The sequence below is a fragment of the Pan troglodytes genome, chromosome 3 (assembly GCF_028858775.2).
Source record: "Pan troglodytes isolate AG18354 chromosome 3, NHGRI_mPanTro3-v2.0_pri, whole genome shotgun sequence".
Lineage (NCBI taxonomy): Eukaryota > Metazoa > Chordata > Mammalia > Primates > Hominidae > Pan > Pan troglodytes.
The window spans coordinates 70,809,585-70,881,673 of record NC_072401.2 but is presented as its reverse complement, the minus strand read 5'-3'; the positions used below and the strand labels follow the sequence as shown (position 1 = coordinate 70,881,673).

Below are 72,089 nucleotides of genomic sequence, written 5' to 3'. Positions count from 1 at the left end.
GACTAGGTATTTTCCTTCAAGACAATGGGTTACCTTCTGGCCCAGGGTGTGTCTAGAAATGTCCTTGGGGAGCTAGTACCATAAATGAGGGCCTCATGACTCTGTCTGGTTCCCTATTCTTCTGTGGCTGAGCTGATAGTCAAGATACCAGAGAAAGTCTTCTTCCTTCTCTCCTATACCTTCCCCAAGTGGAAGAGAGGAGTTGCTCCTAGAGCTGTGAACTGTGCTGCCTGTGGTTGGGGAAGAAGTGATGCAATTACTCCCTTGGCCACCCCAGTTGGTATCTTGCTAAGTCATGTGCATGCTAAGTTCACTGGCTCTGAGCCCAGCACAGAACCAGGACCTGCTGAATAATTGAAGTTCTTGTGGCCTAGACTACCTTTCAAGTTTATTTAGGCCCCCAGAGCAGTTTGGCACACATAGGTGCAGCTTGCCAGAACTCAAATTCCAACTGGTGAGATGGACAATTTACCTATGGCTACGGCTGGTCTAAATGTGCCCCGAATGGGTACTGGGTGATTTCTCTACTGTGTTGCTTTTTGCTTTGCAGGGTAGCACTGAATTTCAAAGCAAACTCCGACAATCACTGTGCTTTCTCTCCCCCAAGCACACAGATTCTCTCTGTGTGTCTTATGGCCACTGCTAATGTCAGAGCATGGAGAAGAGGTGTAACAACAATTCAAGATTGCTTTTTCTTCCTTAAACAGTGCCTCGTTCCTTGACATGATGTTAAAATTATGCACTGTGATCATGCAACTGATTTTTGGTTCTTTTAAAGATGCTTTCTTGTGTGAATATGTTCAGTTTGGTGTGTCTACAGGGGATGTGAATGATTGCTGAAGGATTCTATTTTGCCATCTTGCCCCACCTCCTCCTTGCTTCTTATAATTATGTAACAAAACTTAGGTGTTTACCTACTTACCCTTCAATCCCAGATTTAGTTTCAAAAATTATATGATTGCTGTTTTTATTATACTTTAAGTTCTAGGGTACAGGTGCACAACTTGCAGGTTTGTTACGTATGTATACATGTGCCATGTTGGTGTGCTGCACCCATTAACTCCTCATTTACACTAGGTATATCTCCTAATGCTATCCCTCCCCCCTCCCCCGCTCTCAATGTATCCTAGTCTACATACAGGAATAGATAAAGATACTTTAAATAAAAATGAAGTCATTTATGTTAGTTACTTTGTTGTTCCACTGTTATATTGTTAATGCACATTCTATGAATTTGTTGAAATGTATAAAGAACATGTATTGACCATTATCATATTGTATAGAACATTTTCAGTAACTTAAAATTTCTCTGTGTTCTGTCTATTCATCCCTTCCTTTTCCCAAAACCACTGACAACCACTTCAGATCAATAATATTTTAGGCATACACTGGAATTTCCTTTTGAGAGATTGCTCATATTCTGGGAATTGAGTTAAAATGTCTTGATGAACTAACTTAAGCATTAAAACTGTCTTATAAGATATATTATACTATTTCACTGATATAGTTTGGATATTATTCCTGCCCAAATCTCATGTTGAAATGATACCCCCAATGTTGGAGGTGCAACCTTGTGGGAGGTGACTGCATCATAGGGGAGGTTTTTAATGAATGGTTTAGTGCCATCCCAGTGGTACTACCCTTGTGATAGTGAATTCTTATAATATATCAGTCATTTAAAAGTGTGTTGCACCTCCCACATTGCTCTTTTGCTTCTGCTGTGCTATATGAGGTGGGTGCTCCCTCTTTACTTCCTTGATTGGAAGCTTCCTGAGATCTCCTCAGAAGCAGAGGCTGCTATGCTTCCTGTACAGCCTGCAGAACCGTGAGTCAATGAAACCTATTTTCTTTATAAATTACCAAGTCTCAGGTATTTCATTATAGCAATGTGAGAATGGACTAATACATTTGCCAGTTTATACATATGGATATTTAGTAGCCAATTATTTTCCAAAATTAAAATATGTAACAAACCAGGATTTGAACTTGCTCCAGGGTCATCCTTAGGATGTTGCTACAGTATTATTTGTAACAGTCAACTACTAGACAAAACTAAATTTCAGTACTGGAGGATTAGCTAAATAATTTATGTTATATTCAAAGAATAAAACTCTATGCTTCCAATAAAATTGTGTTTTGTAGAATGCTTAATTATGTGGCAAAATGTTTAAAGTTAAATTAAAAAGGAGAATACTAAAAGTTTATATTTACTACCATCATACTAACAAGTATGGATATAACATTTGGAAGATAATCTATCAAATGATTATCCCTGCAGGGTTAGTTTACGACTATTTTAAAAAATTATAATTTTCAGTATGTTTTCTGTAATTTTAAATTTTATATGAAATCATGCCTTATTATTCAAATTATATATGAAATATATGTCATACATAAAAACATAACTATCCCTGGGTCCTTAGATTCATATTTTATTGAGTTACATAGACATATAACATATAATATTAATCTAATAAGCAAATTTGTGGATTTTCACAGGCCAAAAACTTTTTCACCCTTAATATTTACTTAAGCAAATAGTAAAAATCAAGAAAACTAGGGAAGAACAACATTAACAGTCTCAGTATACTCCTTATATTAGTTTCCTGGGGCTGCTGTAACAAATTACCACAAATTTGGTGACTTAGATCAGTAGGAATTCTCTCCCAGTGTTAGAGGTGGAAATTAAATAGCGAGGTGTCAGCAGAACTTTGATCACTCACGGCTGTAGAGAAAAATCCTGCCTTGCCTTTTTCAGCATCTGGTGACTCTAGGCATACTTTTTGGTTTGGGGCTACATGACTTCTGTCTCTGCCTCTATCTTCTCATGGCTTTGTTCCCTGCATGTCTCTGAGTCCCAACTCTCCTTTTGCTTTCTCTTACAAGAACACTATTTGTTAAATTAGGGCCTACTCTAAATCCAAATAATCTCACTTAGAGATTCTCAGTTACATCTGTAAAGACCCTGTTTTCAAATAATGTCACATTTATTGGTACTGGGAGTTAGGATTTTGACATAGTTTTTTGGAGCCACTGTTCTACTCACTGCATTAGTGTCTCTGCTCTGGGTATTCTACTACTGAACACTCCCTTACCATACCACCCTTCTCCCAACACAACATGGCTAATTCCCTCATTTCTTTCAAGTATTTGCTCAAACATTGTCCACTCAATGAGCCTCTTCCTAATTATCCCATTTAAAACTGCAACTCCCAGCTTATATTTATTCCCTTTTATCTCTATCTTGAATCTTGTAGCAAACTATAATTTACATTTGTATTATATTATGGTCAACACTCTTAAGAGGCCTACAGGTGTTTTACTGGTGACAATTTCTTTACTCTTTCCTGGAGATCACAACTATTCCAGAATTTATGATAATCACTTCCTCACTTTTCTTGATACTTTTTGCACATGTGTAATGATGCATAAATAAGCAATAAAGTTAGTGTTGTTTTTCAGAAGTGTATGTAAATAGTTCATACTACATACAGTTTTGTGTTTCTTTGTTTCTGGCTTTTGGTGCCAACATTATGTGAAATTTTACCCATACTTTTTGGATATACATATATATTTTTCATTTTTCTCACCATAACATTGTATAGATATAACACAATTTATTGGTCCACACTTCTTCTAAACACTTGCTTTGTTTACAGTTGGGATAATTATGAATAAGGTTATTATAAAAATTCTGTACGTTTAAACTGACACACATAAGCACACAATTCGGTAAGTTGCATAACAGTGTAAAATTAGTAGAACACGATATTCAACTTCAGCAGACAGGCCACACTATTTTGCAAATAAATATTATCAATTTCTACTCCAACAGCACTATATTACTACACATTCCCTTCAATATTTAGTTTTGTCAGACATTTAGTGTTTGTGAGTATGAAGTGGTACCTAACATTATGATTCCCTCAATTAGTAGCAAAGTTTTAATGCCCTCAATTTTTATTCCCCTAGTTAATCATAAAGTTAAGCATTTTTAATACATTCTTGCATATTTGGATTTTCTCTATTGTGAAGTGCTTACTTAAGTATTTTTTCCCATTTTTCTACTGCGTGACTGCCATTTTCTAATTAATTTGCAGTAGTGTTTGCATGTTCTAAATATGAGCCTTTGTTGGTTTATGCTTCACAATTATCAGACTCACCACCTTACATATCCCTTATTATAGTGGTCTCTTGATGAATACAAGTATTTAATTTTAACTGAGTCAAACTTGTCAATCACTGACTGACTTTATAATTAGTGCCTTTTCTGTTATGTTTAAGAAAACGTTTGCCATACTGACATCATAAAGAAAATCGACTGTATTTTCTGTTAACTATGCCCTTGCAAACTTAGATGTTTCATATACATGAAATTGACTCAGAGTTATGGAGTATAATATGATTGACTTTCATTTTGATTTCCCATAGAATTCCCAAAGACTCTTTTCCATGTATTGTAATATACATGTTTCCCACTGTTCTTTAGCATTATCATCATAATAAATCTAAAATACATTTTACTAGTTGTACCTCTGCTGAGATTTAGTCATGTGAGTAACTGAGAAAATAATATCTCATTTAATTAACTATCTCACTTCTTAATTTAATCATTCATTCAATTAATATTGATTGTATATTAAAAATGTACCATGCACTGTGCTAGGCAAATAGGTAATAATAATGCACCTGGAAAAATTTCTTTCCTCATTGAGTTTGCATGTGAAAAGATAAACAATAAAGTTTCCTTAGATATTTAGGACTATCTCTTATCTTTGTCCAGTTATCATTTCCTCATGCAGGTCTTCCTTAGCCACTTTATTCAAAATGGCAATCTTCTATTAGTAAGAATCCCCTCATAAATGTTCTTTTTCTTCTCAGTATTAATTAGTACTAGTAATTATAGTATGCATGTTATTTGGTAAGCAGTTTATTGTTTATTTCCTCACATGTGAGCTCAATGGGGAATCAATTAATTAAAGAGGAGATACTATCCTGCTACAATATCCATATAATTAATATTTACATATTACTGTTACAATATCAATATATGATAATAAAAAAGCATAAAATACAAACAAAGGAATAAAATATTCAGATGTATCAGTTAGAAAAACAATTCAGGCAACAATTCAGAGAAAACATTTGGGAAGAAGGGATAGTCAGGGACCAAAGTTAAGTGGTTATAAAGAATGTTAGTTATTTCAGTCAAGATCTCCTAGAAAAATAGGACCAATAGGATGTCCATGTATACAGAGAACTATTTATTAAAAGGAACTGGATCACATGATTTTGGAGGCTAAGTACCAAGATCTGTAATTAGCACATTGGAGACCCAGGAGATCTGGTGGTTTAGCTCCAGTCTGATTCAAAGTCTTGAGAATCAGGAGAGCCAATGGTGTAAGTTCCAGTCCCATGGCCAGCAGTCACAAGACCTTAAAAGAGTTAATATTTAAGTTCAAGTCCAATGTGAGGAAAAGACTGATGTCCCAGGCCAAGATAATCAGGCAGGAGAAATTCCATTTTATTTGAGGGAGGATTAGCCTTTATGCTCTGGTCAGACCTTCAAATGGTTAGATGAGGCTCACTCATATTTGTGAAAAGAGTCTGCTTCACTCAGTCTACCCATTCACATGTTAACCTCATCTAAAATACTCTCACAGACACACACTGGATAATGTTGCAAGAAATATCTAGGTATCTCATGGTCCAGTCAAGCTGACATGTAAAATTAACCATCACCTTACTAGTAAGGATAACGGCTGGAAATCATGGCAATGGAGGGGCAATTAGAAAAGAGAGAGTCAGCATTTTCTGAAGAGGATCAAGAAAAATGTGTTGATCAATTAAATAAAGAGTTTTGGAGATAATAATTCATTTTCAATGAAACAGAAATTTAGGAAAGAAGTGTAAGTTTAGAAGGGTGATCATGAAATTTTTTAACAATGGGAAATTGTTTAAATGATTTGAGACGTAAATTATGGCAGTTTTATAAAGGGATATGTATTGAAGAAGAAATATTTGAATTAATGATAAGGATAAACACATAGTAATTGGTAATGGAAGTCAAGAAAATAAATCTAATTAAAACTTTACCTTTAGATTGAGAAAAGAACCTAAATTGAGGCCATCAGATATTAAACAATGCCACATATAGCCTTTGGGTAAGCAATTCCAGGCTATTGAAAAAGCCATCGTGAGACAGCTATTTGCATAAAAATCTTACAAGAATATCTCCCTTATTTATTATTAATTATTGTTCTATAGAATATTAACGATGGAGCAAATTAAAGATAAGTACAATATTATGACTCATAGAACCTTATAAATATTTGTAAATGTAATTATTTATAGAAATAAGAGTTGTTCTTTTTCTTTTTTAAAAATGGAGTACATCTCTAGTTATCAGTAAATAGGACTAATGCTCAGTCTACCAAAGGTAATTCATTTATTACAATAGCTATCTTTCCTTGTTTGATTTGAAAAGCTTACTTAGGATCTGGTCTAGTAAAAATATTGCCGGGTTGTGTTTAGTATGCATATTAAAGTAAAACTAAACTGACAAATTCAGCTTCATGTTTGTAAAGATATCACAGAGGAGAACAACAACAAAAACTAATGGAATTTTTATAAAAAAAATTCAATGCCTTGTTCTGTGCCTGTTTCTCTGACAGAATCTATGTGAGATTACCATTAGAAAAGTAGGTTCCTATTGGTTGAAAACCCCAACGTGAAAGACGTATAACACCAACTGTGTTCAATGTCATTGTTGACCAAAATGCTGCTGGATGCCTTTAAAATTACTGCTCAAAATTTTTTTTTCTTAAGGATCACATCTGTAAATAGTAGACTACATCAATGTAAAATTCTCAAATAATTAAAATTTTGAATATAAAAACTTTATTTGACTGTTTAAGTATAGTAATCCCTACTGTGAATACTAAAGTGTGATATTCCATGTGTAGTATACTATGAAGATATAAAAACACATTTTAAATTTTGATTAAATAGTAGTAAAATGTAAGTTTAATTGGTGTTGATATTCGGACTGTTGCTGATACTTTAAGCTTTCAGTAAATCAGCCGATCTTATAAGTGACAGACAAAATGAGCTATACACATTTTTAGAGTCAAGTTTGCTATTTTAGAGATTCTTATATAAAATCACATATATGTTTTAGAGGTTTTTATATATGTCTGTAAATCTGTTAACACCTTGTAATTTGTTTTCACAGGTTTAAAGTAATCAATGCATACTCTGTTTTTAAGATGCTCAAAATTAAGAAAACAGCTTGCGAGTGATATTGAAGATCCTCTTATTCTTTCTCTCCTTCTAAACTCTAATCTCCAATTTAGGCAATTGTTCTATGTGGATGATAAGAAAATCTCTTAGATTCTTATCCTTATCTCAGCTGAGACAGTATTTGCAACTATGACTGAGGGTTTTTCTTTTTTCCCAGGTAATAGAGAATTTACTGAATAACTATTCATCAGCATGATGGGCTCTTACAACGTAGAAGAATAATACACCTGCTGATAAACTTGTTTCTTCCAATAGTTTATACTAATGGAATTTAGAGCAAAAGTAGATTCTTTGTCTTGCTTATGAAAGTAAGCCAATTAACTTGATCCTTACAATACATTAAATTGTGTGCCATTAATCCTTTTTTCACACCAATTTCTATCATTCATCTCATTTTTATCTACTTGAATTCTGAAAAAATGAAATGTAAACGTTTGATAAACATTGATTAACCATAAGTATCATTTAAATATAACAGTTATAGCTATAAATGAAGTAGACTAATTTTACATGTGTACATCTTTATTCTAATTAGACATGTTTGCTCATTTCTGAAAATGGATATCCTACTTACACTGTTTCAAAATGAATATATTACCATATTGATAAAGAAAATGATTTTGATGGGGGGCTTTAAAGAGTATTCATTTGATAGAGTTTTGATTTAGAAAACAATATATTTAGATTTTGCTCTAAAAGTCCTTTTATTGAGTCTTAATGGAACATTAATGCCCATATCTAAGTATCTTTCTCATCTAGCTCAATGTACCAGAGACAAAAATAAGTCCATTATATTTTGTAGTGTGTGTGTGTGTGTGTGTGTGCATATGCTGAGCAAGGTAGCAGTTCTTTAAGGGAAAAACAGGAAATGTAAGTCTATAAGCCTGCATTTTCAGACTTCAGGGCATCTTAACTGCTTTTCTCTGAAATCTGACCTTAGTAGTTTAAGAAAATTCTAACTTTAAACAGCCCTTTTTTTCAGGCTTTTAAATGTGACTCGCTATTCTACTAAAATTTTATTTTTTCATTGCAGTTGAGCCTGTAAACAACACTTATAAAGAAAAATTATTTGCTTTTTAAAATACCATGAACCAAGAACAATTATTTCACACTGTATATGAGAGAAGTATGATTTCCATGTTAGATGAGGCTTTAAAGCAGTATTTTCCTACATGTTAAGGTATATCCTAAAGAAGTTGTAATACAATATATACATTTAGAGAAAAAATGTGGAGATTTGACTTCTATAATAACTATTCATTGCAACTAATTGGCACTTCTCTTAACAGAGTTGTCAAAATATTTGATTGATCATGATTAATTGATATTTATATAAAACTATAAATTACCACTTTTTAAATTTTGAGTCCTTGATGATCATTTTCAAGCAATGTGATGTTTAGAAAATGGATGTACAATGGTTGAACTAATTTACGCTTCCACCAATAGTGTTAAAATGTTCCTATTTCTCCAAATCCTCTCTAGCCTCTGTTGTTTCCTGACTTTTTAATGATCACCATTCTAACTGGCATGAGATGGCATCTCATTGTGGTTTTGATTTGCATTTCTCTAATGACCAGTGATGATGAGCTTTTTTTCATATATTTGTTGGCCACATAAATGTCTTCTTTTGAGAACTGTCTGTTCATATTCTTCACACATTTTGATAGGGTTGTTTTTTTCTTGTAAATTTGTTTCGGTTACTTGTAGATTCTGGATATTAGCCCTTTGTCAGATAGATAGATTCCAAAATTTTTCTTCCATTCTGTAGGTTTCCTGTTCACTCGGATGATAGTTTCTTTTGCGGTGCAGAAGCTCTTTAGTTTAGTTAGATCCCATTTGTAGCTATTCCTCAAGGATCTAGAACCAGAAATACCATTTGACCCAGCAATCCCATTACTGGGTATATACCCAAAGGATTATAAATCATTCTACTATAAAGACACATGCACACATATGTTTATTGCAGCAGTATTCATAATAGCAGACTTGGAACCAACCCAAATGCCTATCAATGACAGACTAGATAAAGAAAATGTGGCACATATACACCATGGAATACTATGCAGCTATAAAAAAGGATGAGTTAATGTCCTTTTCAGGGACATGGATAAAGCTGGAAACCATTATTCTCTGTAAACTAATACAGGAACAGAAAACCAAATACCACATGTTCTTACTCATAAGTGGGAGTTGAACAATGAGAACACATGGACACAGGAGGGGAACATCACACTCCAGGGCCTGTCGGGAGTTGGGGGTTTAAGGGAAGGAAGCATTAGGAGAAATACCTAATGTAGATGACAGGTTGATGGCTGCAGCAAACCACCACAGCGCTTGTATACCTATGTAACAAACCTGCACAATCTGCACATGTGTCCCAGAACTTAAAATATAATAATAATAAAATAAGTATTTCAAGTGCTAAGCAATTTTGGTTATAGTAAAAAGTTCAATTAATTTTAAAAAACCCTAAAATTAGAAAAAAACATAAAACTAAAGTGTTTTACTTTTCATGAAAACTTATCAAAAGTAGTTTAAACCATCCTTGCCTACTTGTCACCTAACAATGTGGAGCACTATCTTTTTTTACGCACTGGTGAATTGTCATATGCTTTTTAAAGTTTGGATCGGCTTCCTGCATTGTGTTCTTTATTCTTTCAGTGTCTTGAAGCACCTTCAAGGGTTTTTTTCTAATGTGAGAATTTTCTGCCAGCATTACTTCCTCTAGGACATGTTCATTCTGTTCATCACAACTACCTTTCTCATTTATGCTAAGTTCTCTTCCAGTAAGTTTCCGTGGCCTCATACCTAGACACTCAAATGACAGCTGTGTCAATATCCCATGGTCAGCTGTCTTCTTATTGTATCTAATTTCACATCCAGCATTATTCCTTTTTATTTCTTTTCTGCACTTTTATCCATTGCACATTTCCTTCTTTTAATCATCCATTTTGTAAAATGTCATGTGAGTTTATCATAGGAAGACATGGAGGTGACATAATTTAAAAAAATGGACGTAGGACCTTCTCCCAACTTCTCATTTCTAAATCAAAAGATATAAATAATATAAACTAAAGAGACATGTACATCAACAATGGAAACCTAGGATGGTTTTCTAATTTGTGAAAACTGGAAATATTTCTGCATGAGATAGAATGCTCATTGCTAAATTGCAGAGTAGCGTATTGACACATAAATCCATCTGCAAAACTAAAATCCAGACATCTACTCCAAAGTAAAGACGTATATATTATACAGACAGGGCAATTACATTTGATGTGCAGTTGTGATAGGGTGCTGGATCAGAGGGACAAATTAATACAAAGGACATTATTTAAACAACTGGCAAAAAATAACCTATAGCCTGTAATAGATAATAATATTATATCAATGTTAATTTGTCTGAAGTAGCTAGCTGTAGTGTAATTATGTAAGAATATTTTTGTTCTTAAGAATTATACACTGAAATATTTAGGGATACAGAAGCATGATGTCTACAACGTACTTTCAAGTTTAGAAAAAGACTAATAAGGATTACATACCTATATGTAGATGCAAAACCATATCACTATGATTATGTAAATCTACCTATATCAACATTTATATCAATTCCTATACATGTATTATATCTATATATCTCTCTATATCTTTCTATATCTATATATAGAGAGAGAGCATATGGGGGAAGAAAGAGAGAATTATAAAGCAAAATTCTAACCACTTGTATGTTGGTAAGAGTTTATAGGAGATTTTTTTTTTATTCTTGAAATTCTTCTACAAGTTGAAGTTATTTTATAATGAATAGTAAAAACAAATTGTTTTTGTGGTTCTGTCATTAACCCATATACAGCCAGGAACATATGTTTCATTCTGTTTTTGATCTTTCAGGATGGTTTTAAATAATTCTTTAAATTAATGTGAAATATATCTATGGTTCTGAAGTCAAAACTTTAAAAGCAAATTTATTCAAGGAAGTTTAGCTTTGATTTATCCCATTCTGTTCTACCCTTTGCCTTCATTTCCCCCTTAAAACAAATTTTTTTAATTTTTATAATTTATATATTGAATTAATATTTTTATAGTATATTTGATTATATATAAATATATAATATGTACTTATACTTACATATATGTCATTTACAATTACACACATATAAATATACACACAAAGCTTGCTTTTTATTTAAAAATATATTCTGGTATTACACCAGTAACAGAGAATTCTTCCTCATTCACTTTTACAGCTATGTAGTTATCATGTGGGTTTATCAGTTTATAAAATCAGTACCTTATTCATGGGAATTTAAATTATTTCCAAATTTTCTTATGTATTTGTTTTCTACTAATTATAATTAATAATTAATTGAATTCAATATATATTTCTAAACTGTAATAGTTTCAGTGATTCTGTGAATATGTACATATACATATATATAGTGTGTGTGTGTATGTGTGTATGTGTATATATATGTGTGTGTCTGTATATATATACACACATACCAGTAGTGTGTGTATGTATGTGTGTGTATATGTGTGTGTGTGTGTATATATATGTACATATATATATATGAAATATATATACTGGCAAAATATATATAACCTGATAAACATGTGTTTTTGTATTTTATCATTAATTCTTTGAGAATGATTCTTAGAAGTCATCTTAAAAGTATAAATGTATATGCAATTTTGCTAGATATTGCTAATTTACCTTCTACAAGTGTTGTGCCATTTTGCATTTTCAGCAAAAAATTTTGAGAGAATCTGTTTCTCTACTTCGACAACAGCAGTTCTTCAAACTATTGAATTTTTTTGCCAATTGATAATAAATAGTGTCTGTATTCATATGTAATTTGAATTCAACTTATTATGTTCAAAATTATTTATTCAAATAGTATCATTTTAATTATTTTTCTACATATTCTAGTCCATTTTTATTGTTATAACTTTATCTCTTCTCTATTTTTGAAGCTTTTTAAATATTATTTACATTTATCTTTTGTTGCCTTATGTGTATATGGGTGTATGTGTGTATTACCAGTTTGCCATTTTTAAAAAAGTATATATTTTCATAAAACTTTTGGAGTTTTGTAAGAGAATACATTTCTCTTTTTAGATAATATAAAGAAAGTCATGTTTTCTCCTAATACATGTGTTTTTATCCTTACATTTTAATTTTGAATCTACTTGGAAGATTTGCCATATGGTATGAAAAATGATCCAATTTTACCACTTCCATTTTTTTCTCAGTTGATTGTAGATGACGGATTTTTTTTCCTATATTCAGTTCCATTGGCCTTTCAAATTTTTAATATACAAATACCACATTCTTTAGAATTTTAGTGTGTAGTAATATCTGGTAGAGTTAGTACCCTTCCCCCCACTATTGATCTTCTTATTTACACTATTCCTACATACTTGGTTTTCTGTTATGCCATTTTCTCTTTTTTTTTTTTTTGTTTATTTTTTTGTTTATTTTTTTTTATTATACTTTAAGTTTTAGGGTACATGTGCACATTGTGCAGGTTAGTTACATATGTATACATGTGCCATGCTGGTGCGCTGCACCCACTAACTCGTCATCTAGCATTAGGTATATCTCCCAATGCTATCCCTCCCCCCTCCCCCCTCCCCACCACAGTCCCCAGAGTATGATATTCCCCTTCCTGTGTCCATGTGATCTCATTGTTCAATTCCCACCTATGAGTGAGAATATGCGGTGTTTGGTTTTTTGTTCTTGCGATAGTTTACTGAGAATGATGGTTTCCAATTTCATCCATGTCCCTACAAAGGATATGAACTCATCATTTTTTATGGCTGCATAGTATTCCATGGTGTATATGTGCCACATTTTCTTAATCCAGTCTATCATTGTTGGACATTTGGGTTGGTTCCAAGTCTTTGCTATTGTGAATAATGCCGCAATAAACATACGTGTGCATGTGTCTTTATAGCAGCATGATTTATAGTCATTTGGGTATATACCCAGTAATGGGATGGCTGGGTCAAATGGTATTTCTAGTTCTAGATCCCTGAGGAATCGCCACACTGACTTCCACAATGGTTGAACTAGTTGACAGTCCCACCAACAGTGTAAAAGTGTTCCTATTTCTCCACATCCTCTCCAGCACCTGTTGTTTCCTGACGTTTTAATGATTGCCATTCTAACTGGTGTGAGATGATATCTCATAGTGGTTTTGATTTGCATTTCTCTGATGGCCAGTGATGATGAGCATTTTTTCATGTGTTTTTTGGCTGCATAAATGTCTTCTTTTGAGAAGTGCCTGTTCATGTCCTTCGCCCACTTTTTGATGGGGTTGTTTGTTTTTTTCTTGTAAATTTGTTTGATTTCATTGTAGATTCTGGATATTAGCCCTTTGTCCGATGAGTAGGTTGCGAAAATTTTCTCCCATGTTGTAGGTTGCCTATTCACTCTGATGGTAGTTTCTTTTGCTGTGCAGAAGCTCTTTAGTTTAATTAGATCCCATTTGTCAATTTTGGCTTTTGTTGCCATTGCTTTTGGTGTTTTGGACATGAAGTCCTTGCCCACGCCTATGTCCTGAATGGTAATGCCTAGGTTTTCTTCTAGGGTTTTTATGGTTTTAGGTCTAACGTTTAAATCTTTAATCCATCTTGAATTGATTTTTGTATAAGGTGTAAGGAAGGGATCCAGTTTCAGCTTTCTACATATGGCTAGCCAGTTTTCCCAGCACCATTTATTAAATAGGGAATCCTTTCCCCATTGCTTGTTTTTCTCAGGTTTGTCAAAGATCAGATAGTTGTAGGTAAGCGGCGTTATTTCTGAGGGCTCTGTTCTGTACCATGCTGTTTTGGTTACTGTAGCCTTGTAGTATAGTTTGAAGTCAGGTAGTGTGATGCCTCCAGCTTTGTTCTTTTGGCTTAGGATTGACTTGGCGATGCGGGCTCTCTTTTGGTTCCATATGAACTTTAAAGTAGTTTTTTCCAATTCTGTGAAGAAAGTCATTGGTAGCTTGATGGGGATGGCATTGAATCTGTAAATTACCTTGGGCAGTATGGCCATTTTCACGATATTGATTCTTCCTACCCATGAGCAAGGAATGTTCTTCCATTTGTTTGTATCCTCTTTTATTTCCTTGAGCAGTGGTTTGTAGTTCTCCTTGAAGAGGTGCTTCACATCCCTTGTAAGTTGGATTCCTAGGTATTTTATTCTCTTTGAAGCAATTGTGAATGGGAGTTCACTCATGATTTGGCTCTCTGTTTGTCTGTTGTTGGTGTATAAGAATGCTTGTGATTTTTGTACATTGATTTTGTATCCTGAGACTTTGCTGAAGTTGCTTATCAGCTTAAGGAGATTTTGGGCTGAGACAATGGGGTTTTCTAGATAAACAATCATGTCGTCTGCAAACAGGGACAATTTGACTTCCTCTTTTCCTAATTGAATACCCTTTATTTCCTTCTCCTGCCTGATTGCCCTGGCCAGAACTTCCAACTCTATGTTGAATACGAGCGGTGAGAGAGGTCATCCCTGTCTTGTGCCAGTTTTCAAAGGGAATGCTTCCAGTTTTTGCCCATTCAGTATGATATTGGCTGTGGGTTTGTCATAGATAGCTCTTATTATTTTGAAATATGTCCCATCAATACCTAATTTATTGAGAGTTTTTAGCATGAAGGGTTGTTGAATTTTGTCAAAGGCTTTTTCTGCATCTATTGAGATAATCATGTGGTTTTTGTCTTTGGCTCTGTTTATATGCTGGATTACATTTATTGATTTGCGTATGTTGAACCAGCCTTGCATCCCAGGGATGAAGCCCACTTGATCATGGTGGATAAGCTTTTTGATGTGCTGCTGGATTCGGTTTGCCAGTATTTTATTGAAGATTTTTGCATCAATGTTCATCAAGGATATTGGTCTAAAATTCTCTTTTTTGGTTGTGTCTCTGCCAGGCTTTGGTATCAGAATGATGCTGGCCTCATAAAATGAGTTAGGGAGGATTCCCTCTTTTTCTATTGATTGGAATAGTTTCAGAAGGAATGGTACCAGTTCCTCCTTGTACCTCTGGTAGAATTCGGCTGTGAATCCATCTGGTCCTGGACTCTTTTTGGTTGGTAAACTATTGATTATTGCCACAATTTCAGCTCCTGTTATTGGTCTATTCAGAGATTCAACTTCTTCCTGGTTTAGTCTTGGGAGAGTGTATGTGTCGAGGAATGTATCCATTTCTTCTAGATTTTCTAGTTTATTTGCGTAGAGGTGTTTGTAGTATTCTCTGATGGTAGTTTGTATTTCTGTGGGATCGATGGTGATATCCCCTTTATCATTTTTTATTGCGTCTATTTGATTCTTCTCTCTTTTTTTCTTTATTAGTCTTGCTAGCGGTCTATCAATTTTGTTGATCCTTTCAAAAAACCAGCTCCTGGATTCATTAATTTTTTGAAGGGTTTTTTGTGTCTCTATTTCCTTCAGTTCTGCTCTGGTTTTAGTTATTTCTTGCCTTCTGCTAGCTTTTGAATGTGTTTGCTCTTGCTTTTCTAGTTCTTTTAATTGTGATGTTAGGGTGTCAATTTTGGATCTTTCCTGCTTTCTCTTGTGGGCATTTAGTGCTATAAATTTCCCTCTGCACACTGCTTTGAATGCGTCCCAGAGATTCTGGTATGTTGTGTCTTTGTTCTCGTTGGTTTCAAAGAACATCTTTATTTCTGCCTTCATTTCGTTATGTACCCAGCAGTCATTCAGGAGCAGGTTGTTCAGTTTCCATGTAGTTGAGCGGCTTTGAGTGAGATTCTTAATACTGAGTTCTAGTTTGATTGCACTGTGGTCTGAGAGATAGTTTGTTATAATTTCTGTTCTTTTACATTTGCTGAGGAGAGCTTTACTTCCAACTCTGTGGTCAATTTTGGAATAGGTGTGGTGTGGTGCTGAAAAAAATGTATATTCTGTTGATTTGGGGTGGAGAGTTCTGTAGATGTCTATTAGGTCTGCTTGGTGCAGAGCTGAGTTCAATTCCTGGGTATCCTTGTTGACTTTCTGTCTCGTTGATCTGTCTAATGTTGACAGTGGGGTGTTAAAGTCTCCCATTATTAATGTGTGGGAGTCTAAGTCTCTTTGTAGGTCACTCAGGACTTGCTTTATGAATCTGGGTGCTCCTGTATTGGGTGCATAAATATTTAGGATAGTTAGCTCCTCTTGTTTAATTGATCCCTTTACCATTATGTAATGGCCTTCTTTGTCTCTTTTGATCTTTGTTGGTTTAAAGTCTGTTTTATCAGAGACTAGGATTGCAACCCCTGCCTTTTTTTGTTTTCCATTTGCTTGGTAGATCTTCCTCCATCCTTTTATTTTGAGCCTATGTGTGTCTCTGCACGTGAGATGGGTTTCCTGAATACAGCACACTGATGGGTCTTGACTCTTTATCCAATTTGCCAGTCTGTGTCTTTTAATTGGAGAATTTAGTCCACTTACATTTAAAGTTAATATTGTTATGTGTGAATTTGATCCTGTCATTATGATGTTAGCTGGTTATTTTGCTCGTTAGTTGATGCAGTTTCTTCCTAGTCTTGATGGTCTTTACATTTTGGCATGATTTTGCAGCGGCTGGTACCGGTTGTTCCTTTCCATGTTTAGCGCTTCCTTCAGGAGCTCTTTTAGGGCAGGCCTGGTGGTGACAAAATCGGTCAGCATTTGCTTGTCTGTAAAGTATTTTATTTCTCCTTCACTTATGAAGCTTAGTTTGGCTGGATATGAAATTCTGGGTTGGAAATTCTTTTCTTTAAGAATGTTGAATATTGGCCCCCACTCTCTTCTGGCTTGTAGGGTTTCTGCCGAGAGATCCGCTGTTAGTCTGATGGGCTTCCCTTTGAGGGTAACCCGACCTTTCTGTCTGGCTGCCCTTAACATTTTTTCCTTCATTTCAACTTTGGTGAATCTGACAATTATGTGTCTTGGAGTTGCTCTTCTCGAGGAGTATCTTTGTGGCGTTCTCTGTATTTCCTGAATCTGAACGTTGGCCTGCCTTGCTAGATTGGGGAAGTTCTCCTGGATAATATCCTGCAGAGTGTTTTCCAACTTGGTTTCATTCTCCGCATCACTTTCAGGTACACCAATGAGACGTAGATTTGGTCTTTTCACATAGTCCCATATTTCTTGGAGGCTTTGCTCATTTCTTTTTATTCTTTTTTCTCTAGACTTCCCTTCTCGCTTAGTTTCATTCATTTCATCTTCCATTGCTGATACCCTTTCTTCCAGTTGATCGCATCGGCTCCTGAGGCTTCTGCATTCTTCACGTAGTTCTCGAGCCTTGGTTTTCAGCTCCATCAGCTCCTTTAAGCACTTCTCTGTATTGGTTATTCTAGTTATACATTCTTCTAAATTTTTTTTCAAAGTTTTCAAATTCTTTGCCTTTGGTTTGAATGTCCTCCCGTAGCTCAGAGTAATTTGATCGTCTGAAGCCTTCTTCTCTCAGCTCGTCAAAATCATTCTCCATCCAGCTTTGTTCCATTGCTGGTGAGGAACTGCGTTCCTTTGGAGGAGGAGAGGCGCTCTGCATTTTAGAGTTTCCTGTTTTTCTGTTCTGTTTTTTCCCCATCTTTGTGGTTTTATCTACTTTTGGTCTTTGATGATGGTGATGTACAGATGGGTTTTCGGTGTGGATGTCCTTTCTGTTTGTTAGTTTTCCTTCTAACAGACCGGACCCTCAGCTGCAGGTCTGTTGGAATACCCTGCCATGTGAGGTGTCAGTGTGCCCCTGCTGGGGGGTGCCTCCCAGTTAGGCTGCTCGGGGGTCAGGGGTCAGGGACCCACTTGAGGAGGCAGTCTGCCCGTTCTCAGATCTCCAGCTGCGTGCTGGGAGAACCACTGCTCTCTTCAAAGCTATCAGACAGGGACATTCAAGTCTGCAGAGGTTACTGCTGTCTTTTTGTTTGTCTGTGCCCTGCCCCCAGAGGTGGAGCCTACAGAGGCAGGCAGGCCTCCTTGAGCTGTGGTGGGCTCCACCCAGTTCGAGCTTCCCGGCTGCTTTATTTACCTAAGCAAGCCTGGGCAATGGTGGGCGCCCCTCCCCCAGCCTTGCTGCCGCCTTGCAGTTTGATCTCAGACTGCTGTGCTAGCAATCAGCGAGATTCCGAGGGCGTAGGGCCCTCCGAGCCAGGTGTGGGATATAGTCTCGTGGTGCGCCGTTTTTTAAGCCGGTCTGAAACGCGCAATATTCGGGTGGGAGTGACCCGAGTTTTCCAGGTGCGTCCGTCACCCCTTTCTTTGACTCGGAAAGGGAACTCCCTGACCCCTTGCGCTTCCCAGGTGAGGCAATGCCTCGCCCTGCTTCGGCTCGCGCACGGTGCGCGCACCCACTGGCCTGCGCCCACTGTCTGGCACTCCCTAGTGAGATGAACCCGGTACCTCAGATGGAAATGCAGAAATCACCGTCTTCTGCGTCGCTCACGCTGGGAGCTGTAGACCGGAGCTGTTCCTATTCGGCCATCTTGATGCCATTTTCTCTTAACCCTATTCCAAATAATGTTTTATCTTTACCACTCTACCAAATCCGCTCTTTTCAATGCCAACAATGTCATCTGTATTTTGTTAAATCCAGTGCCTAATTACCATATTCTCATTTTGCCATACCCTTCTGCAGTTCTTTAAAGAGTCGCTATTCCCTCCTGCTAAAGCTTTGCTTGCTTTCTTGTACACCACATGTGTCTGGTGTTCTGCCCACATCATTGGCTACTCCCCCTCATGCAGTTTTTTTGCAAAAATCCCTCTTCCTAACTCAGCTTCTAACTGCAGAAATATCAAAGAAGTTATCCCTCTAACATTGTCTGTTCTTTATTTATTCTCACATCTAAGTCTCTGATGCAATTCCATGTTGTTAAAATTTGCTATAAGCCAAATTCACATCTTCACCCACTCCTGATTGCTAGATTTATATATAGCTCTACATTTCCACCTGACTATATAAGAAATACTTGAAACTTAATATATCAAAAATTGAATTATTTATTTAATCCAAAATTTTGCTTCTCCTTTTCAACCCTATCCCAGTAAACGATATCCATTTCCTTCCAGTTGCTTAAGAAAAACATTAACTTCATCCTTGAGTCTGCTCTCTTATGCCTTACATTTAATCAATTATCGATATTATTGGATATAAATTCAAAATATATCCAGAATTTATCCAATTATCTTCATCTCTATCGCTACCATACTCAACCAAGCTGCTACCATTTGTTATCTATTCTTTAAAAATATAATATTTAAAGTGATATCCTGCTTCTTCCCTCAGTCCTCTAGAGTCTATTTCCAACATAGGAGAAAAATTGAATATTTTAACAGGCAAACAAATACTTCAGAGTCATCATAATTAATAGAGCTTGGTACTGGCATAGGAGATACCTATGGTTCAATGGAAGAAAATTGAAAGTTTGTTAATAAAAAGTTATACGTATGGTTAATTCATTTATTTTAAAATTTTAATTTTCATGGGTACATGGTAAGTATATATTCACATGGGATACTTAGACATTTTTATTTAGGTATGCAATGTGTAATAATCACATGAAGGTAAATGGAGTATCCATCACCTCAAACATTTATCATTTCTTTGTTATAGAAACATTCTAATTAAAAATACTCTTTTAATTATTTTTAAATACACAATAATTCTTTTTTACTGTAGTCACCCTATTGTGCTAGCAAATACTATATCTTATTTATTCTACCTATGTTTTTGTACCCACTAACCATCTCCACTTTCCCTGTCCCCCCACTATCTTTCCCAGCCTCTAGTAACCATCATTCTACTTTCTATCTCCATGAGTTCAATTGTTTTAAATTTTAGCTCCCGCAAATGAGTGAGAACGTGCAAAATTTGTCTTTCTGAATCTGGCTTATTTCACTTAATATAGTGTCCTCTAGTTCCATTCACGTTGTTGCAAAAGACGGGATCTCTATTTTTTTCATGGCTGAATAGTATTCCATTAGGTATATGTACCACATTTTCCTTATTGATTTGTCTGTTGATGAACACTTACGCTGCTTCCAAATCTTGGCTATTGTGAATAGCACTGCAATAAACATAGGAGTGCTGGTACTCTTTGATACATGAATTTCCTTTCTTCTGGTTATATATGTAGCAGTGGAAATGTTGGATAATATAGTAATTCTATGTTTAGTTTTCTGAGGAATGTCCATACTGTTCTCCATAATGCCTGCATTAATTTAAATTCCCACCAAGTGTTTCCTTTTTTCTTAATCCTCTCCAGCATTCTTATTGCCTGCCTTTTGGATAAAAGCCATCTTAACTGGGGTAAGATAATATATCATTGTAGTTTTGATTTGCATTTCTCTGATTATCAATGATGTTGAGCACCTTTTCATATACCTGTTTGCCTTTTGTATATCTTTTGTTGAGAAATATCTATCCAAATATTTTGCCCATTTTTAAATTGCATAATTAGATTTTTCCTATTGAGTAGTTGGAGCTATATATTCTGGTTATTAATCCTTTCACAGATTGGTAGTTTGCAAATATTTTCTCTCATTCTATGGGTTGTATTTTCATTTTGTTAATTGTTTCATTTGTGTGCAGAAGCTTTTAACAGGATGTGGTCCCACTTGCCCATTTTTGCTTAGGTTGCCTGTGCTTTGGGGTGTTACTCAAGAAATCTTTGCCCACTCCATTATCCTGGAGAACATCCCAAATGTTTTCTCATAGGACTTTCATAATTTGTGGTCTTAGATTTAAGTCTTTAATCCATTTTTAATTGATTTTTGTATATGGTGAAAAAAAAGTGGACTAGAAGCTATATCTCTCCCTCATTTTATATTGAAAAAGTAATTTAAAATTGATCATATCTAAGTTTAAGACCTAAAGTTAGAAAACTCTCAGAAGAGAACTTGGGAGTAAGTTTTTGTGATTTTGAATTAGGCATTGTTTTTCTTTTACATGTGACACCCAATATACAAACAAACAAACAAACAATAAATAAATTGGACTTAAAATTAAAAAATGCTTTGAAAAATATCATGAAGAAAGTGAATAGACAGCCCACATATTAGAATATATTTGCAAATTCAATATGTTCTGATAAGGGACTTGTATCCACAGTATATAAAAAACAATTACAATGAAATAACTGAAAACCAAAGAAAAGTAAAAAGTGGCAAAGAATTTAAGTAGTTATTTATCCAAAAAAGATACAAAAATAATTAACAAGTGCATGAGAAATGTGTTCAATTATGTTTAATCATTAGGGAGCTACAAATCAAAACCAAAAAAGCGATGCCACGTGATATCCAAAAGATGACTCACACTGAAACAAAACAGAAAATAGTAAGTTTTATGGAGAAAATGAAAACCCCATGATTGGTCATGGCATTGTAAAATGATACAGATTCTTTGGGAAACAGTTTGGCTGTTCCTTTAAAAGTTAAATATGGAGTGACCATATGATTCAGCAATTCTATTCATAGATATATACTCAAGAGAAATGAAAACATATGTTTACACAATATACACATATTCTATAGCAACACACTTGTCCCATGTTGGAAACAACCTAAAGGACCATCAACTAAATAGTGGATAAACAAATGTGGTTTTCAAACATTAATAAAATTAAATATTACTCATTAGTGAATAATATTAAAACTTTTAATATTGCTTTGAAAACATTATGCTTAATGAGGGAAGGTAGTCACAAAAGGCAACATATTACAAAATTTAATTCATATGAAATGTCCAGAATGGGCAAATTCTTAGAAACAGAAAGTAGATTAGTGCTAGCCAGGAACTAGAAGAAGGAAGCAGTGGAGATTGAGAGATAATGAGTACAGAGCTTCTTTTTGTGAACATGAAAACGTCCTAAAATTAAATAGCGGTGATGGCTCCAAACTATGTAAATATACTAAAAAAGCAAAAGTAAAAAACCCTCAGTGAATTGTATGTTTTAAAATGGTGACTTTATTGATAAGTGGATTTTATTTAAGTAAAACTCTTATTAAGAAAAAGTGTTTCAAATCATGTAAATCTTTTCAATATCTTCACATCTTATTCTGAGTAATAGCTAGCTTAAAACTTGTTATTTAATGAATATATGAAAAATATAAAATGTATAATATTACAGTGTGGGTGATATTTTGCTAAATTATACAAAATTTTTATTAAGAGTCCATTCAGTAAATGACAGGCAATGTTCACCCTACATGGCAAGAAAGAGACACCTGTTCAAAAAGATCCCAGGAGACTACAAGAGCAATTTCATAGTCAAAGTTGGAAAATAGCTAGGTCTTTTAAAGGAACTTTAAGGAACGATAAGATTCCCTATACAAATGGAACATAATGAGCAACAGGGACAGGAGTGTCTATAGGTAGCTGGAGAATTCTGCTTATAATTGTTTTTCTTAAGCTGGGAGTTTGGAAACATAGTCCAAGAAAAGTATATTTTGTAATCATAATTAACTGGAAAATATATATCGTGACTTATCACTGGTTTTATATTCATCCTAGAACTTAGAGAATATACACAATTTATGGAAAATGAAATAAGCTTTACTACCCAGTGTTACAAAATCTTACCCAGACTAGGATGGTCCTTGTTCATGTCTGTTTTGAAGAGTTTCACTTTTAACCAATTGTTAAATCAGAAACAGAATTAGCTTATTTTTAAAACATCTTTTTAAAAAAAATCAATTTAATCTACACTCTCCATTCAAGAACAGAAATCTGGATACAAAATGATTTAAAATAAATAAAAAAAATTTTTTTTGGATACAAAATATTTAAAATAAAATAAAGGCATAAAACGTTTTGGACAGGAGCAGTCTGAAACAGTTAAATACTGCCACTGCTGACCATTTAATGAAAAAACTAGTGGTGTTACTCTGAGTTGTGCCATACTTGATTACACCTCTGTAAATTTCAGGAAGCTGATATACTAGCGTTTGGTGGGATTAATAGAAGATTTGGAAAATAATAGAAGATTTGGAAAATGATAGAAGATGCATGCGTAAATTGTGTGTGGGTACAAAGCTCAGTGTTCATTGTTGTTTCTCAGAAAAAGATACGTGTTTTCATTGTGATATGTTTGCTTGATATGTATACGTAAATAAAAACAATTTAGATACTATATTTAGCCATCACTGTGCTTTTGTGGCAGTCTCTGGGAGGGGCACATCTCAGAGCTCCCTTCTAGAGAACCTACTGCCAGAAAGAAGGTAGCCCATATCCTCCACCTGGGGCTGACCCACTTTCACAGAATTTCTGTCCAATAAATGACTTCCTCATAGGCAATCTACGCTGGAGTTCTCTGTTGGACTGGCTGAAACTTTTTCAAAACTATACTACTGGCTAAAGTTCTTTCTAGTCTTCTCTTCCCTTTTCTTTCTGTGTTAACTGGAGTCACATATTATTTTAGGCAGATAACTTTACCAATTTAATTTCTGAATCAGTATGTATAAATGTGTTGATTTGTAGTGGTTGTGGAGATAATAGCTCTAAGATGTATTTAATGACTTCCTTACAGTAAGAGTTTAGACAGTAATACAGAAAATTGTCTAGTTATATCCAGAGAAGAGTGATTTATGGAAGCACAAACAATTAGATTCTTACATTACTGTGGGAAATGACAGATTAATAAAGGATAGAGAAATACACAGGCGACTCTTTGTTTCTTCATTATCTAAGATCCCATCCCATATCAACCCTACCATCTTTAATTTTTATATCCCTACAACTGTAAGACCATGTTAGTGGGGAATACAAATTCAGAGGTGGCCTTGCATATTTGCCTTAATTAAAGAATTGTATTTTGACTGAGGTAGGTAGTCAAGAAAATAAGTCAAAAAGATCAGCATTTTGATATGTGAACTAATATATTAAGGTTTCTTAGGTGTTTCCAGTTTTCTAAGATTACTGAGCTATTTCTAATTTTAGTGTTTAGTTATAAATTCACACACAACTATAATAAGAAAATAATTGGTAAAAACATGTATAGCTTCCTTTTAAGTATTTATGCATATTATAGCTTAACTAGCTCCCATTGACAGATTAGTAGGCAGTAGAATATGATTCAGAATGTCACTGCAATTTCAGAATAAAACATAAACATATGTGTGACAAAATTATTACACACAATCATTACAAAATCAAAAACCCATATGTATGTTTTTTATTCCCAAGTGACAGTAACATTCTGATTTATATTCTACTGTCTAATAATCTCAGAACAATAAATAATAAGATCTGAAGAATTATAATAAGGTAAGTTTGAATGTGTTGTGTTCTTTTTCACATTTAAAATGGTTATTAACTTTGAAGGCTATTTGTGTGCATTTGCCATTTTAGAATTGGAGTTGGTCTGTATTAGTAGATTTTTCTGATAAATTTTAACACTGTGCAATTTTGAACTTGAGGACTTTTGCTATGCTAAAAAATTGTCCTAGTCTTTCCATCATTATGGAGTATGATTTCCACAGATTTTTATTTTATTTTTTTTAAATTTAGTCTTATTCAATAGGACCAGTCTTCATATAATTAACATTGGTGCCCTCTTATTTACTATTTTTGTATTCATAATTTCCAGGATTAAACTTGTCATCCTTCTTTTAAGAACTGAGTAACTAAAGGTAAATCATCCTGGTACCTGCAACAATTCTGTTTTCCTTAAAAAAACATACTAAAGATGTTTTTCTCTCAAACTTTCACCTAACATTTTTTACTACCTAATGTCCAATTGACACTCCAGAAATACTCTTTATTCTTCTCCATTCTACTGTCTTCGCCTAGGAGACTGACATGTATAAACCATATCATTAAGTGTCTGGGTTACATTTATGTTCTACTAATATAGAACCTGTAAAGAAATCTGAAGGAATACAAAACTTGACATGAAGATAATTATTCCCCTACTTCCTCTCTCAAAGTTGCTTTGAACTGGCTGTTTTCTGACATCGAAAGTTACCTTTCCTGTTGTTAGCTTCCTTTGCAAGACATTGACCAATTCTAGGTTTTAGTAACCTTCACTTTTTTCATGCCTTAATGGCTTGGGATTCTAACAGTGCTGGAGCTATTAGACACACCATTCCTTGTGGTTTCCCTTAGAAATCTGGATTCCCTTTCACTCACTTATTTGCAGTTATCCCTTTGTAAATAAACCCTTCTTGACTTACATTTGAATGTGTCTTCTGTTCCCTTTTGTGATACTGACTGACACAGCTACATTTGAGCACTAAATCATACTCAGTGTGCTAAAAGCATTACATACCTTTTTAAAATAAATCTTTGCAATTACATTTGCAGCTTGTATAATATCATCTGCATTTTAGAGATGATAAAATTGAGATACCAAACTGTCCTCCTGCCAATTTCATATGTGTAAATTCTAATCTCCAGTGCCTCAGAATGACAGAAATTTAAAGACAGTCTTTAATGAGACAATTAGGTAAATGAAGTCCTATGTGTGAGTCCTAATCCAATATGGCTGGTGTATTTCTAGGAAGAATTGTGTAAAACACAACAGCACAGACTTAGGGATGGCCATACCTGACATAATAAGAAATATATGTTTGGTTTCTTCACCAAGTTTCTGGCACAGAGGTTCTAAAATACTTGTAAATTCCTAAATAATAATGGTGATAGGAGCATCTTGTGTTATAATATTTGATCTTAGTCTCCAGTTTCTGACACAAAAACTTCTAACACCCTTGGAATCTCTGAGGTCATAAGTGTCTTTTTGTATGTTAATGAGTGGAACACTGGTTGGGGCCCCAAGTTACCTTCTGGATGGGGGCTGGTTGCCAGAGCAATCAATCATATAATTAGAGGGTTGGAACTTTTGGTCCTACTCCTTCACCTCCAGGGAAGGGAGAGGGATTGGAAACGGAGTCCAATAATCAATAAAAAAATTTTATTAATTGTTCCTACATAAAGGATTATAAAAAACTTTGGATAGCATTTTGAGGGCTTTTGTATAATTGCACAGCAACTGACTGTTCAATTATATCTTTTGTAGTAACCTGATTAGGGGCTGGGCACAGTGGCTCATGCCTGTAATCACAACACTTTGGGAGGCCGAGGTGGGCAGACCACTTGAGGTCAGGAGTTCAAGAACAGCCTGGCCAACAAGGTAAAATCCTGTCTCTGCTAAAAACACAAAAATTATCCAGGTGTGGTGACACATGCCTGTAGTCCAAGCTACTAGGGAAGCTGGGGCAGGATCCCTTGAACCCGGAAGGCGGAGTTTACAGTGAGCCGAGACCATGCCGCTGTACTCCAGTCTGGGGGACAGTGCAACACTCCATCTCAAAATTAAATAAATAAATAAATATAAAATAAAATAAAAATAAATAAAATAATATGTTTAGGGTAAATCAAGCGTTTCCTTGAATTCTGTGAGCTGTTAAGGCAAATTACCAAACAAGAAGGGAGTTGTGAAACCCCTAATTTGTATCCACGTCAGACAGAAGTGCAGATAATGTGGGGACTTACTACTTATGACTGGTGTCTGAAGTGGGGGCGGTCTTTTTAGGCTAAGCCTGTAACCTGGGGGTTTGCACTAACTCCAACTATTTAGTGTCAAAATTGAATTAAATTATAAGACACTCATTTGGTGTCTACAAAGAGTTGGATAATTGCTATGTGTAGAAAACCCACACATTTGGTGTGAGAAATACTGAGAGTAGAGGAAAATGAATTTTCCTTTTTCCATCTGTGAACACATTAATAAGATGGCCACTTCCAACTAAGGTGAGAGGCTTCAAGAAACCAAACCTGCCAATACCTTGATCTTGGACTTCCTAGCCTCCAGAAGTATGAGAAAATAAATTTCTGTTGTTCAAGCCACCCAGTCTGTGATAGTTTATTATGGCAGCCCTAGCAAATTAATGTGTATGCTTAAGCCTTACCTAAAATAACCACACCTAAAAAAGTGCAAGTATTAATCACGGTTCTGTCAATCCAGTGCACAGTTCTGTCAATCCAGTACTATATTAACCACATAATTTTTCTCTTTAATATATTCTGGCAATTATCATTTGCTGATTGCTTCATGTCATTCATATTATTTTCTCAATTATATTATAAACCCATTAAAAACAGTTTAATAATTTTATATCTTCTAGTGATAAGAACTGCCAATAATCATTTAAGATTTGACAAGTACCAAGCTAATTGTAATTGCATCACCTATATTATGTCACTTAATTCTCCAAAACTTCTTTTTTTATTTTAATTTAACTAATTGTATCTGTATTTTGTAGATGGGAAAAGTGTAGTCAATAGAACTTAAAGAAGTTGCCTATGTTCACACAACTGGTAAACTGCAGAGGCTGGATTCTTACTCAGTCGTACTCCGGAACTCGTCTATAGAGCCTATGCTACTAATTATAATTCCTACCCAAAGCGCAGCACAATAATGGCCTAGCATGTGGCAAGGCATATAAAATAGGTGCTTAGAAAATCTTGGGGCTATGAGAAACAATTTCAAATACAAAAACTTAACCTAAAATAATTAGAGTTATGTTTAAAATTAGGATACCTTACTTATAACTTGTGAAATATAGTCAGTATTTCTTCTCAAATTATAATGATTAAAATCTTGTGAATATTTTTAGCTAAAATAAAAAACTAAGAGTGATAACACATTTTAATAAATATTCTTTCAGAGCTGAGAACCCACTCTATCATCATTAAATAGCGGCAGTTCCTGCAAGTTTTTAAGGGTTATTGGAAGATGACTTTACTCGTCTTCATACAGTTTCACCTAAATTGTGAGTTCCAAAATAGCAAGAGTGTTTTCTATTTCATTTACTATTACTTATCTAAGACCTAAAATAGCACTTGACAGACTGTAGTTACCAGTAGATAATAGTGAAATGCATAATCAATAATTAATATAAATCAATAAATAATATAAATGAATTCCAACTATATCAGCTATTATTAAAGTAAGGGACAAGATGGATAAGAAACACTGAAAATATAATTTAAAAAAGCAACTGCTAAGTAAACTGCCTGGTGGGAAACAGACATAACAGAAAATAACAGTAGAAACTTTAAATCACCTTGTCGATATTTGGGTCACATCAAATTAAATGTGCTTCTTAGTTTCAAATTAAATGTCTTCATCTCTGTCCTTCACAATAATTTATAAACATAGACATATATGTATCCAAAAAATCTCACAAACTATTCCAGAATACTCATCCCGATTCTCATCTAACTTAATGTACCGCATATTTTACCTGTCTCGTATCCGGGCCTGTTTCACAGAATTTAAACACCACAAAGTTATGGATTTTTGTCAATTTTCTTGCCATAGTTCTTGGCTTGTAATCTTATGCTTATGAATTGGTAACTTATCTATGAAAGATGAGTTAAGTGAGTATCCCTTATCCAAAATGTTTAGGACCAAAAGTGTTTCAGATTTCAGATTTTTTGGGGGGCGGGGGTGGAATATTTGCATATATGTGATGAAATATCTCGGGGAAGGGGTGCGATTCTAACACAAAATTCATTTATGCTTTATATTCATCTTATACAAATAGCCTGAGGTAACTTTATTACAGATTTTTAATAATTTTGTGCATGAGACAAAGTTTTTGTACACTGAGCCATCAGAAAGCAAAGACATCATGTGTAGAATTTTCCACTTGTGACATCATGTCAACACTCAAAAAGTTTAAGATTTTGGAGCAGGAATACTCAATCTGCAGCACATTTTTTTACATCTTTTCTCTCAAAGAAAGCATGTCAAGTGGGAGGACAGACATAGGCCTATGAATTGATACAGTAGGTATTTTCTTGTTGCCATTCTGATGTGTAAAACATATTATTACCAGTACAAATACCAACTCTCAAAATATTACTTTTATTTATGCACAATTGTCGTCTAAAGGACCACATTCCCAGATGTTTCAGGAAGATAATATTAGAATTTATGTTATTTATTGAGTAATGAATCATGGATTATTTAATAGGGCTCAGAAAAATTCAAAAATTTCATTCAGTAAAAAACAAATCCTAACTAAAATGATACATGATAGTCTTTCAGTGTCCTACAAATTTTTAAAAAGTTTACATAAAACCAAAAATTTAACTATATAATTAATCCAAATTTTTGCAAACCACATATATATGAAATATCTTTTATGTCTAATATTTGTGTATAGCTTTATTTGCATAGTCTACATAACAGTTCTCTCATCAGCCTCACTCTGTATAAGCACGAGTTAATATAGTACAGTTTTATATCACTATTAGAAATGTATAAAATAATAAGCTACTTTGGATATGGAGATTTTCCAAGGTGACTCTATTTTCTTGAATTATTTCTTTTATTAAATATTAATGATATGTAACATACAGAGTAAAGTCATGATAAGTTAGACAATTCACCTTGTGGCAAACCTTTACTCATTTCAAGATTAATCATCAAAAGCTCAGCAATACATTGAAAATATCTTATCACTAATTTGTAAATAAACACAAACATATCCTGTCAGTTAACAAATGAGCCATCAGTCATAGAAAATGTACTACCTACATCTTTTTGTTTGTTTGGTTTTTACTTCTTACTTTAACTTTCAATATACTATTTTTTTCAGTAAAATTTGTACTATAAAATATATAACTTATTTTTACATGTGATCATTTTTGTTATTATTTTTAAGATTCCCCAGAGACTATAGCTGTATACTCACATATGCATTTTTCTCTAACCGTGTAACTGAATCCACCTGGTATTTTTTATGAGGTTAAACTCATATGTAAAACTCATACATACATAAAAATGGTTAAACTCATACATACATAAAAATATGTATTTTTCTAAATAGTAATTTTTCCTATGCTTTTGATTTCAATTATTGCTAAAGATTCTTTATATTTTAAATATAAAGGCAAAAATTTTACTAGGGATTATTTCTTGGTTGTCAATTACTATTCTAGTAACATACTCTTTTCTCAACTGGAGGTTATTGTTTATTTTACTATATGTCAAGGTGAGTTCAGAAGGTGGATATTGATTTGAGATAAGGATGCTTTGGTCATATTTATAAACTGAAATATATATGAAGAAAAGAGAAATGTTAAGATACATGAGAGAGGATAATTTATATCAAAAAATATTAAATTAGGTTTAAAAATTGTTAGAACAAGGCTGACTCTTCCATTGAGACAAGTTGTAAAAAGGACATAGAGATGGTTCTAAGTGTATATATGTTTACACATGCATATAACAAAAAATTCAGACTTTAAATTTGATTATCTCACTTTCTGTGTAAATCAGGCAAAATAATTGTTGTTAGTTGTAAACAATCAAAATAGCAAGATTTAAAGAAGTATTAAATTGATGTTTTATAGTGATTTGGGCTTTAGAGAAGGAAGTATTATAGTGTTTAGCAAAAAACCAAAATCAATATATAATATTCATTCTTCTCTCTTGGCCTGAACAAAGTTCAAATTTGGTTGCTTATCAGTTGACAAATGCAAAATTGTGCTTTGTCATAGTTAATTCCCTCTGTAATTAGCAAAACGGGCCAGAAAAATCAATATTACTAGAAATGAACATTTATGTCACAATAGTGGAATAGATTCTGTAGAACAATATAACAAGCCACAAGGGAATACTTTGCTCTGGTTTTTTGTGTTCACTAGATAAGTAGAAACTTCAGTTCTATATTCAGTGGAATCAGAGAAGAAATCATTCCACATATTACCCAATTTGGTTGGAAAATCTTAGAAGGCTTTTTTTTGGTGTCATATTGTGTGTAAAGAGAGAATCAATTTCTATATTTTTGACAAGGAAATTAAAGATATAACAATGTGCTCTACAGTGTGTTAGGTAGAGACAGAATCTGTACTTGCATTTGGAATTTGCTTTAGATGATGTTGAAGATGATGATAATGATGTTGTTTTTAGTCCTTCAAATCAGTGTGATTTGAGTTACTTTCATTTTACTGGATATTTTTCCAGTTGTTGAACTTAAAGCTTGAGAGTACTATACTAAATCTTGTATTAATACAAGATTAAATCTTGTAGAAGATTAAATATAATCTTCTAAGCTTTAATCTCACCAACAGAAGCAGTTATTTACACGACAATTCAGTTAATATACCTGCAAATATCTATTGATGTTTTTGTCTTTGACTTTTGTTAACTAATCTTAAGAAAAATTTAAATGGTTGATGTGTATATTTTGCTCAGAGCATAGTGAAAAAATTCCTAAAACAATTCAGAAGGTATGTATGAGGGATATTGGGATAAACAGGGACGGTGCAGATCTTCGGGGTTATGTTATTTTACTAACATCTAAATTTATTTTAGATACTTAACAAGGAGCTAGAGTGAGGCAATTGAGCTTTATTCATTGAGTACCAGGGAGGGAAAAACTTCAGTTCCGAAGATGTAAAACAGGTGTTGTGCAGTGACTCTTTTATTAATATATTCTTAGTCTTTCTCTATCTATGTGGTTTAAAATTTCCAGATAGTAATTCTTCCCACATGACTTGCGTCTAATGTCTTGCTGCTGCAGCAGCAGTGAAGCTTAGCAATCTGCCTGTGTTCCTCACTGGTGTTGCTCTCACCATGTCGGCTCTGCTGCCTTCCCTTCCTGACTTTAATTTTTCCTACTTATATGATTCTCCATCTGCTTCCTTTTCTGGCGGCAAAGTGGCCCTGCCTATATGCTCCTTTGCATTCTGCCATCTTTCTAGTTTTGCTGTTGCTTTAACTATATTTTAAACATGTAGCACAGTTGATTGAAAACTGAAGAAATGTCTAGTGCTTGTTTAGATTTTTTGCAGAGAACAGTTAGTATTTGCCACCAGCTAAACTGTGCTTTAAACCTAGGTGCAGAATCTTCTTGCAATATGTTTTAAGTAACCAAAATGGAAAATCCAAGCAAACTGTTGCCTGTGTTTAGCCTTGCGATTTAAAGACAGCTGGTAGAGATAAGCACTAACATAAATCTTGTCTGAATTCCCCAAACCCAGTAAATGAATTGTGAATTCTTTATTGCTTTTTCTAGATATTTAACCATAGGTTATTGTGATATAATGGAAATCACAATGAATCTGAATTTAGAAAATCTAGGTTCATAGTCTTTACCCACTTATGTGATATATGACCTAGGGGATATAACCTAATCTGTCTATATCTTCCCCCATCTCTACCTTCACTTTGGACATAAGAACAATGAGGTTGAGAGAAAACATGCAATTTCCTGAAGTTTTCGAAGCAAGAAAGTGTCAGAGATATACATCAAATTAGGTTTTTTTGACTTCAAAACCTATACTCAATCAGGACACACAGTACTCAAGTCTGTTTTTTCAAAACTTTTAGTAATGATCCTTAAAAGTGATGCTTATTGCTAGAGTTCACCCATATGTGAACACTTGCATGACTTGTGACCAATTGCTATCTACCATTTATGATGCAATTTCTCTTTAGCCTATAACTGAATTCATGAGCCTCATTGTTATACTTCCCCACCACAAAAAAAATCCTGAATTATTTTTGCCCTGTGACCTTACATTTCTACTTCTTTTCTGAATTTCTTGCTGAACTTATGCCCATTCCAAATCACATGAAATTTATGTGGATCGGTTTTTATCAATTTATTTTACTGTCCCCACAGTTCTTCTGATACACTCACCATGATGTTGTCACTCACTCTCTTTTCAAAATTTCAAATTCACTTGCCCTTTTTTCCTTTCACTACATTACATAACAAAACGCTAATCCTGGATAATCCAACTATCTACATTGTCTTGCCCACAATTGGCCGGCTGAGCATTTATGATATAATATAAATACTATAAGAATATTTAACATCTATATACTTAATTGAGCATATTTACAACTCTAGATTCTTAACAGTCTTAACTAGACCGTCGATCCCACTGAACGAGTATATTTGCCTGAATGTTTTTATTTTTCACTTTTCGTAAGTGTTAAATCCTCCTAAAGTATCATCAAACCTCCAATAAATCTTATTTCTTTCTCAAAAAATGATTTTATATACTACTTCACAGTAAAAAGCAAAAATAAAAGCTAAACAAATAGATGGGAACTATTTCGATATCCAAAAGATATAACACAAATCTATCGATATTTGTATTTTTTGTCCTGTCCTTCCTTCTCTTTTCTTCCTGTTAAAATGTAGGAGGATTAATACAGATTATGTAAATTGCCAAAAGTCACACAAATAGTGGAACAAGAATTTGAACTTGACCTTGAGATGGTGAAGTTTGTATGTCAACATGACCGAGCTTAGTATGCTTGGATAGTTGGTAAAACATTATTCCAGGTGTGTTTGTGAGGGTGTTTTTGGAACAGGATAATATTTGAATTGATAGATTGAATAAAGAAGATTACCCTCACCAGTGGTGGCAGGCATATTACAATCATTTGAGGGCCTGAATAGTGCAAAATTGCTTCCTACTTGAACTGGGATGTCCATTTTGTCTTGTTTTCAGATGTTGGTGCTGTTGCTTTAGGACCTTCAGACCTGGATGGGGATGTATGATAAGGATCCTGGTTCTCAGGCCTTCTGGTGTGCACTGTAGCTACACGTCCAGCTTTCCTGTGCTGTCAGTTTGGAGACAGCAGGTCATGAGACTTCACTGCATTCATAATTATGTGAGCCAGTTTGTCATGGTAAATATGTATGTATGCATGTATGTATCCATCCATCCTGTTGATTCTGTTTCTCTGGAGAACGCTGATTAAAACACCTCTCTGCCTTCAGAACACTTTTTCTTTCCTCTGACGTATTAATACTTTGAATTTTATACAGAGATACTACATGAGCAGATGTGGCAACATTATTGAATATAAAATGGTCAATTTTGCTGCATCACCCAATTTTCTTACTGTGATAAAAACTATAATGTAAGAAATGAGATAATAATTATAAGTGATTATGACAAGTGTAATAATAACATCACTTTTATGAGGAAATAAGGAAAAGCAATAATTGATAATGAAATAAAAACTAATGATCAACATACCTTTGCTGTGGTCAATAATTTAACTTGATGTTTAAGAAAGCCAGTTTTATTTCTTTGAAGCTCCAAAGGATCTACTGCAATGTGATTTATTTCTGAAACACTGTGAAATTAATGAAAATATTATTTGTAGGGAAAAATGAGTTTACTTGCATTTGTAATAGGCTTTGCCAGAAGCAGCAGCTGTGCCTGTGTCAAGAATATTTCATGCTGAAAAATGGAAGGTTGATTTCTGCTGTTTTTCCTTTCTTTCCCCTTATTTTTGCCATTTATCATTTTGATGAAAAAGGGAATAATTTTAATTATTTAATTATAACATGGGGGAAGAATAATAGTGTGCCTAGAAATGCAGCTATGTCCAATTCAGTTTTAATGTAATTTAGGATGATTATCCCAGTCACTTGAGTTTGCCCCAGTACTGTTAATTGTAAAAGATCAATCAATCCTAACTATTAAATTCATATGAAAATCAGTTTCTGCTCTTCAGAAAAATGTCAGAATCTTATTAAGGAGGTAAGTTATGCTCTGATGTGTTCCAGAATTAAGAAATAGGTGCAGAAATGGATACTTCCGGCATTTTCTATGAGCGCTTTCTACAGATTATCTTTGTTTCATTGCTCAGTACACCTTAGGAATAAATGTTTAACCTGTTTCGTATTATCCACAAAATTTTGAGTAAAATGATTAAATGTCCTCCAACAGTCATGTGATCTGTGATATCCCTGCCCCATGCAGAAGAAAAACATATGTATATAAAATTACAAAAATGAAAGACAATATTGAGTTTATGTTATATTATACTTATATTACACCAGCATTAGGTAATTTTGCTTGAACATTCTTTTCTAATGCCCTCCAAGCAAGTATTTACCTGTGCTTTTTGAATTTTAGAAGGATTCGACATCAAACTTCCCAGTTTCAGTTGCTTAATTTCATCACATACCAGTTTATCTTTTTGAACATTAGTACACAAACTGACTCAAGTATACTTGCGTCCCTCCCATTTTTTATTATTTCTCAAAGAGCTATTATTTCTCAAAAGTGTTTCTTAAAATATACTTGTAGGTTCTCTTTTCCTGGAGAAAGAGCTCTGAATTCAAAAGATCTGTCTTTAAGTCCTGGGTCTGCTTCTTAACTCATCCAGGTCTTTAGGTAAGTCAGGTACAGTTGCTGTTTTCATCTGTAGGATAGAAATAAGAATACATTTCTCAGACAATTATTTAACAGTTATATGGAAAAAGGTCTGGGCTATGGCATAGTATTTGAAAAAAGAATACAGGATATGGATAATAGTAAATCACTATATATATGTAAATCATTGTGTTAATGAGGATCTGTTAGTATCCTTGAACACCAAATGTCTAGACTAAGTGTTTGGGCATTGTTTTATTTTATCTTACTATTATTATTATTTTGAGACAGAGTCTCACTCTGTTGCCCAGGCTGGAGGGCAGTAGCACACAATCTTGGCTCACTGCAACCTCCGCCTCCTGGGTTCAAGCAATTCTCCTGCCTTAGCCTCCCTAGTAGCTGGGACTATAGGCACACACCACCACATCCAGCTAATTTTTAGAGTTTTAGTAGAGATGGGGTTTCCCCATGTTGGCCAGACTGGTCTTGAACTCCTGACCTCGTGATCCACCCACCTCAGCCTCCCAAAGTCCTGGATTACAGACATAAGCCACTGTGCCCGGCCATGTTTTGGCCTTATTTTATTAGAGTCAATGGCTTTTTAAGTGTCTGTATTTATCTTGGGCTCAAATTTCCTTTATTTAATGATTTAATTTTTCAGTTTGAAGGTGATTCTCTCCTTCTCCCAACTCCTGTCTCTCTCTCTTGCCACTGATGATAGAAAATACATAAGAATAGATTTTTTCTATCTTTTCTGAATTCCCTGCTAACCTTGCCTAAAGCTTTAAGATGAGCCATTATTAGCTAATGTTAGCCTCAAATCTATATGTAAACGAATACCATGTGCAACACTCATTTCATTGTGATATTTTAAACTTTTTTAAACATATTTTTAAATACTTGATTCTTACTTAGAAAGCCTTTATGTCCCAGTGTTTGTGCTGGTTAATAGCAAAGATACATAAACAGAGAGATTCACTCTTATGCATTTGCAATGGTCTCATTAAAAATTCAAGTATGTTCTTTTAAATTTAGACTACTACAAATTATTTGTCTTTCATTCAAAAAGTGAACTATTATGTACCCAGTATTAGTAATGTAAAGATGAAGCATACAATTTTTAAAATATATCCAGTAGATAACTGTCTCATGGGAAAGAGAAATTGACTATTATGATTTATGATATAGAAGCAGAGAAAATAACAGCTCTGATTGAGTAAGTCTGATGGATTGAGAGGAGTTTTCCCAGAGGAAGAGACATTTGAGCAGGGTTGAAGAGGATGAACAAAAGGAAAAGCAACAAAAGTATTAGAGATCCCGAGGTAAAGGAAACAATGCAAATATGAGAAACAAATCTACATGAGCATAAGCAGCAGAGATGAGGCAATAGAAAGCCATACACTTTTGATATATCTCCCACCCCCAACCTCCAGCTTTTGCATAAGTATTGGCAAGAGTGAAGAGGAAGCTGAAGGCTTCATTTCAGCAGTCCCTTTATCCCTGCTGGGTCAGTCATCAAGAGAAGCCCGTGACTCTCATATGCATTACTAAATCTTATCTTTCTTCTGGGCCTTATCCTCCACCCTTATTTTTTAGAATGTGTGGTCTGTTACTGTCAAATGTTCTATATCCCAATGCTTTCTCAGAAAATTCCTTTTACTATCTTGCTCTTATGGAAATATGATTCTCCCTTGAAGACATTGTTGTCCTGGATTCTCATACAAATGGTGACTATTTTTCTTAACATTTGTAAGCAATACCTGGCACAGAATATTAATGATGATGGATCTATTTGGAACATATAATCGGGATTATCAATTATTCTTTCTTGAAGCACTTTATCTGTCTAATTTTCCCTGTGCTCACTGATTCTATTACTCAGTCTCTTATGTGAGCTGCTTCACATCTGCCCGTCCTTTGATTTGAGTGTATCAGTGGCATCTTGAAACCCCTATGTATCTCGTATCTCCCCTTGAACTTTCTCTCTCTCTCTCTTTTTTTTTTTTTTTTTTTTTTTTGAGACAGAATTTCACTCTTGTTGCCCAGGCTGGAGTGCAATGGCGCCACCTCGGCTCACCACAACCTCCACCTCCTGAGTTCAAGGAATTCTCCTACCCCAGCCTCCCGAGTAACTGTGATTACAGGCATGAGCCACCGCGCCCAGGTAATTTTTTGTATTTTTAGTAGACAGGGGGTTTCTCCATGCTGGTCAGGCTGGTCTTGAACTGCTGACCTCAGGTGACAGGCCCACCTCAACCTCCCAAAGGACTGAGATTACAGGCATGAGCCACCACGCCTGGCCACTTTCTCTTTTTGATATGGCTCTTATTTCATTAATGACAGCAAATCCAGTTGATCAGGTATTAATGTATGGGTTTATCCTTGACTCTTCTTTTACTTTCACACCCCAAATCCAATTTTTTGGCAAATATTTCCAGCTTGGCCTTCAACATAAACCCAGAATTTGACTATTTGTATCTATCCACCTTCCATCTTCCTGGTCTAAGTCAGCATCCCCTCTCTTCTGGATTATTGTAATAGTCCTCAGGACTTCATGCTTCTGTCCTTGCCTTTTTCATCCTTGAATCAATTCTCAGCAGGGCAGCAAGAGTGATGTTTTTCAGTGATGGATAGATCATATCAGCCTTTAAAACTCTCAAGTGGTTTTCCACATCATCCAAAGAAAAACCCAGAGTCTTCAATGCCTTGCCTGTACTGGCCATCCATTATAACTCTGACTTCACCATCTAACATTATCCCCCTTGTCATTCTCATTTAGCCACAGTGGCTTGCTTTCTGGTCCTCAAATGCTCACATTCCACGTTGGTTCTCAGCTTTGCAGTTGATGTTCCATCTGCCTGGACTCTCTTGTCCAGATATCTGTAAGTTCATTCCCTTGATCACTTCTGGTCTTTGCCCAGACATGTCAGTAAAGTCTTTTGGAATCATCTTATTAATTGTACAAACACCCTCCCAAGAGGCACATAATCCCTCTAGCTCTATTCTATTGTGTTTGTCACTAAACAATTCCTTATTTTGATTTTGTTTTTATTTGTTGACTAGCATGTGAGCTCTATGATGGCAATTATTTTTGTCTGTTTAATCACAACAGGAGTTCAAAATATTTTTAACAATTAAAAATAAAAGGGATAAAATACATATTTTTAAAAACAGTAAACATCAAAACTATGAAAAATGACTAGAAAATTTAACAAAAAATACATATGTAATTTGCACAAATTAAAAATCATTGAATTTAAAATGCAATGAGAAATGGAAAGTTGCCCACATTGCTGTAAATCCCCCTTGTTTTGCCTTCTAATCACTCCCCATTGTTTCTTCCCCAAAGGCAACGGTTATCCTGATATTTAACATCAAAGTTATTTTTGCTTTTCTTGCTTAATTTTATAGAAATGAGACCATATATTATGCATTTTTACATTGCTGCCATTTTCTTCCCAAGATTAATTTGTGGGATACATCTACTTTGTTGTATGCAGTTATAGTTTATATAATTTTATTGTTATATAATATTTTATTTATTAAATATGCAGCTGCCTCTCTATTCTAATGTTAATGAATAATTCTATGGTTTCAAATTATTTGACTATTGTTAATAATATTATGGGCTTTCTTGTACATGTCTTTGGTCACTGCATAGGAAGACAGTATCTTGAGGCACACTAAGAAGAGCCTCTGCTGGAAAGGTAATCTACATTTTTGTAACCTATGGGGTATTTAAAGGTGCCCTCCCTAAATTCTTATTCCACTTGGCCTCAATTATAACAAATCTCAGTTTATGGGAAGAGTTGAGGATTCTTTCAGTGACTATAGCCTGTAATCTTTCATTGTAATGAGTTGTTTCTTATCCTTCAAATTTGAATTGATTCAAGCCTCTCTTTTATGAGTATCTCTTTATAAAAAGCATGAAGTGTTAACGGAATATGCAAGGTTATGATGAAATGAACCCTACCTACCTTAAATTAAAATAAAATAGAAAACTAGCCATATTCTAATACAAGAGCAGCCATTTTATAAAAAAATCATACTCATAAAACCAAGAACACAGTGTTGTTACAGATCATTGCAAAGAAACATGAATAACTCAGGGTCAGAGAGACAGAAAACATTTTCTGAGTGTCCCCTTGCCACTATTCCATGTAATCTGTGATAGAGTCCATAGCATGTGAAACTAAACTCAGCTGAAAAGAAAATCAGAAGGTTAATATTGGCATTATACCTTTTTACAGATGCAGGAAAATTTCGACAATGCAAATATCTCTCAGAGAATATCAATAATTAAGATACTTTATATTTGTACAGTGATTATACACACATTTAACAATATGTTACACTAAACAAACTATGCATCCACCCATACTCCATGTAATCCTTAATACAGTACTTGGATAAAGGTATTCTTATTTTTATTCAATGTAAGAGAGAACCTTACATCTGTAACACATTTTCCACTCCCACTCCATCGTCCACAGAGGAGGGATCTGAGCAAACAGAGAGGCTATCCCACTTGTGAAAAGTGACATAATTTTCTCTGGTAAGATTTCTGAATGTAATTGAGAAAAAAGAATTTAAGGGCAATAAGACCTATGAAGGCGGGGCATGGTGGCTCAGGCCTGTAATCTCAGCACTTTGGGGGGTGAGGTGAAAGTATTACCTGAGGTTAGGAGTTTGAGACCAGCCTGGCCAACATGGTGAAACCCCGTCTCTACCAGAAATACAAAAATTAGCCAGGCATGGTGTCGCATGCATAGTCCCAGCTACTTAGGAGGCTGAAGCAGGAGAATCGCTTGAACCCAGGAGGGGGGTGTTGCAGTGAGCCAAGATCCCACCACTGCACTCCAGAGCAAGACTCCATCTCAAATTAAAAAAAAAACAGGCATATGAAGCAAATAAATACTGATCCCATTGTGACAGATAAGAATCTTGAGAAGCTAGAATAATATTCCCTTATTCTTTTCTTCACTATTTATTCACCCAATATTTTCAAAACACTATGGTGTATCAGGCACTGTTCTTGGTGCTAGAACTATAAAAAGAACAAGATAAAATACTTGCCTAATAAAAATTGTGTGCAGTTACTGAAGACAGGTAATATATTTGATAGCATTGGTTACATAAGAAACCATTCCAAAATTTAAGGAATTAAAAAGTCAACTATTATTTAGCTTATAGTTCTCCAGGTTGACAATTTGGCTCAGGCCCAGCTAGTTGTTCATCCTGCTCTTGATCTGGTTCATCTAATCTCAACTGTGTTTGTTCATGTATCTTCTGAGCTGGTGGGGCTGCTGGTTAATGATGGTCTTGCCTAGGAGGGCTGGGGTAAATGGACATCACTTCACCTAGTCTCTAAGCACATAGCAGGCTAGGCTGCAATTGTTTATTTACATGTTGTCAAGATTTCCAGAGTAGCATCAGAGCAAGCATCAGTGTTAAAGCACTTCCTAGGTCACTATTTATCTCGTATTGCCTGCTAGCCTATTGGCCCAAGCAAGCGAAAGTGTTAGTTTATGAAAGTCCTTGTGTCAGGGGCTATTCAAGGGGATTAGTATAGGGAAATATAAACAAACGAGAGAATTGTCATTGCAGCAATGTCACATGGATAGTAAATAGGTACATAAGTAAATAAAAATATACCTTTAGCTGAGAAATATCAGGGTTTCTAGAAGAGTTAACCATTTGATGACCTTAAAATGGCCAAGTATAAACTTGAAGTTATAAGGCATTTTTAAGGCATTCTGTTTCCTCAGAGTTTTGCAACAAGAGATAATTTAAAAAGTAATAGAATAGATATACATATATACACACACACACAACTGCTTGCGCAATGATTATTAAAGATGCTTTTAAAACTCCATAAAATACAATTATACTGGTAGAGAAGCAAATTTAAATGTATTATTAGAAAACAATAAGACAAGTTATCATAAGTCATCAGAATTATCAATTTCACCACAATAAGTTGAGTCTTTCCTACTATGTAGCAAAAAACAATTCAACCCCACCCTTATGACATATAGAAGCACCTGGTCTCTTTCAAAATGAAATACTTAAAGATGCTATGAGAAAACTTTCATTTCTTAGCTTGTCACTGAGATGAAACAGACACTGCAGTTGATGCAAGCACAACTTATTACAAATGTCATAGACATTTTTCTTACAAATTTTATCGTTCATTCAAAAATCCCTCAAGCATAAATTATGTATGTAATAATGGAAAGTGGAGAAGAGTTTATTCTCTGTGCTTAGTAGAGAGGCTTTATAATCTCCATGTCTATTCCACTAATAAATGATGCTTTTTTCAATTCACTGATAAGAATACTTTCATTTTTTTCAAGAATGAGCAAGAAATAATAATGGCAAATACAAAGCAGATAGTTCCTTTTATTCATATTGACTGAACATGTGTAAGAGAGTTGACAACAGCTTAGGTAAAGTGGAAAGCCCTCGGTGTAGTTCATAAAAACATTCCACTAGAATATAAAGGTTGTTTCCTAAATAAGTAATGTTGAGAAAGTCTTTTAAGCTTCCAGGGTCTAATCTTCCTCATTTCTTAAAAAAGTGATTATAATAATCAAATATAATACTGTATAATCTGAGAAGTTACCAAGTATCTTCTTTATTATTTTTAAATTAGTTTATAAATTTATACCACATTCGACTTACTCTACTAAGTATAAGCAAATCACATTGAGAATTACAAAAATTCCAGATGCATAGATCCCTCACAGACTCTATATACTCCAGTGGGAAATATGAAGGACTTAAGTTGTTAACCATAATATCAACATAAGGACAATATGAATGGGAATATTCAGTAAATTAATTATGTCACAGAAATATGTGACATAATTAATAATTATAATTATATGTGACATAATGTGTCACAGGAATATGTGACATAATTAATAATTATAATTATAATTAATTATAACAATTATAATCAATAATTAATTATAATAATTATAATCAATAATAATAATAATAATCCCAAACTATTTTCCTAGTAATATGTACCTAGGTATTAGAAAAAGAGTACTGAATTGAGAATGAGAAGGTTGGAATTCTGACATACGGTCTGGTAACAATATATGTCATTAGGAAAATCATCAATTTTATCAAACATACTCCTTTTGGTTTCTTTCTGAGAGTGCTGTTTTTCCTACTTGCCAAGTGAACATGTTGATTTAAATGAGGTTAGAGTTAACCTTCTATTTTCTCTTTCTGTGAATCCGAGTCTCTTCAATTTTCTTCTACATGAAGAAACATGTCATCCCTAGCTTTGGAATATGTATTTGACTGAAGTTTGTTTATTTAGATAAATTATTATCTCAGCTTAGATATAACCAAATGCATAAAAAGTATGAAAAATTGAAAAATAAAAAATAGGCTCATAATAATTCAACAAAGCTTGGGGTATTTTCTTAGTGTTCTTTAAGAGAATAGATATTCAATACCTGTTTCCAGGTGAGCAATTATCAAAGAGTTTTTGTTGTACAATATTTTACTTAATGGATATATAGAACAGAGATATGCAATTGCTTGTGTTCCTTCTCAGAGTTGGGAATTACATAAAACAAAAGGTATTAGATTGTTCTGCCAGTAGTTCTTCTAGCATGCTATCCCACTGCAGGTGCCAACTGTATGGGAATTGGGTGAATCTGCATCTGATTACATACATTGAAATAAATGATGTGTTTTAAGTCAACATATAGCCACTTGATAATTCAGATTGAGAGCTCCTTTCTTTTTGCTCCTTATTTTATTCTAGTTACTGCTTCCACAGTCCTTCATTTTACAGTTTTAATGAACTTTATTGAGAGATAATTTGCATACAATAAGTGCACCTATTTTTAAGTATATAGTTCAACTAGTTTTGACAATTGTAATCCACAATGTAGTCTCAATAATAATCAAGATATAAAATATTTGTACCACCATATATTCAATAAATTCTACCTGACTCTGGACCCTGGAAACCACTGATTTGCTTTCTGTCACTATAAATTAGTTTGGTATGTCCTATACTTTGATATAAATGGAACTACAGAAGTCTTACTCTTATGTGTTAATTTATTTCACTCAGCATAATGTTTTAGAAATTCAATGATATTTTTGCATGCATTGGTATATTGTTATTTAAGTTAATGAGCAGTATCACATCCTTTTGCTATACCATAAGTTATTTACCAATTTATCTGTTGATGGACATTTGGACTCTGCTGAGTTCTGGAGTTTTAATAAAGCTACAAGAAAAATCCATGAAAAAGTATTTGTGTAGACATGTTTTCAGTTATTTAAAATAAAAAGCCACAGAATAGACTCCCTGGGTGGAATGGCAAGTATATATATATATTTTTTTTAATTTTATTATTGTTATACTTTAAGTTTTAGGGTACATGTGCACAATGTGCAGGTTTGTTACATATGTATACCTGTGCCATGTTGGTGTGCTGCACCCATTAACTCGTCATTTAGCATTAGGTATATCTCCTAATGCTATCCCTCCCCCCTCCCCCCACCCCATAACAGTCCCCAGAGTGTAATGTTCCCCTTCCTGTGTCCATGTGTTCTCATTGTTCAATTCCCACCTATGAGTGAGAACATGCGGTGTTTGGTTTTTTGTCCTTGCGATAGTTTGCTGAGAATGATGGTTTCCAGTTTCATCCATGTCCCTACAAAGGACATGAACTCATCATTTTTTATGGCTGCATAGTATTCCATGGTGTATATGTGCCACATTTTCTTAATCCAGTCTAACATTGTTGGACGTTTGGGTTGGTTCCAAGTCTTTGCTATTGTGAATAGTGCTACAATAAACATACGTGTGCATGTGTCTTTATAGCAGCATGATTTATAGTCCTGTGGGTATATACCCATTAATGGGATGGCTGGGTCAAATGGTATTTCTATTTGGGTCAAATGGTATTCCTCAGGCGATCCCTGAGGAATCGCCACACTGACTTCCACAATGGTTGAACTAGTTTACAGTCCCACCAACAGTGTAAAAGTGTTCTTATTTCTCCACATCCTCTCCAGCACCTGTTGTTTCTTGACTTTTTAATGATTGCCATTCTAACTGGTGTGAGATGGTATCTCATTGTGGTTTTGATTTGCATTTCTCTGATGGCCAGTGATGATGAGCATTTTTTCATGTGTTTTTTGGCTGCATAAATGTCTTCTTTTGAGAAGTGTCTATTGGGCGAAGGATATGAACAGGCAAGTATATTTTTAAATAAAAAGAAAGTGCCAAACTATTTTCCAAAGTAGTTGTATCATTTTACAGTTCCACCAGTAACGCTTGAGACTTCCAGTTAGTCCGCATCCTTGTCGATGTAAAGACTGTCATACTTTTTAATGTTAGCTGTTTTTGTAGGTATATAATAGTTTAAATTTGCATTCTCCTAATGAATAATAGTGTTAAGAAATATTTATGTGTATGGATATTTTATTTTTTGTTTTGTAATGCAGCTGTACAGATTTCTTTTTCTATATTTGATGTTGTTGTGTCCTCATTACTTATTTGTATATCTTTGCTTCTTTATATATACTTAATATGCTGGATACAAGTTCTTTGTCATATGTGATTTATAAATAATATCAATAATAGGTATCTTAACTAATTTCAATGTATATAATAATTTAGAAATAAAATTTTATTCTAGTATATGGCTTGCCTTCATCTTGAATATATCTGCAAAGAACAGAATGTTTTAATTTCAATACATTCAAATTTATTAATTTTCATTTTTCATATGAGTACTTACTCTATGCGAGTTAAGCAACCTTTACTTATGCCAAAACCACAAAGATTTTCTGTTTGCAGAAGTGTTTTATAGACTAAATTCTTCCTTTAGGTTTATTATTAACTTCAAGTTAATTGTTGGTATGGTTTGAGGTAAGGAAGAGGGTAATATTTTTTTCCCCTACAGATGCTCAGTTGCTTTAACAGCATTTGTTGAAGAGATTACCTTTTAGACATTACATTTCCTCAAATATTTGGTGAAAATAAGGTAACAGTGAATGTGTGCATCTGTTTATGGTTTTCTATTTTATTCCATTCTTCTATATGTCTATCCTCACAAATGCCACAAGGTCTTGGTTACAGTGGCTTTATATAAAACTTCAATTCAGGTATTGTAGTCCTTCAACTTTATCCTTTACTCCATCATTTTGACTACTCAGTTTTCTTTGCATTCTCATATGAATTTTGGAGACAGCTTGCCATTTTTTTTTGTTTGTTTGTTTGAGACGGAGTCTATCACCCAGGCTGGAGTGCAGTGGCGGGATCTAGGTTCACTGCAAGCTCCGCCTCCCAGGTTCACGCCATTCTCCTGCCTCAGCCTCTGGGGTAGCTCGGACTACCAGCGCCCGCCACCACGCCCGGCTAATTTTTTGCATTTTTAATAGAGACGGGGTTTCACCGTGTTAGTCAGGATGGTCTCAATCTCCTGACCTCGTGATCCACCCGCCTTGGACTCCCAAAGTGCTGGGATTACAGGCGCGAGCCACCGCACCCAGCCAACAGCTTGCCAATTTATTAAACAAAACTTGCTGAGATTTTTATTCGGATTAATTTGAATCTATAGGATAAAACCAGAAAGACAGTGATAATCTCATTATAAATTACTTCTTCAGATATATAGAAAATCGCCCAGTCCAGAGGTTGCTAAATCTTGAACAGGCTCATTTGATATGTAAGGTATGATATCATGGCTTAGAGTATGACCCTGAGTGGGCTTGCCTCAGTTTGTTCTTCAATTACTTATTGTTTACATAAACTTGAGCAATCAAGTTCTTCAACTTCTGAGTGCCTTCATTTCCCATTTGTCCAATGGGGATAATAATAATGACCATCTCGCAGAGATGCTTTAAGGCTTAAATGAGTCAATATTTGTAAAGTAGTTATAATGGAACTTGGCAAATATTGTTTCATTTCATTTTTTTCTGTTGAAATTATTCCTGTACTCTTTGCCATTCTTCCTTAAAGGATAAGAAAAATATTAATTATTAATTAAAAATATTAACTTATTAATTGAGAAGTTTGTGGCATCAGATATATTGTTAAAACTTTTTAATATAAAGTCATACCATTTAAAACTCTACATCCTACTGATGGATTTAAAAGTAGTAAAATAAAACATAAGAGAAGAAGTACTACATAGAAATACAAAATGCGGTTAATAATGCTGGAATACATAGAACCAATATAAAGACACAATAAGATTAGAATCAATTAAAATTATATTCCTTTGAGAAGTGAGAAAGTCAACCACCTATTCTTGAAATACATATCTATATTTGTGTTGACCACCCCTCTACATCGTATTCTTTCTTTCCTTATATTGAAACAACACATAATAATAGCAGAGCCTTTGGTAAGAAAGAACTTAATGAAATTCAAGAATCTAGAAAGATTTATTTTGTTGTTTAGTGAGAAGGGTCTTCAGAGCTGCCACAAACCTGTGAGATAAAGAGTGCCTTCGGTCGCATGTGCATGCACTTAGCTCTCCTGGTTAAAAATTGCTTGTGCCTAGAGATCATCACAATTCCTCATTAGGAATCTAGGAGGCAGTTTTAGAATTGCATAGCTTGTTTAAAGGCTCTAGAAATAAGACACAAAGGACCTTTGTTTTTCTTTTCTTTTTGGTTTTGTTAGTATTTAGCTAAAGGAGAAACACAGGTAGTTCTTACAATTTTCTGTGTGTCTCAGTCCCAGGGAGAATTTTTTCAGGAGGAGAAACCTATACATAATTCTGATTCATCAGAGAAAGAATGAACTGAAAGTTACCACTAATCTTTAGCATCAAAATATTAAATAGTTTATTAAGAGAAATAATGGGTGAAATAACTTAGAAGTTTATCTGCAAGGCAAACAAGTAGCTGGCGTTTTGCAGCATTATGCTTTTTTCTGAAATCACAGGTTAACAAAATAGAGTGTCATCTATTATAATCTGAAAGAACAAGAACTGTATGAGATATAGCTGTCACATTCAGATATGGGAATGTTCTTTATTAACAGCTTCTTTGCATTAGATGTCTCATTAGGAGCCTGCTTATCTGTGATGGCCATATAAATAAGATGGATGGCAAAGAACTAGCTGTAAATATAATGGAAATTTCAGTTATAGCAGTAGGACATTTGTGACATGCACTCTGATGTCACATAGCAAAGTTGTATGGTGTTTGCTAACCATAGTAAAGGCAAAGAAGTACACAGAAAATGAATTTAGAATGGGCTCAGAATTGAGGTTTATATTTCAATTACATTATTTGCTTTTAGAGAAAAAACTGAAGACTTGAACCTCATCTGTTGAGATCTGGTTTCCATAATTTTGAAGTAGAAATAATGAAGGTTTTGCTTTCTATGCCCAAAATACTATATTAAAGTGTAAAGAAGATAATGTGTGTGAAATATTTCTGTAACCCATTGTAAGGCCAGAGTAGTTTCCATCCTCAAGGATGGCATGTGTTTCTCCTTTAGCTAACTAGTATAGAAAGAGCTAATTTAACCCTATGTTTGAGGGTTAAATTAACTCTTCATCTGAGGATCAGTCCAGTCTGCCAAAACCAACAGATTCATGTGTGAATAGCAAGATAGTAACTAGTGATCTGGCTACCCAATTGCTACATAAAGGAAAGATGGCTGGCCCTATTGTAACGTGCTCTGTTGTCCTTGCTCTTCTGCCAATGGTGGATCTCTGAACCCTGTATGAAATTATGTAAGTTATTTGGAATTTCAAATGTGTCAAGAGCTGTGCGTGTGCCCATCATGTTAATTTGCATTCAGCGAAACTACTTAGTAATATTATTTCATCATTAATTGTCTAGAGATAGCTTAATTATTCACAACCCTGGGTTTGACACAGGATTTTTTTGGTGCCACTTTGCCAGCTGGAGACTTCTGTGGCTGCTGGTGCCACTGCCCGGGGTCTTGCTTGGCCCCAGGCTCCCCGCAGGAGGTACTCCACCCACTTGGCCTGGCTGGCTGCACATGGCTTGTTTTCTGGCCCAGATCCCATGCTCACCTTGGGATCTGCACTCAGCCTGCAGCTGGGCTGGTTATCCTGTGACCTGCTTCCACCTTGGGTGCTGGTGTCTGGACAAGGGGAATGGGGTGGTGCTGGAGAAACTCAGACACCAGTGACTGCAGAGCCCCAGAGTGCATGTTATTCCCACCATCTGCTTGGTGGATTGGGGTGTGTTAACAACTCTTTCAGTCCCATTGCTCCGACCTGGCCCGCGACTCCTGGGCTGGGTCCTGAGGCTGTTTCCCATCATGTGGGGCAACCGCCTAGTGCTAGCAGAGAGGGAGGAGGGCTACAATGTTACAACCTTTTTCATACCTGCATTCCGTGGTTCCCGAGTTCTAGTTCCCTGACCAAGAAGAATGAGGTTATGCTGACAACTGGAGGGTGAGCAGAGCAGAGAGTTGTATTGAGCAATGGAACAGTTTTCAGCGGAGAGGGGACCTGAAGGAGACGGCCCCCTACCCAAAGTCAGGTAGCTCCCCAAAGTGTGGCTGAGTCCAGGGCTTTTATTGGCTCCAAATGGAGGAGTGAGTGATAATTGTTTTGTGAGTATGAAAAAAAGATGAAAAAAAAAAGGCTAAAAGAAGCCAGCACTCAAAGATGGGCACAACAATGTAAGAAACTAATTAAATAAGGGTAGGTATATGTAAAATAGTGAAGAGAGGGGATCAATAAAAGGAAAGTGCACCAAACAAGAAGAGAGGTTCTCAGTCTGGTCCACGGATTTATTTGAGACTTGTAGCTTGCTTGTCAGGGTTTAAACTGTCTGTGGCTTGAAGGCTGGGTTTCACTGGGGACCCACCTACATCTGCTTAGGGATTTGACTGCCTCCTGCTGTATCAGGTTGGCTATTTTTCCATTTGTGACTCACAAGATTGTCAATAGTCTCATAATATGTTGATTGTCACCAATGCTAGGCTGCTAGTTTGCAAGCAAGAACGTTTCCTTAGGGAGTATATAAAGCAGTGTGTGTATTTGCTTCTGTGTGCTTTTTCTTCTAAATTAAATTTATTAGATTACATATGCTTGCATTTCATTATGCGATCATAAAATGCAATATACTCTATAAATATTGGTGTGATGCAGTACCTAAATTACATTTAGACTATTCCAAAGACAGGAACCACAGAGTAGTGAAAAATTAAAACTTTTATGGTAACAGAGGTAATCAGAGCAGGAAAATAACTTCCTTTCAATGCAGCGTAAGTAAGATGCTTGCCTGTCAATGGTAAACTTAATAAGTATACTTAATTTGAAAGAAGTGTATTGAAATCTTGTTACATTAAAATAAAAGTAATAAAATTACACTAATACTACAATCACATTAAGCTCCATCCAATGAAGAGGGTGTGTTTAAATGCTGTTTCCTAAGTGTAACGTTCTTACCATAGTCTACCATTTATTGAGTTTTCTATATAACAGCCATAATTTAAAATGATCTACACAGAATATTTTATTTAATTCCCACAATGAATCCATAATATAGTAGTCTTCATATTTAATACTTAAGACAAACACACACACACATGCACACACACACACACAGACACACAGACACACACACGGAGAATAAAATAACTTGACTGAGATTAAGAGGAAGAAGTTCAGTCTGAATTCTATCCAGGTCAAAACCATAGAACTACATTGATGCATGAGTGTACTAGATGTTATGGATTCCTTCTTGGCCTTGAGGGATAATTCTTGCCCTCCTAGTGAAGCCCTGTGTAGGTTTCAATTTAGCTTATCAGAAAAGATGCTTCCACATATCTCTCATCCCAAGTGACTTCTGCTTCTCTGTGTCATGCAATGTCTTGGACCTAGGCTTTATTGTAATGAGTTCATCCCCTTTTCTCATTTAAAAAATAGCACTTTGTCCTTATCAGCTTCCTTATCTGTGATCTCTCTGTGAGGAGATCAGAACTCCACTAGATATTTCCGAGCCTCACTTAATTTTGTTTGAATTCACATTATTCACAGAACATTTATTTGTTACACTGTTTTGCTCATGTGACTAGAATTGTGATTTTCTATATGTGAATTATTTTTACTAAAACATGAAATTAGAATGTGTTGCTCAGAGTCTGGGCATTAAACTTTAAATATTCAAATATATTTTAAGTATCAAGAAATGTTCAATTACCTTTCTGGAGTTGGTAATTTATCTGGTTATTCAATATCTCAGAAGCTCACAAAAGTTTTCAAGGAGTGGGATGGGTTACTAGGTGGCCATCTATAATCAGACACAATATCTATATGATAGAAAACAAATGTATGAACATATGAACATATGAACAGATATGAACCATACCAGCTATAGAAGACAGAAAAATAATTAATATAAAAATTTTAGGACAAATACCTAATGTAGATGATGGGTTGATGGGTGCAGCAAAACACCATGGCACATGTATACCTAGGTAACAAACCTGCACATTCTGCAAATGTATCCCAGAACTTAAAGCATAATAAAAAAAGAAAATTTTAGCAGCATTCTTCAAGTAGGAAAATCTGAACAATTCTTCAAGTTTATTTCATTTTTCAAGAGAAGTCAAGCTAACTCAGCTTCAAGAAACAGTTGTTGTTATTATTTAAAGTGTGATATTAGAAAGTACTCATGCAATGTATAAAGTCTTTGGAATGCAATTAATATAAAATTTCTAACATATAATTTTACTTTTAGTAGAAGAATTATGCAAGACCAGAATCTAAATTATTTCATTTACTTATGCCAAGTGTTCTGAAAAAAAATCCCGTGGCTCTGATGTTTTCAGAAAGTTTGTCTGCCTAAACATAATTAGAAGTATTTCCTAAATTAAACACTAGACATCGATAGTTTGTGCATTATTTTGTTTTTCATGTTAATCTGCATGGTTTTGAAAGATATATAGAGAGATTTGGATTTTAATAACCATCATTATCCTATAGAAGAAAAGATGAAATATTTTTTCTTTTACATTCGTGTTTCCTAACCCTTTATTTCTGCACAGAAGACCACAGAATGTGTGTTCCAATATGCTGTTCTTATTAATATTTAGGTTATAATATAATTTATAACAAATCATTTTTAGAATACAAATAATATTAGAACCAAAACATTTTTAAGGACACATTAAAAAATAGGCTTCACATCACTCCTCAGCAAAATCAGGTCTATACTCATAAAGTGAATTAGCGTATAGTAATTCACACATAATGCAATAAGAAAATCTTTTGGAAAGTTGATCAATTAGACTTAGATTTCCAAAGTATTTTAGATAGTCTGACATTTTGTTGAAATAAACATAAAGTGATGTAATTGAGAGAAATATTATCTGTTACAAAAATATAGAATTACTAGAGTTAATATTTATTTCAAAAATTAGAAAACAAAATAATGAACACTATAAAACAATGATGTGATTTAAACTAAGGATAGCAAAAAGCAAACTATACCACCCACAAATGATGGATAATAAAAATATCCATCATTTCTATTATGTTCTGGACAATGTGCTAACATACTATTTATATGAGTTATTTAAATCTTTACAGCAACCCTATTTTGAGAAAAGATGATACACAATGAATTCTGGCATGGCTTCAGTAGTAGCTCTTAGATTGTAGCTCCTTTGTTGATTCATTTCTATAAGTCATTTTTTTTTAAATCAAGCCTAGAACTTCTCTTTAGAACTCATCCAACCATTTTGTATGCACCTAATTTCTGTATTATAACACTTGCCGCTTTAACCACCTGTAGCTGTCTATCCTGCTGTACTGAACATGAATGGTGCCATTGCTTTGCTTGGTCTTAGGTGGTCAAAAGAGAAAGCAGGGACAAGTTATGTTAAGCAGTCCAGCTGAGAACCGATAGTGACATGGATGGCCCTTCCTCCTAGGAATGCTAAGGAATGATTTGCCTCACATCATAATAAGTTGTGTTATTGTGCTGAACTTGTCATGAATTAAATATGGGGCAGGTTCTTTGAAAAGAAAATTTCACAAAGGAAGTAAGGTTGATTGAGTATAATAAGAATTTCACCATTTTGGGAAGCCGAGGTGGGCAGATCTCAAGGTCAAGAGATCAAGACCATCCTGGCCAACATGGTGAAACCTCATCACTACTAAAAATACAAAAATTAGCTGGGTGTGGTGGCGCATGCCTGTAGTCCCAGCTACTCTGGAGGCTGAAGCAGGAGAATCGCTTCACCTGGGAGGCGAAGGTTGCAGTGAGCCGAGATTGTGCCACTGCACTCCAGCCTGGCAACAGAGTGAGACTCCGCCTCAAAAAAATAAAAAGAGTCTAACTTCTTTTTTTATTTTTTACTACTAATAGATTTCAAGCCCAATCAGTGTTCTTCCCCTTCAAATCTGACAAGCCGATAAGAAAGTTCAGTTTTCCCTACTTTGGTACCTGTAAGAAATTTAATTCATGTCAGCCCCAGCCAGAGGAGAAACACTTAACCCCAGCATAGTGCCCTAAGCTCCATAAAAGTCATGCCATTTTCCTTTCCCAGCTCTCTCAAGTGATTTTTACACCAGCTGTGAATCAGGCCTACACTCCCTGGAAAGTTTCATTATGTGAGAAATAAATCTTTTTGTACCATCTATGTGCAAGTGTGGCATCATCAGTCCTATTGTTTAAACTAGATTTAGGGTAAGACTCATATACAATATTGTTGTGGCCATAATAATAGGAACAGTGGGCATTAGAGCAGAATGTGTGGATGATGCTCCTACTACTATGGTCTTCTCTTGCAGTGGATTACCAGCTGGCTCTGCAGCCTGCTTAGAAGCATTTTCAGCAATGTTCTTCTGTGTTGCATTGTCTGAGTCTTATTGAGCCTCTGTTATAAATTTAGCCTACTTAAGTGAAAAGTTGCAATAACTGGTGAATAGGGACTGTATAAAAGTGATGCCCTTTTTCAAATGGGCTTGATTCGGGGCCTTGATCCAGACCTATCTGGGCATTTTAGATCAAATTTTATCTTTTGGTTCTAGCAAAAGCTGTGAAACACAATACTCTAGGTAGTAAAAACAGAAACAAAACAAAACAAAAAAAAAAAGAAAAAAATAACTATTGGCCACTGGTAGTGTCTCAACCAGGGGTTTCTCCCAATTCTACAGAGTGTTCAGAGGAAAAACTGAGAGCCAAAAATATACAGCCCCATTGCATGCTTGGTTGCTCCTGTGGAAAAACAATTTTACCACTTGTTATGTTGAAGTCACAGGGTTAAAAGCAGATGGCTCACTAGAATCCTACAAAATGCCTTTTTGCTACTGATGCTGCTTATACCTCTCTCACAACAAAGATTCTGACATTCAGAGTCATAAGAAAAATACCCATAGCAAACCCATGGCACAGTAAACCCACTTCAAGCCTATGGTTCTCAAATGCAATAAAGCAACAATAGCCATGAGGTAGGTACATACTTTGGCAATTACTGATTTGAGGCCCTCTGGAGGAAGAAGTGTATAAAAATGAGCAAAGTACAGAAGAACTTCCTAAAATGTATCAAGAAATAAAACAAACACACAAAAAAAGATAATATAGGCAAACGAACAAATGAAATACCTGAATGCAGAGAGATAAAACAAAAAAATGAAAACATCTGAAATTTAACTCAATCGAAAATTCAAAATTTACTGAAAGAAATTTATAACAAAGATAAAACGAAAAGATAAAAGGACACCAACTGGCTCTTTACTTGTACAACACAGATTCTGAATTAACTTTAACATCTGATGAAATGCCCCTATTGACAAAATTTTGTGGACTTAATTGATACTAGGGCTTAAAGTAGAGTTACACTTGAAGATCTCACAAAATTTAAACAAGTTATTCCCTATACCCTTAAGGGAATTACTGAACATAATACAGAGGACAAACAGACATATCTCACCTTAATGACTGGAAATATTACCTTGCCTTAAATCTCCATGGTCCCATTACTCTGTAGTGGGCATTAATACTCTGACTCAATGATTATTAAATTAAAATCAAAATTGATTATTTAGCATTTACAATTGGTTTGACGAAATAGAGTCCCATGAACACTGGGACTTATTAGCTAACTGAATAAATATTTTGTGAAAGTTAACTGTGGATAAAATTCAGTTGTCTGGAAAACTCAAGTGACACAGAAAAGCTAACTCCTCATCTTAAAACAATTCTCTCTCTTTCTGTCTCTCTTTCTGTGTGTGTGTGTGCGTGTGTGTGTGTATAAAGTATGCTAAACTTCATATCATTAAGATCAAGATTGCAAAGTGCTTATTTTCCAGATGATTTCATGCTACTAAATACCAAAGGGATGAATTCCAGTTTGGGGTTTCAAGTACTCCCTGCAACACCACTCATAGTGAATCCATCATTTTTCTTTGAAAATCTGTGTTATCTTTACCCTGGCTATGCAGTTAGATGAGTGAGGTCATGTATCTTACCAAGGAGACTCATGCTTGGAAGACAGAGATTTGTGGTGTTCCTAAAAAAAAAACATCCTCTCTGCTACCCACAGTAGACATTATTAGCGATGGTATCTGTCGTCATTTTGTAAGAGCAGTTCTTGGCAGCTGCTTAAAATCTGATGAAATGTTAATGACTAACGCAACTTAAGCACTCTGAATAGAAAAGAGATAATAATAATATTGCTGAGTCTACTAATAACTTGACACAAGCAACTCAGTAATTCTCTATTTTCATTTACTGGTCTCTAATATCAACTATGGCCATCTCTTGATGTGTCCAGCTGCTTCAAGCTGTGCTTGTTGCAGCAGAGTGGGAAATTTAGAATCAGTTACACAGACATGCTAAATCACGAACGATGCTTTATTTCTAACTAGAGCTGGCATTTACTGCTCATTATTTTAAAAACAAAAATTAAAAATTACCCTAGAGTAATACTATGATAAAGCCTGCATAAACAGTATGCAGCCTCGCACTCTCGCACTCTTAGATGGGATTTTTGCTCTCTGCAGGGCATAGCCTTTTCTCTACCCCATGTTGACTTGAAGTGAGTTGCTGTTCTATAAGACTGTCTTTCCTCCTAAAGGATTATGGTATTGAGCAAAGTATTCTCTCTTGCCAGCGATGCAACACAGATAACTGAAACCCCCAGCAAACATGCCTAATTTCTCATTTCATTTTGTTTTCTCTAGCCTCCTTGCCATCAGTATTCACCATGATTGACAATACAACCATACAGATCAAGTTCTAGGAAAGGCTTTGGCTCATCTATAATCTCTCATGGCTAATGAACATTACAACTCATAAATGTGATTCAGTATTAGAATCAGATTGATATTCCAGTATAATGTGTTATGGAGATGAAGAGGTTTAATGGTTAATGGTAGGGTTCAGTGAGGAGCCATTCTTGACTACAACAGGGAAATAATTATAATCTCATAATTAGTAGTCACTGAATGTCTAATTCATTTATTCAACATTTTTTTGGTAAGTTACTATGTGAAAGATATTCTTCCAGTTTCTAAGGATACAACAATGAGCAAAACAGACAAAGAGATGTGCTTATATAGACTAAGTAAATGCTGCCCTATTAAATAACCCCCAACTCTTAGAATCTTAAAAACAATTAAGGTTTATTTACTGTATAAGCTGAATGTTTATTAGAGGTTGGCTTGAGGCTCTGCTCTATAAGACCTATGGTACAGCCATTGTTTTTTCCACCAATCACAAATGAAGAGGAAAAGAGATTATGGAGGGCCTCATACCGGTAGTCAAATATTCCAGAACAGAAATGACACATATTTCTAGTTCTATTGCTCAACACTTCATTTACCAGAACTAGTAACCTGGTCCCACCCAAACATAAAAGGGCCAAAAATGTAATTCTTCCATGTACCCAGGAGATGGAGGGCTGGATCTTCTTCATGAGCAGCACAAATTAAACATACAATAAGAAATAAAATAAATAGAATATATAGACTATATAGGAGTTATGGGGTAAAAAAGACAGAAATATTGAAGAGAAAGTTTAGCTTCAGGAGTTGTAATTTAAAATAGCAAGTTAGGGAAGGTCTAGCTGACATGTTGACACTACATTAAGATATGAAGTAAGTGGAAGGGTAAGGCAGAGGGGGAAGAGAATTCTAGCAGAGGATAGAGAGTGCAAAAATTTCCTGAGGTAGAGATTTGTGGCATGTGCTGCTGCAACAGCAAGGAGTCTAGCATTGAAAGGGAGTGAGTTGAGAGAGTACAGGAGGGAACAAAAGGCGTAGCAATAAACCACATCAATTAAAGCCACTTCAAATGTTTGAGCAGAAAAAGTAAATGGTCCTTCCTATAGTTTAACAGTATCTTCCTGGTTACTGTATTGACAATAGATGACATGGAGTTAGGGAAAATGAGATAGCCTGTTAGGAGATATTTATCCTAGCTAGAGACACCATGGGCTTGAACCAAGTTGTTACTAATGAAGCAAGTGATATGGTTAGATTCTGTTTGTATTTTGAATAATGAACTAATATATTTTGCTGATAGATAGTGTAGGCGGAGTAAGAGAGACAGAAAGAATTCAAAGATCACAGTCTTATCCTAGGAAACTAAGGGGCTAATATGCCCTATAAGCTCTAACTTTAAATATGGATGTAGTGACTTGGCCCTCTATTGCAATCACTCCTACTGCTGCCACCGTGGTCTTTGTAACCATCATCTCTCCAGAACTACTAAAACTGCCTCCAATAGTGAAACTCTTTCCACTCTTCCACTCACAGTCAATTTTCCAGATAATAGCACAAGGGATCTTTCTGAAAACAAAATTTCTCATCACACAGATCAAAATTCAAAGCCCTTCCTTTGAATTTCAAATGCCCTTTGGTGCAGCCCAGGGAGACCCCTCCCAGCCTCATTTATAATCAATCTTCTCCTTTGCTCAATGTGCACCAAACAGCATTTTTGTTTTTTGAACACAACAAATAGTTCCTATTCCAGGGCTATTCTCTACCTGGGACAGCCTTTGCCCCAAATCTTTGCAAAGATTCTCATTCACTTAGTCAAGTTTTTAGTTTTTTCTCAAACTTAATATCTTAGTAAAAGATATTTCGAAATTCCTTGTTGTTGTTGTTGTTTGTTTTTTTGTTTGAGACTGGATCTGGCTCTGTCACCCACACTAGAATGCAATGGTGTAATGTTAGCACACTGCAGCCATGATTTCCCAGGCTCAATGGATCCTCTCACCTCAGCCTCCCAAGTAGCTGGAACTACAGGTGTGCACCACCATGCCTGGCTACTTTTTTTTTTTTAGTTTTTGTAGAGACGGGGTATCCCCATGTTACCCAGGCTCCTCTTGAACTTCTGGACTCAAGCAATCCACCCACTGTGGCCTCCCAAAGTAGTGGGATTATAGGTGTGTGCCACTGTGCCAGGCCCACTCCATTTCTAACGCATTTTCCTTCCTCTCTCACACCACTCTCTTTCACTTTAGTCCTCTCTACTTTGCTTGTGGTGCTAGTGGTTGACATCATGCAATATATTTATTTGGTTATGATTCTATGCCTTCCCTCACTAAATTAAGAATTAATGAGGGCAGAGAGTTATCTGACTCACTTATATGTCTATCCCCAGTGCTTGATTAGTACCCGGCATAAAGTGGGCACTCAAGAGATATGGTGTTGTGTGAAAGAATAAATGAATGAATGAAATATAAGTGGGTGTAACTACAATCTTCTACAGGTGCTCCACTTTTTGAAGTTGAAATAAGTTAAGGAATAATTTGGTGAACTGCCAGAAACTAGAGAGATGTCATAATGTAGCTAGCACCACGAATTGAGAAGGGAGAAAGATTCAATTATTGATATTGTTAATATCTTGACAACAGCAATTGCGTTCTGCTGACATTTTGAAACAATTTATGGAGTTCAAATATTGTTGTCTGGAAAATAGAATAAGGGTAAAGATAAATCCATAGCATAAGGCTTAAAGAATATGTATTTTCACATGGAAAAAAATGTGCTTGGGCCATGCTATTAATTTCCAGAAATGAATGTAAGAAGTAAAAAATTCGTCCAGAACATAATCTTAGAAGAAAATGTAATGAATAGTTTGAGAAGCAAAATTGAAACTTACAGGATTCACCAATTGTGAACAACATTTAAAATGGGATTTAAATCATTCAATAGGAGTAACATTTTATTAATCCAAACCTATGCACTGAGTCAGAATACTGAACATTATGGTCTGTTTGGACAAAAAGTTCCCCATGGGCTCTTGTAGTCACAGCCTTATCAGGTATGTAAGTATAACCAGATGGTTACAAATATTGGATCTGGTTATTTGCTCTTTTAGGTTAAAGAGAGAGCCAAATCTTTATATTACTTTGTAAAAAGAAAAGAATACCCATTATTAAATAGCAATATCATATGCTATGGAATGCTTTGTGTTTTAGAATATATTTATATTTTTATACGTGCACTTTATAGTATAATAAATTACCTGAATGAGAAGTTGTAAAGAATTGAATGATCATTAAATATTTTGGAAATATGATCTCAATATTGGTATGGGACATAATCCCAGATGACAACTGAGAATAAATAATATTATTGATAGAAAGAGCAACTTTGGCACGACGTACTTTAGAAAGTTCAGAATGGACCAGTGACTACCCAAATCAGAGCTTTGTGAGTAACATTTAAGTTGGCTTAATAGCAAGTATGATATTCAAATTCTACTTAGAAAATGAAGCCTGATTTACCTCTATTTTAGAGACAGATAACAAGGAGTCCAGTTGAAAGCAAGCAGAAGAACAAATAATAAATTTTTAGTTGGTGATTTAATGCACTTTAAAAGGATATGGTTAAAGATGACAGGGCTCAAATTGAAGATATCCTGTATATAAATGGTTGTGTTTGGCTCCTTCAGTGCTGGTGTAATGTTTTTCACTCAGTGTCCTAGAATTTGTAACCCAATGAACTGGGATAAAAATACAGCATTGATATTACCCATAAGACAACCAACATAGCCTATTTTAAGCTAATATAGACCAATTAATTATCTGATCACAGGACAAGGTAAACATATATTCAATTGTGTTTCAAATCTTGTCATAATTAATAGAGAGGCTTAAGTATCAAGAAATTATGAGTTAAGGGATGGGTTTTTCTCCTGTAATCAAATATTAACACAAGTTCCAATGAGTTTGGAACTGAGTGCATAGGTATTTTCAATGTCTGTGGAAGTTAGCTGTCTTGTGTTCAATGATGTTATTACCTAAAGCAATCCATCTGTCCATCTCTCTCTCTCCCCTTACTATGTGCTTCCCTCAGAGATGTTTTATAATCTCTGTTTCCAGTTTCAGAAAAAGATTAAATATCTTGCTCAGGGACACCAATTTCATAATTTTAATCCTCTTGAGCCCATGTTCATCTGATTCAAATATTCTTTTTTTTTCCACTATATAATGCAGCCTATCAAAACAGAGATTCAAGTAAACATTTTGGAGATAAACTGCTAATAGAATTTTGCTTTTTTCTGGTTGACACTCACAGCATCCCAACCCCACTTTCTCACCTTCAACCTTTCCCCAAAAAATGCCACAAAATATATATGTGAAATATATAATTTTAAGGTTGTATTAAATGCTAATAATTAAGTATTCAAAATGTTATATCTCATGGATTTTGTTACTCTGTAGTTTTACCATCTAAAATTCCTAGTATTAATTTTATTTATACACATACACCCTAAGGACTTTCAAATTTGTATTAAATTTATACATTGTATTTTATTGCCAATGATATTACTAACCAGACCTATGGAAAATACTAGTTCTAACATATTTTTATTCAGTTTAACTCATGATTGATTGCATTTTGTTTAATCAGGATAGAGAATATCTAAATATATTTGTATTTCTTGCTTATCTCTTGGCATGGGAACTAGCTTGTATCACTTGGCATGTGTCTCCTTTCAAAATGAGGGCAGCGTTTCAATTGCTATTTACTTGTGCCAAATCCTGACTACATTATTTAACTCACATGGTCCTGAAGAAATGGTAGCTGTGGGCTTTGTTTGTTTTTGTTCCTGTAAATCATAGGACAGGACATGTTTGAGGGCACTGTTTGAATCAGTCCATCAGGCCTCCCTTAACAAATGGGTGTCACTCAGAAATGCTGGCGATGATGACTTCTTGATTTCAACTGCACTTTTAGAGGGCTCGTAAAGTGACCTATGCCCTTTCTTGCAGTCAGTCCGAGGAAGATGGGAAGTAGTAATTATAGTGTAATAAAGAACAGGAGGACTCTATTTAAATGGCGGAATTTGCATTTAAATGGAAATTTCAAAATGAAAACATGTAAAAGCTTGATAGGTACAATATTTGGTATACAGCATATGCCAGCAGTTTGAAGCACGTTTAATCACATGTCAGGGGGGATGTGTAGAGGTTAGCTTTTGTGCAGTCCAAAGGTGAGGGGTGGAGTTTTCCAGTGAGATTGAAAAGGGAAAGCTAAAATTAGCCACAGATGTGACACATTTCATTGAATTGAATTAATAAGCATATTTTCGTTCATGAAAAGAGTAGGGAATCAATTCATTGGGGCACTCCAATCTTATGACCTACAGCTAGTGAAATGACTAATTGATTAACACTTAGGAAATGTAATGGAATTTAACTCTCTGAAGTACTCACAGTAATTCTGCATTAATCCATTAATTGAAAGTGTTTATTTATATCCTGGGTAAGAATTAAGGCAGACACAAGTTTAAACACATTGGACAATTACAAGATATTTTGAAATTGACATAAAAACCTATCATGAAAGTGATTTCCTTATTTTAAATAAAAGACATCCTTATAAAGATGCCTCTGCAGGGTACAAGATGGCAAATGAACTCACTTCAAGCAAATGCTGCAAATAATGTGATGAAGACGAAATGATGTTTGAAAATCACAAAAGTTCATTTCAACCTACTCTCTTTTGCCTAAGTAGTAATATTATTGGATAGGGCAACTAGCACAGGCTATTTTAAAGCAATAGAGGCCAATTAAATCTCTAATCACAAGAAAAGGTAAAAAATATACTCTTGTGTTTTAAATCTTGTCATATTAAAATATTATTCTTTGGCAGCTAAATGAATAAAATATACTGAGTAGCTTGTTTCTTAAGTTTTACATATTTAAAAGCAGACACCAGCCGTCTATTTTTTAAAAAGTGTGAGATCATCTATGCGAAAACAATTTCTACAATGTAGAGTGTTTTGTAACTTAAGGCAGTTAAGTCAGTACACTAACATGAGTGTTTCTCACCCTTTCATGTTCTGCTTTTTGTTTTGTATTTAACAAAGAAAATACAAGTGCCAATGTTATGACAGACAGAGTGACTTCATTATTTGATTCTTTAGTATACCTATTTCCATTATATTGAGCTGTGCAAATAAGAGAGATCAAATATATGGCACATTGTAGCTATCCATCTACGTTCATGAACTCTTCATTTTAGTGATTAGATAAGTTATAAAATAGAAATAGAAAAGGGTCAGACTTGGATCCATTAGATTCAAGAGTCTTTCAAGTAGACTTAAATAGAATTTTTTTTTGTAAATATAATCGCCGTGTCAGGAAGTGACAGATTCTATAGGCTTTAGTTTGATGCAGAATTTATTTAATGATGCCGGTATTCTTTCAGAAGGATAAACAGTTTTGCACATAGTATTTGAACTTCATTTATTAAAGACTTATAGCCATTCTAAAATATGTGAAGCTATGTCTTCAAAATTTCAAAGATCAGCAATGATATTGAGAATGTTTTTCTTCCACCCACAATTCTGTCTTCTAGATTTCATCTAATTTATTAACTGCAAAATTGCGTCCTTGCTCTAATAGTGATGGAAGTTAATGAAGAATAAAGAGGGAGGTCTCTGAAAGCTTTCGTTCATGTATTCACTCATTTAACAGTTATTTAATGAATCTTTACTGTACTCTAGGTGCTAGTTTAGGTATTGGACAGGTAGTGGTATATAAAATAATAAAATCCTTACATTCACATTATGTTATATAATAAATATAATGGCAGGTAATGAAAGAAGTTAAGAACCATATTAAGACACAAAAAGATAATTCAGCTTGAGAGAAGTGCTATTTTATATAAGAAGGCAGAATAGCTGAATAAATTTAGAGTTAACTGTGCTGCAGACCTCCTGGGCAACATTTGTGTGAATGGTGCTAAGTGTCCAGGGTATACACTATTTAATTTCATATTTTTTGCAATACTAATCCAAGTAATACATAAATGCAGAGTCATTTGTTCAATAAACATTGCTTAGGTGCAAGCTATGCCAGGCCCAGTACTTGGCTCAGTAATGCTGTTTTTCATCTACCTTCTGGAACAATAATAATTTTTACGTATTTCCTCATTAAAGCAATATGCTAAAAAAAAAAAAAAACTAAAAAAGAGAAAAGTCCTTATCTTTTAAATATCCAACCATGACATATATATAATTTTGAGCACCTACTATGGGTGAATCACCATTCCAACATTTGAGGATGAAAAAATTAATATGATTAGTTCATTTTTTTTCATCCATTCATTTGTGATCTGGATTTTGATGAGTATTTAGTATCATTTTAGAAAGGCTGGTTTTTATCCTGCTGATAATGAGAACTCATTGAAGGTTATTCGTCAGTGAGAATAATACTTTTTTACTTTGAATTTAAAAATATTACTATGCAAGAAGGTGCAGAATGAATTGGAATGAAGATTGGGTCCAGGCAGAGTAATAAGTAAGCCATGAAAATGATAAAGTAGGAGATGAGAATACCATGAACTAAGGTGATAGTAGTGTCTGTAGAAAAGTGCATTTACTATATTTAGTGTATTTACTGTATTTAGTGTATTTGAATGATATTAAAGAAGTTAATTGTAGATAAGTCTCATTTCTTCTATTTAATATTCTAAGATTGAATACAATTTTTCCATTTATTTTTATGTATATATTTATTAAATGCAGAAAAGAACTTCTCTAGTTACTTGAGAATGTTACTTGACTCCATCATTATTACATGCAATCTAAAAGCATGAAAGGAAGGAGTCACACAAAAGCCTTATCACCAAAATATGTATGATGATTATCTTATGTTCATTGTCTTAAAGATTCCTTATATATTAATTATTGTTCAAAGCTGTATTTATTAATGACTTTTATATAACCAGGGAAGTTGTTTTTCCTATTGTGGATAACCATTATCACTTTCTTAATGAGACTTTCACTAACTACAGGAAAATATTCAGGCCTTGAAATATATTCTAATAGCGTATTGTTTATTGACTAGTATATAGCTGTCATATTTTTACTTACGTATATTATGCTTAAATGTTATCTTAATTTTCTCAGCCTTTGGTAGTTTCCTCATACTTGTGGGCTTATTCGCACTCAGCTAAATATTCTAGGGGTAGTAATGTGTTTTTAATGAAGTAGAGCATAATGTAATATATTTTACATAGATTGCAGATAAAGTAATTCTTTTCATGAATAATTCTATTATTATATTAATAATCCACTATAATTTGAGTTAAAAATAGAATATTAGAAATTGTATGTCCATTCAAGATGGATAAATTGACACCAACCTTTTACTTCTGCTTGAAGCAACTGAGAAAATTTTTAAAAAATGAAACAATAGTTCTTAAGACATTGGAAAAAGCAACAAAAGACAATGGCACCTGAGATTTTGAAAACAAATAGAGTCTTCCAACTGCCCTATATTTTCAGGCTTTGTTGCAAAAAGGAAGAAAACAAATGCAGCCTGAGTTTCCCTTACATGAGGAGATGAAGCTGGCAGTCTAGAGAAGCTAAGGAAGCTGCAATTAACAGATCTTAGTACCAGAAAAGAGAGTTGCTCAGAGAGATAGCTCGGAGATCTTTAGAACAGCAGTCCCCAGTCATTTTGGCATCAAGAACCAGTTTCATGGAAGACAATTTTTCCACAGATGTGGTAGGAAGATGGTTTGGGGATGAAACTGTTCGGTCTCAGATACCAGGAATGAGATTCTCATAAGGAGCATGCAACCTAGATCCCTTGCCTGTGCAGTTCACAATAGGGTTCTCACTCCTGTAAGAATCTAATGCCGCTGCTGGAGGCGGAGCTCAGGTGGTAATGCGCATTCACCCACTGCTCACCTCCTGCTCCACTGCCAAGTTCCTACCAGGCAACAGACCAGTACTGGTAGGCAGCCTAGGGTTGGGAAACCCTACTTTAGTGGACACACTTTGAGTAATCATCTGAGTACTGATCAGCTCATGGATGTGAGGAAACTACTCAAGACTGGGGAAAATCACCCGACGATTAGAGGGCACAATATCTGAAGCCTTTGTAGGTCTGGGAATATTTTCTGTTCCTACCAGGCAGAGGGAAAACCCTCATAATTTATAGCACATTACTTATCTCACTCAGAAGAGTCTTTCCTCAGTAGCAGAGAAAAAGGACACAGAGTAAATCTTTATCTTGTCCCCCTCAAAAAATTTAAAAAACCTCCTCAAGTTACAAAAGTATCAAACTCTTTCTAAGTAACTTAAACACATCCCAGAAGAAAGCTAAATAATTTTTGTCTGTATGATTACAGGAACATTTTTGTATGAATACAAACATGCCCAGCAATCAATTACATAAAGTTTTCAATGTTTATAATCCAGTCAAAATTGGCCAAGCATAAAAAGAAGCAGAAAGATAAAACCTGTCATAAGGATTATATTAATCAATCAAAAGTGACATAAATGACAAACCTGTTGGTATCAGCATAGGAGGCATGAAAACTGATATAACTGTATTTCATAGGTCCACAAAGCTAGAGGAAAACTTTAACATGTAAATTAGAGACGTGGAAAATACCATGAGACCCAAATGAAACTTCTAAAAGTGAAAACCACAATGACTGAGATGAAAACTACACTAGATAGAATTAAGAGAAGTTATTTATTGTAGCCAAAAGTATTACTGATCAAAGTAATAAAAATAATCCAACATGAAAGACAGAAAAGAGTGACCAGAAAACAAACACACCTAATTAGTACCGAACATAAGTGAGGTGTTGGGTATGTATGTTTGTGTCCTAATATATGTGTAACTGGATTTCCTCAAAGGAGGTCAAGGATGGAAGAAATATTTCAAAAAATTACTGTCCAAAATTGAAGAGAATTATAAATACACAAATTAAAGAACATTAATCACATGAAACAAGAAGATAACTACACCAAATTACCATAAAATTATTGAAAGTCTGTTTTAAAGGGAGAATTCCAAAAACAGTCAGATAAAAAAATGAACAAATGAACAAATATAAAAATGACAGCTGACTTTTTTCTGGAAATAATGTAAGCTGGAAGATAGTGCAGAACTCTATATAGTAATGAAATAAAAAATAAAGTACTGTCTAAAATTTTAAAACCAGGGAAAATAATTTTCAGAAATTAGGGGGAAGACTCGACGATTTGAGATGTACAAAAGCTGAAACAATTTAAAGAATTTATCACCAGCAAATATTCACTGCAAGAAATAATGAGGAGTCCTTCACGTAGCAAGGAAAAATATGGAATAAAAATCTGAATCTACACATAGGAGTGAAGAAAATCAGAAATGTTGATACAATGGGCATTTAAAACAAAGCTCTTTAAAAGTTAATTTATCGTTTAAGGGAAAAACTACGGCAATGCATTGCAGGGATTTATAATGGGATAGAGGATAGTGGTTTAGGCTTCGTAGAACCTATTTTTCTCTGTTGAACATTATTCTGTTTGTTTCATAACATTTTAAAAGAGAAAAAACTTTTTTTGTTGTTCTGAGATTATAAAAAACAGGTGTTTGTTAAATTTGGCCCACAGGATACAGTGTACCAATCCTTCTTTACAACATACATAAGAATAAAACATATGACAATTGCTGAAAGGTGACTGTTATAAATTCTAATTTTAAACACAGAAAGGTAAAATATCATTTGAATATAGCTTGTGATAAGCTATACTTGTACACTACAATACATAAACAATAAAGTAACACAACAAAAATTTTCCAAAATCTAAAAAGAAAAACAAAATAAAATAATAAAATACATTTGACCCTTGAATGATGCAAGGATTAGCTGCATCAGCCCCCTGAATAGTCAAAAATTTATATATAACTTTTAGTTTCCCAAAAACTTAACTTCTAATAGCCTGCTGTTGACCAGAAGCCTTACAGGTAACAAAAACAATTGAACAATGCATATTCTGTGTGTGTGTGTGTGTGTGTGTGTGTGTATATATATATACACATATATATATACACATATATACACATATATATACATATGTATACACATATATATACATATATATACACATATATATACATATATACACATATATACATATATACACACATATATACATATATACACACATATATATACATATATGTACACACATATATATACATATATATACACATATATATACATATATACACATATATATACATATATATAAATATATATACATATATACATATATATACACATATACATATATATATACTTTATTCTTACAGTAAAGTAGGCTAGAGTAAAGAAAAAATAAGAAAATCAAACAAAAGAGAAAATATACTTACTCTTTATTAAGTGGAAGTAGATAATCATAAAGGTCTTCATCCTCATCATTGTCACATTGAGTATGCTAAGGAGAAGAAGGAAGGGAAGGGGTTAATCTTGCTCTCTTAGGTAGCAAGATTTGTCTTAGGTAGCCAGATTTGTTAATCTTGCTGTCAGAGATGTAACGAGTGATGGTAAAAAGGGGAGGCAGGTCCAGGCTGTGTAAATTTACATAAATACATCATAAGTTCTGTCTGATGTTTTTGCTTTTTCATTTCTCTAAAAATGTTTCTATATGGTACCAATTCTTTTTCTACCATTTTCTTTAGTTTTATTCCCTGCATCTCAGAAGTGTCCATGTGGTAAAAGAAGTAAAAGTCTTGAAAAATCAGAACGTTCCTGCCAAATTGTCTAATGTCAATTTGTTTTCTGACATTGCTTCTTATACATCCTCACCATCTGGCACTGGTTTGGACACACTCATCTTCAATCAGGTTGTCTTCTCCTAATTCCTGTAGTATGTTGTCTACTAGATCTTGAATTTCTCTAAGATTCATATCTTAAAACTCTTTACACTCATTTTCTTTTCTTTTTCTTTTAACTAAATCCACAGTCTCTTTCATTATTTCCTGACTGGCTCTGTTGTAAATCTGGTGAAGTCACACACAACATCTGGACACAGTTCTCCTGCAGAAATTTATTGGTTTGAGCTTGATAGCTTTCACAGCTTTTTCTGTAACAAGAATGCATCTTCAATAGTGTAATCATTGCACATTTTTATGATGTTCTCTCTATCGAGGTTCTTCTCTATAATGTTGACAATCCTTTCATACTGTATCATTTATAGTGAATCTTAAAGGGCCTTATGACTCCCCTAATCTAGAGGCTGAATCAAAGACATTGCATTTGGAAGCAAGTAGACCACTTCAATACTTTCAGTATTGTAGTCATGGAGTTCTGGGTGGCTAGGGATATTGTTCAATACCAGAAGAATTTTCAAAGGCAATCCCTTACTGTTGAGGAACTTCTGACTTCAAGGGCTAGGCATCAATGGAACCAATCCAGATGAAATGTTCTTCTTGTCAGGCCTTCTTGCTATATAACGAAAAGACTGGCACCTAGTGTTTATCATCTCCCTTCAAGGTTTGAGGTTAGCAGCTTTATAAATGAGGACAGCCTTTATCATTAACCCAACTGCATTTACACAAAACAGTAGAGTTAGCTTAAAGTTTTCTGCCTCAAGTCCTGGTAATAGCTTCTCTTCCTTACTCATAAATGTCCTTTTTGGGATATTTTTCCAGAATAGAGCACTTTGCACTGTATGAAAACCTTGTTCAGGCAGATATTCTTTCTTCTCATTGATTCTCTTAATATATATAATTTATGCATTCATGACATATCTTTTTTACTTTTTATATTTTCAGGCTATGTGTTTTGTCTGAGATTGTTTTCAAATTGTCATAAATCTTCAAATATTTTCCAATGCATTTACTGAAAAATATTCATATATATGTAGACATATGCAGTTCAAACCCAGGTTGTTCAGGAGTAAATTGTATACTCAATATATTTTCAAGAGACAGAAAAAGAACAAAAAGTATACAAAAAACAGATATCACTAATAGAAAACACATAGCAAAGTGGCCAGGTGCGGTGGCTCACACCTGTAATCCCAGCACTTTGGGAGGCTGAGGTGGGCGGATCGTGAAGTCAGGAGATTAAGACCATCCTGGCTAACACGGTGAAACCCCATCTCTACTAAAAATACAAAAAATTAGCCGGGTGTGGTGGTGGGCTCCTGTAGTCCCAGCTACTCAGGAGGCTGAGGCAAGAGAATGGCCTGAACCTGGGAGGTGGAGCTTGCAGTGAGCCGAGATTGCGCCACTGCACTCCAGCCTGGGTGACAGAGCCAGACTCTGTCTCAAAAAAAAAAAAAAAAAAAGAAAAAAAAAAGGAAGAAAGAAAAGAAAATACATAGCAAAGTGGTTTATTTAAAATGAACTATACCATCAATAACTTAAATGATCTAGACATCTCAAAAGAAGGTATTATCATATTTGATAAAAAAAGTGACACCACTATATGTTGACTAGATCACAGACACACATAGATTATAATAATGGAGGAAATATGCTATGTTAATATCATGGTATAAAAATATACCAGGATAAATATACATTAATCAAACAAAAACTGGAATGTTTCATTGGTTCTAGAGAAAGGAATATCACAAGGGATGTAAAAATCATTTTATAATAGTAATGCAGTCAATTCATCAAGAAGACCTAAACATGTATGCATGTAATATTAGAGCTTCATGATATATGCACTGTATCTGATACAATTGATAAAAATGCACAGAAAAATAAACATAACCACAATTAGAATCTGAACAAGTAGATAACTTTCAATAGAAAGCCAAGAACAGTATGTGGGCTCACAAATGTTTAGTGATTGAGAAATGAGAAATGCCATTATATCACTTTCCCAGGGCTGCCACTGCAAAGTATTACAAACTAGGTAGCTTAAACACAGAAATTTATTGCTGCACGGTTCTGGAGAATAGAAACTCAAAGTCATGATGTTGGTAGAATCACGTTGTCTTGAAGTCTCTAGAAGACAATCTTCATTGTTTCTTCCTAACTTCTGTTGGTGGCCACACAACCTTGGCATCCTTTGACTGGCAGCCACATCAGTCCAATCTTTCCTTTTGCTGTCACACAGGATTCTCCCCGTGTTTCTGTCTCTTCTCTTATTGTAAGGACATTAGTCACGTTGGATTTAGAGTACATTCTACTCAAGTATGGCCTCATCTTGACTTAACTAATTAAATCTTCAATGACCCCATTTCCAAACAAGTCACATTGTGAGGTACTAGAGGTTAGGACTTCAACATAACTTTTGAGGGACACAATTCAACCCATATTAGCTACAATTAAATTTTCGGTAATGTAGGGTATGAATTCATGGTAAACTGATTTTCAATTGAATATATAAAATATGATAGAAAAAGGGAAGACCCGAAAGTTACTCCTAGCTTAAAGCCTGAGTCTCCAGGAAAAACACAGAGCCAGTTACAGAAAAAGGGAATAATATATTCTATTTTGAAACTGGTGAATTTTAGGCAATAATGGGTCATTATTTATCATTTCTGTTTACTGATTTTCCTCCTGAAGGAAGAAAGGAGATGATTTGGACAAAAGTTGTTTACGTCTGTATCTCCTTTCTTACCAAAAAACATCAGTCTCTTCTCCACTAAATCATTCCATCTATCATTCTATGTACTGGTTCTCATAATAAATATCAAGGACATTCTCATTCTTTGCACAGATGTGATAGATGAAGTCATAATACTATACAATGCATAGAAAAAATAATTTTTTAAACAAAACATGGAGTCCTATATCCATAACGTTGGTGGATGCTGCATGCACTAAGGGCTCCAGAGAACACAAAGAGTCTAGAACAATGAGATAGAGGAGTAATCGTAATCACAGAACAAGAGACAAACCATACTCATCAATATTGGGAACACAGATGATCAAGATCAGCTGTTTCCCAGCCAACACTTATAGGTAGCTAAAAGATGAGAGGAAAACACAAGCAAACAATAAAAATGGAAAACTTTTTATTCAATTTGGAGGAAATAACTGGTAATCTTGAAGAAAGTAATTTCAATAAAATTTTTGTATTGAAAACAAAATTATTGGGATTTAAAGAGGAAAAGTAGATGTTATATCATATTTTAAAGTATTTTTTATTCAAAGCAAATAGACAGTGGTAGCATGAAGAAGTACAAACGATGATAGGTTTTGGTTTTCTTTCAACAAGGGAATTGTTCTAACCAAATATGTTAGATAATAAGATGAAGCCTACGCATAAAAAGGCTAAAATACAGGAGAGAGAAAAGATCACATATTGGATTACAGGATATTTGCAAAACTCGTATTTCTCTGAACCATTGTATCTGCTTTTCCTTCTGCTTTCTTTCTGAATCCATTCCATTTTCTCCACTGCAAATAATTCATTCATTTTTTGAGTGTCTGATAAGCAAATATCATAATCTAGTGTGGCTTGATGTTCTGTAATTTGAGTCGTAAGGTGGTAATATTATCAGATTCAAAAAGAGTTAATATAATTTTGAGAAATGTTATTATTTATTCTAACATGGTCTCAAAAATCCTGCCTCTTACTTTGTATTATAAGTTTCTTTCTCTCTTTCTTTCTCTCTCTTTCTCTCTCTTTCTTTCTTTCTTCTTTCTTTCTTTCTCTTTCTGTCTTTCTTTCTCTCTCTCTTTCTCTCTTTCTTTCTTTCTTTCTTTCTCTTTCTTTCTTTCTTTCTTTCTTTCTTTCTTTCTTTCTTTCTTTCTTTCTTTCTTTCTTTCTTTTTCTTTCTTTCTTTCTTTCTGATGGAGTTTCACTCTGTCGCCCAGGCTGGAGTGCAGTGGTGCGATCTTGGCTCACTGCAACCTCCGCCTCCCAGGTTCAAGAGATTCTGCTGCCTCAGCCTCCCAAGTAGCTGGGACTACGGGCACACATCACCATGCCTGGCTAGTTTTTGTATTTTTAGTAGAGACATGGTTTCACCATGTTGGTCAGGCTGGTCTTGAACTCCTGACCTCAAGTGATCCACCCACCTTGGCCTCCCAAAGTGCTGGAATTACGGGCATGAGCCACCACGCCCAGCCTTGTTCTTTTATAATAGATATTTATTGCTCGTTATTAAAAAAGTTACATTAGTTTTATCCATCACTTTTTTTAGAATCTATGAGTAAATATAATTACATTTATCGTATAGTGAATGCTTGCTATTTTCTATGCAAATATTGACTAATTCAATCATTGCAATAACTGTGTTAGTCAGTTTTATACCCATTTGCAATTGAGAAAAATGATACACAAAAAAGTTGTTATATTCCCCAAGCTACATGTTTTATAAAATGTGAAAATACATTGAGAACTAAGCAATGAGGTTGTAGAGTTCTCATTCTTATTTGCTACAGTGTGTTGTCTCATGGGCTCAATTTACACATATTTCTATCATTTCCAAGAGTGAGTGTGAGAGAGAATACAT

The 72,089-nt window shown here is 34.5% G+C and overlaps 1 long non-coding RNA gene across 1 annotated transcript; it reads left to right on the top strand.

Moving 5' to 3' along the window:
- Nucleotides 1-28,960: 28,960 nt before the first annotated feature.
- On the top strand, nt 28,961-34,029 carry LOC129143871 (uncharacterized). Its single transcript, XR_008547830.1, has 2 exons — nt 28,961-29,066; nt 33,756-34,029. It is a non-coding gene; the product is annotated as an uncharacterized LOC129143871 (long non-coding RNA).
- Nucleotides 34,030-72,089: the final 38,060 nt, after the last annotated feature.